The sequence below is a fragment of the Quercus lobata genome, chromosome 7 (genome assembly GCF_001633185.2).
Source record: "Quercus lobata isolate SW786 chromosome 7, ValleyOak3.0 Primary Assembly, whole genome shotgun sequence".
NCBI lineage: Eukaryota > Viridiplantae > Streptophyta > Magnoliopsida > Fagales > Fagaceae > Quercus > Quercus lobata.
In genome coordinates, this window is record NC_044910.1 from 13,613,412 (window position 1) to 13,669,922 (window position 56,511).

The 56,511-nt window shown below is 32.8% G+C and overlaps 3 protein-coding genes across 3 annotated transcripts; all 3 read right to left on the minus strand.

Moving 5' to 3' along the window:
• Nucleotides 1-7,905: 7,905 nt before the first annotated feature.
• LOC115951394 (F-box/kelch-repeat protein At3g23880-like) lies at nt 7,906-9,360 on the minus strand. The gene has a single exon (XM_031068613.1). It carries the CDS (start codon nt 9,221-9,223, stop codon nt 8,615-8,617), a length of 609 nt encoding a protein of 202 aa, XP_030924473.1. The 5' UTR covers nt 9,224-9,360; the 3' UTR covers nt 7,906-8,614.
• A 5,819-nt stretch (nt 9,361-15,179) lies between these two features.
• LOC115951632 (F-box protein At3g07870-like) lies at nt 15,180-16,238 on the minus strand. Its single transcript, XM_031068800.1, has one exon. The coding sequence runs from the start codon at nt 16,236-16,238 to the stop codon at nt 15,180-15,182; it is 1,059 nt and encodes a 352-aa protein (XP_030924660.1).
• A 35,964-nt stretch (nt 16,239-52,202) lies between these two features.
• Nucleotides 52,203-53,213, minus strand: LOC115953459 (Werner Syndrome-like exonuclease). Its single transcript, XM_031071103.1, has one exon. It carries the CDS (start codon nt 53,050-53,052, stop codon nt 52,420-52,422), a length of 633 nt encoding a protein of 210 aa, XP_030926963.1. The 5' UTR covers nt 53,053-53,213; the 3' UTR covers nt 52,203-52,419.
• Nucleotides 53,214-56,511: the final 3,298 nt, after the last annotated feature.

Sequence of the window (56,511 nt, forward strand, 5' to 3'; positions counted from 1 at the left end):
GCTCGGAGGGCGGCGGAGAGGTTTTTCGTCGAGTTCTTCAGTTTCCTCTTTGATAACACATCGGCGTGTTATCTTGTGTTTGCATTCTTCTTCCTTACTCTTTTAGCTTTCATTTTACTGTTGTGATTTGATGAATATGGCTTAAAGTAGTTATTTTGTTTGTTCACTCGCAATTACTCTATTTCGCACTTAGTTTAAGTTAGAGTAAAATCAATCGAGCCTTAATTTTAATTTGAGGGTCTAAACAGCTCTTGTATTTTCACACAATTTCGAGCTTTCTCCTAGAGTTCTATATACACTTGTAATCATAAGTTAAAAAGGTTCTTACTGAACAAGCTAAATCTTTCTACACATGACAAGAACTTCCCTAGCCACCTCCTCAAAGATACTTTTCTTGACATCATTATAAGTTAAAGTCTAAAAATCAAGGCAATTTCATTTTCAAAAGCAATAGAAGTTCTATTACAATACTTCTATGCAAGGATGCTTATATGCAAACAACCATATGCAAGGATACTTCTATGCAAGTACCACCGAATGTGAGAAATGTACGGTCTAATGTGATGTTGGTACTGTCTAATATGATAATGAACCATCAAACATGAGAAAGAAATAAAGGGACTACCAAATGTGACAAAAGTACAATCATATGTGATGTTGGTACTACACAATGTAGGACAACATCGTCAAATGTGAGAAGAAAATTAAAGTACAACCAAATGTGAGAAAAGTACAGGAAAATGTGATTTTAGTAGTGCCTAATGTGACAATAGAACTATCATTTGTGAGAAAAAAAAAATTGAACCACCAAACATGACAAAAGTACAGTCCCGTGTGATTTTGATACTACACAATTTGAAGATGGTGCCATCAATTGTTAGAAAAAAAAATACGAGTATAACCAAATGTGGCAAAAGTACTGTTATATGTGATGTTGGTACTACTTAATGTGATAATGGAACCATCAAATGTGAGAAAAAAAAAAGGGAACTATTGAATGTGACAAAAGTATGGTCATATGTGATGTTAGTACTGCCCAATGCGACAATGGAACTGTCAAATGTGAGGCAAAAATTAAAGTACCACTAAATGTGAGAAAGGTATGATAAAATGTGATATTGGTACTACTCAATGTGACAATGGAACCATCAAATGTAAGAAAAAATAAGGGAACCACTAAATGTGAGAAAAGTATAGTCAAATGTGATGTTGGTATTACACAATGTGAGGGTGGTACGATCAAATGTGAGAAAAAAAGTAAGGGAACTACCAAATGTGACAAAAGTACAATTACATGTGATGTTGGTATTGCCAATGTGATAATGGAACTATCAGATGTGAGAAAAAAAAATAAAGTACCACTGAATGTGAGAAAAGTACGATCAAATGTGATGTTGGTACTACTCAATGTGGCAATGGAACCATCAAATGTGTGAAAAAATAAGAAAACCGACGAATGTGACAAAAGCACAGTCAAATATAATGTTGGTACTGTACAATGTGAGGATTGTACCATCAAATGTGAGGATTGTATCATCAAATGTGAGAAAAAAATAAGGAGACCGCCGAATGTGACAAAAGTACTGTCATATGTGATGTTAGTACTATACAATGTGAGGATGGTACCATCAAATGTGATGTTTTGGTAACTTGGTATAACATGTTGCCTACTAGTAGATATCATACCCAAAAAAAAAAAGGGGGTATCGTAGAATTACCCATTTTTCCAAGTTTTGTAGAACTCTAACGTGTGCTTAGATTTTGCGTTATAGTTAGGTCAATTGATAAAAAAGTTTGTCAACAAATAACAGATTTAATTTTTCTTTTCTTTTCTTTGTGGTGTACTATTAATAAATTCTTCTAACGATTTCATTGAATTTAATTGATAAAGTAATGTATTGGAGAATTTGCTCAATTTCCAAGCTTAGAGGAGAAATTGGTTAGTTTCAAAAATAATAGAGAAATTGTAAATTACCCTAAACATTAAAAAAGAAAAGAAAAGGGGAAGTGTTTTTTTTTTTTTTTTTTTTTTTTTTTTTTTTTTAAAATTGTATTTCGCCAGATAATGAGTGCTATCTGATTTTTGGCTAAAATTAACTTTTCTTCCATGTGTATTTGGGACCCTTTCATTTTGGTTCTTTGCTTTTGGCCTGTTTTCATTTTAGTCTCTAAATTTTCTAAGACAAACTCTATTTCATCTTGTTTAGCTGGGTCACCATTGTTTCATTTTGGTCATTTAAAATATTTAGTTAATTATCTTTTGAGAATGGATAATTAATTGAAATTTAAAATTATCAGTTATACCTTAGCATAATTTGATGATTAAGTGGCTAAAAAAATTGATTTAAAATTCATAATTATCAAAAAAAAAAAATCAAAAAATCAAAGAAAAATCGAGATAAATAAATATATATATATATATATTTAAATGTCAAAATGCTTATCAAAACTTTGACCTCAAGATAGTATGCCAATAGACACTTCATTGTTTTCATTTGAATTTTTCAACAGATACCTCCATTATTCTAACTTGCATTCTTTTCATATCGCCTTAGGGGGATATATATTACATATAAGTTGGGATAGCTACGAATTGAAGAGACCTAATCGAAATCTAAAATCATGGACTCCTTTCTCTCTTTAGAAAAAGAAAAGAAAAGACAAAAAAGAAGGGTAACACACAACACATAAGACACCAACAAGCAATTGAGAGAGCAAGAGAAAATTAGATCTAAAGCCATTATGTTGAGAACCAATTTCTTAGGGCAGTAAATGAATCAAACCATTAAAAAACAACTTGGGCTCGACTTGATAAAAAGCATGTTCATGTTTTTTTGTTTATAAATAAACCGACCTTGAGCCTTAGTTTTAAGCTAGTTTAATAAACAAGCTAAGCCCAAGCAAAAAAATTTGTTCATAAACAAGCTGGTGAGCTATAAGGCTTGATATAAAAGAAGTAAAGCATAGACTCCTTTATAGGTTTGATATGTGTTCGTTAAATGAACTCATTACACGTATCATAATAATGACATGACCTAAATGTGACCGTTAACCAGGGATGGACCTAGGTGGGGGCCTAGGCCCCCCTAGCTCAATTTTTTATTTTTACTTTTTATTTTTTTTATGTATTATATATTTCATTTTTAGGTGGGCCCCCTTTCAAAACCTTAAGCCCTCCTTCTCCTCCAATCAGACTAGCTAGTCTAACCCAATTAGCAACTATCAAATCCAAAAACTTAACAAAAACAATAAAAACATTCGCAATGGTGATTGTATTTTAGCTAAAAAAAAAAAAAACTATTTTACCACCGAAGATCCAAAAAACCATGTGTTATTGGAGAAGTTATAGCTAAAGTTTTTGCAATTATAGTAAACTAGTATAAATACCAATTGATTGTAGCAAGTTGTTAAAAATAAAATAAAATATTTTATCAAGATCTTTTTCTTCAATTAAAAAATTCAAATTTTCTCACTTCCTTTATTATTTTAATAAAGTTGTTTATATTATTTTAAATGAAGTGGTAAAAAAAAAAATAGAACATTTGATGTTAGGTATGTTGTAAAGTGAAGTAGTAAAATAAATAAAGTAGTTTTTTGAGATGCTAAAAGTTAAAATTTTTAATATCACTACTGTGAATGCTCTAACTTCAAAATAAAAATAAAAATCCAAGCTAGCCTATTATTATTTATTTTTTGTCTTTGTTGGTAGATGAATGTATATTGATGTATTAAGAAACAACGATTTTGTATATTTACAATTTGTTAATACTATATGGATGCTTGAATAATCACTTACTTTACTTTTTTTTTTTTTTTTGAATCACTAAATTGATAACAAAAATTATTACAACATGATAACAATAAACAATACACAAACCCTCTGTATTTCCTAATTATTAAATTATATAAAGTTATATTATATTTATACAGTATTAGATGTAAAAATTAATGGGTAAATTTTTTTCTTTTTAATTTTTTACCCTATAAACTTTTACATCACATATAGGTGCCTTTGCTAATACACCAGATCTCAATCTCATGTAATGACCGAGATTATGAACACCTATCTTTTTTTCTTTTATTATTCTTTAATTTAAAACCACCGCATAGAGGTGTTTGTGGTGTAGTTTTGAGCCATTTTTAGCAACGCAAAGTGCAGTGTTGTTTGGCCAAAACAATTTCCACACCTCACTACAATTTTGCAGTCACATGTGCAATGTTCAAGGCGCAGTTTGGTAGCTTTTGGGTTGGTATATTTTTCAAGAAGTCATGGTCAATTACTAATATATAATAAAGAGTGTCTACTCATAACTCACAAAAACTCACCCTTTAGTCTTAGAGTTTGAGAATGATCTGTAGTCAATGTTGTTCTTTGGTTTTGGGATAGACTATTCTATGTTATTATTTGGTTTAGGACTAGGTTGATCTGTCATCAGGGTGTACCAAATTTAAGTTAGCGATGTGTAAAAATATATTCAAATCAAGGGATTCAAACCCCTTAACATGATATAGCATCACCCCTAGCATTTCCTTGCCCCCTATCTCCCACCATCCAAACATAAAACACAAGAAAAGGATCACGGGTGTTTTATGCAAAACAATATTAATTACCAAGGGATTCAAGATCTAGTTTTGATGTTGGGCTTTCTTGGGACCTTTGTAGGTTACTTTTTTTTATTTTTTTTAACCTCAACTATTATTTAGTCTTAAACTTTCATTTTTTTGGTTGGAAAGTTTGTGGTTTAGTTTTTGGCAAAACTACATTATTGGTTCTTGAAGTTTACCTTATGAGCACAATTGGTACCTCAAGTTTCAAGTGTGCAATTGATCCCTTATGTTTAAGAAGTAACATGCCTCTATAAATTTTTGTGTAAGAAGAGAGTAATTGGCGTTGAAATTGTAAAATACCACTTCAATGGGATAAAAGAGGAGATGGAAAACCAATTTAAATTTAGTCAAGTTCTAAAAATGAGTACTGCTAGTCCTTTTATTAACTTGTTGTTAATATCAATGTGGCTAACGGAATAATGATGTGGCATTTTTTAATTGAAGTGACATTTTTATTAAAATATTGCAAAAATGAATTTACAAGTTAAGAACAAACTAACCGGGTTCCTAGATCAAATCTTTTAATAAGGACAGGGGCGGGACTAGAAATTTTTGTTTGGGGGGGCCGATTTGTGTTGTTAATTTATTAGTTTATACAAACTTTTGTACACATACACAAACACATGTATCTATACACACACACACAAAATTAGTATCTTTCATAATGAATCCTTAAAATTAAATGTTTCATAGAATTAAATTAATCTTTCACCATCTTCCATAGTGAAATCTTTACAATTTTCATTTTCAATATAAGTTACCAAATTGTCTAACATTGTGAGTAAAAAAATTTCAATTGAATTAATAAAGTGTTCAAAGACATAAATGATCCAAAATTTTAAAAAATATGAGAACACATTTTACCATAAAAAATGAATTTGAGAAACAATATGTTCTCTATAACCACTAGACAAATTGGAAATTTTTTTTTAAGAACATTATTTTACCAACTCAAATAGTTGGGGGGGGGGGGGGCAAGTCCCATTTTTGAGGGCTAATTATTAAAATATTAAATATTTCTATATAGTAAAAAAAAATTAAAAATTTTGGGGGGGCCACCTAACATGTAGCTCCGCCCCTGAATAAGGATATCATTAAGATTTGATTTTGGAAGGCAGTGATACTACAGCGGCAGCGACAGAGATGAAGGCAGTGCTGTGGTAGTGACAAAATAACCACAAAGGTTGGAGAGCAAGTTTTGGTTTGACAACCAGTCAAAACCCAAGCAAGGTGTTGCGTGGGGTGCCTTTCTCCCCAAGATATACACTTTCAACACAATCGAAGATTTCTGGTGGTACCTTTCCAACCTTTCTAAACCATTCACTTTTTTTTTTTTTTTTTTTTTGTCTATTTCTTTAATTCATGATCTGGGTTTCTCTTCATCTTTCCCCTCTTTCATTTTTATTTTTGTTTGGTTAAGAAGTGCAAATATAGCTTGATGGCAAAGGAGGATTTTATTTGTTAGATCTAGATAGGTTGTGTATTAATTCATTTTTCCTCATACTAATCAATATTTATACTTGGTTTGCTAGAGTTCAAGTTTGATTAAAAATGCGAACTCTTTGTGCAGATTGTATGATCAAATATTCAAGCCTATTCTACAAAAAAAAAAAAAAAAAAAAAAAAAAAAAAAAAAAAAAAGATATTCAAGCCCAACAAGTTGCTTGCAAATGCTAATTTTCACTTTTCAAAGCTGGAATTGAACCCAAATGGGATAATCCCAAGTGGCTTGAAATTGCAAAAGTCTCACTTGAACATAATATTTTAATAAAATTGAGATAGCATTAAGATTTGATTTTGGAATTGGGAGGGTCTGTTTTTGACGTGTAAATTCATTTTTTAATATTTTAATAATAAAAAATGTCATATTAGTCAAGAAGATGCTCCGTCATTGTTCCATTAGCCACATAAGTAATAACACTAACAACAATTAACTGAAGGGCTAACCGCATTCATTTTATAAACATAAAAGACCAATAATGCTCACTTGAAACTTGAGAGACTAATTGTGCTCTTGGGGTAAACTTTAGAAACTAATAATGTAGTTTCGCCTTAGTTTGTTTAATAAGACAAAGTTTCACTACAAAATTAGTTGTGACCTAAAGGCTACAACTTCTTTTAAAAAAATTAACATTATTACATATTTTGAAAATCTAACCACGAGATTGCATGTTCTTTACACTTTTAACACAAATGTCAAATTTTGTTCCAATCGGATGTTATTATTATATGTTCAATAAACTTATTTTTATGTATAATTTTAGATTTCAAAAACTTACAATTTAAATAATTAATTGTTGTCATAGAAATTGATCTTTGATCTTTGGGAAAATTTGAAAGTACAAAGGATATAAGAAAAAAAAATTTAATCCAATTCCAAATTTATCAAAATTCACGCCCAATAAAAAAAAAAATTAAGTGAAATTGTAGACTTAGGCTACAATCAAGTTGGAATCCAAACTTTATCCTTTAAAATAAGAGCAACATGGTAATTTTTAAATTTTCTAGAATGGCTTGTAATGGGCCATTTTAGAGGCCCATGAGCCTCATTTTGCAATTCTTTTTCTACCCCTTTTGATATTGGTAAGAAATGATCCTACTACTACTTAAACCCCCTCTCATGCCTTCAAATCCAATGTTTTAGTACATAGTTAGGTACCATTTGGACCATGATGTCTAGTGCTTTTAGGAAAGATTTAGCAATGATTTATATAAAGATTTTATTCCTCAGACTGATCATCCTTTGGGCTATTTGGCAACAAAGAAATATACAGTAACATGAATACAAGGAAGTAAGTGCTTTATCAACTTTACTAACCATTTAATCCATGGTGGACAGGTGTGATACAGCATTTGAAGGCTTCAAGCAAACCGAGAACCAGCCAAGCCACAAATGCAGCAGTAGGCAATGACACTTTAGGACACCAATGGAATTGGTAAATTCTGATTAATATAGAAAGGATAAAAGCAAAATCCAGCAACAGAGCATTATCAAGAGCTAAAAACAGCCTAACTAGACAGAGCCATCATCCTCTTTAAAGACATGCTTTCAAGAAGGAAGAAATGGAGGACAAGTCACAGATTTTGGAGGACATCGTTGACCTTGGTTGTACCCCAAGTCATTTTGCAAGATGCTACTAAATTAGGTAAGATAGCAGCTAGAAACTTTCCAATCTCCCACTCGAATGTGTAAATCTAATGTTTTGGTTTTCTCCAATAGTATATATAAAACAATAATGATAAAGTTTAGTTTTCAATATCAAAAGTAATACTTTCATGCCTAGAACGAGCCGAAAGAAAACACAACATGCTGGATTCATTTATTCAAAAGTACATTAAAAATAAACATAAATTTCTGACAGCTTAATGAATTTTCCATATGAATTTCAAAAAGTGGTCTACCTTGCTAGAAACCCTAACTTGCTAATTTTCGCATTTGGAAGAGCTGTTCACCTGTCAAGTAAAACTAAACTCTCCACAAAATTAGGTGTAAATCATACATTCAGGCATTGGAATATTTAGAATTTCCTCATTTAAACTATCTGGGTCAAATAAAAAGCTCTGATAGGGGGTAAACCTTTCGACCAAAAGTTCCCCATTGATGGTGCAGCTAAAGAACTCTGCAACCTGTTTCATCGGTACACTTTTTCTAGCCCAAGACTCAACCACACCATACTCCTTCATCACCCATATGTGGCATATGTCACTCATCTCAACTAGATCTTCACCAAAAACAATCAAAGCCAACGATCCCTTGAACATTGCAAGGCGTTCAAAATGCTTTACAATTCCTTCTAAGTAATTTTGAGGCAGCAATATCTCACGGAATCTCTCATCATTGATGTCGAAGGACAAGATGAACTTATGGTCAACTGAAAATGCTATAAAATGCAAAGCTCCGTTAAAACATAATCGGGTTGGGAAATATACCCGATCAACTGATCCATTGGGTCCAGAATCAGAGCCACTAAATGACTCCACCGAAATTACAGCCTTTCTCCACGAATCAGTACTCAAGTGTGTAAATCTCGGCCTCAGCGGGTTTTCGTGTCACTTCTCGCATAGCAAACGTAACTCTCAGAATCTTGTAGTCATTGTTTTGAGGATGATACCCAAATCCAAAAACGGCTCGATCAGCAGGATGAGTAGATAGAAGCTTCTTTAACTTTCTAATGCTTGGGTTCCACAAATACAAAGAGCGTCTAAGATATTTTTCATCAGAGTCATCGTTGATTGCAGCAAGACAGAACACGCCGTTACAGAAGCCAATTATGAGGTTGATAGGAAAGGGAATTTCAAACCTTGAAATCTGGGTCAACGTGCGGTTTGTATTGTAAACAAACGTAGTCCATTCTTGGGAAGATGAAGGATCCAGTGACGGGTAATTTCTTAGTGGCGTGACTAACAGATAACCATAGTTGTTGATGTCGGATAATGAACTTGCTAGATCGAGGTGTTTTGTAATGAAAATGGGGTTTGTGATAGTGGAGTTCCAAGATTGAGAAACGCACCTGAATCGGATTAAGGATTTCACAGGCAGCCGAGTCAGGATGTCGAATACGACGTTGTCAGGAAGAAGCTCGGACGACAGGGACATCTCCGTAGATCGAGACATCTGTGGTTGGTCCGTTTGATGAGTTATCTTCAAATCTGTGGTTCCCGAATTCCGATGGATTCGGAAAAATATACTGTTTTATTTAGGAACGGTCAAATTGGGGATGTTTGGCAGAGTATTTAAACTACCGTTACTTAGATAACAGAAGAGCATCCACACCGATTCAACTAAAATTTTCGTCTATTTTATACTAAAATTCTACTTTTTTTTTTTTATTTTACACTATTATATTTTCAAAATACCCACATCAGTTTATCTATTTTACCAATTTATTCTAATTAAATAATATTATTTAATTTTTCTTTTCTTTTCTTTGTGGTGTACTATTAATAAATTCTTCTAACAATTTCAATGAATTTAATTGAGAAAGTAATGTATTGGAGAATTTGCTCAATTTCCAAGCTTAGAGGAGAAATTGGTTAGTTTCAAAAATAATAGAGAAATTGTAAATTACCCTAAACATAAAAATAAAAAAAAAATAAAAAAGAGGAAGTTTTTATTTATTTATTTATTTATTCCATTTTAAAATTGTATTTCGTCAAATAATGAGTGCTATGTGATTTTTGGCTAAAATTAACTTTTCTTCCATGTGTATTTGGGATCCTTTCATTTTGGTTCTTTGTTTTTGGCCTATTTTCATTTTAGTCACTAAATTTTCTAAGACAGACTCTGTTTCATCTTGTTTAGCTGGGTCACCATTGTTTCATTTTGGTCATTTAAAATATTTAGTTAATTATCTTTTGAGAATGGATAATTAATTGAAATTTAAAATCATCAGTTATACCTTAGCATAATTTGATGATTAAGTGGCTAAAAAAATTGGTTTAAAATTCATAATTATCAAAAAAAAAAAAAAATCAGAAAATCAAAGAAAAATCGAGATAAATATATATATATATATATATATATATATTTTAAATGTCAAAATGCTTATCAAAACTTTGACCTCAAGATAGTATGCCAATAGACACTTAATTGTTTTCATTTGAATTTTTCAACAGATACCTCCATTATTCTAACTTGCATTCTTTTCATATCGCCTTAGGGGGATAGATATTACATATAAGTTGGGATAGCTACGAATTGAAGAGATCTAATCGAAATCTAAAATCAGGACTCCTTTCTCTCTTTTAAAAAAGAAAAGAAAAGAAAAAAAGAAGGGTGACACACAACACATGAGAAACCAACAACAACAAGCAATTGAGAGAGCAAGAGAAAATTAGATCTAAAGCCTTTATGTTGAGAACCAATTTCTTAGGACGGTAAATGAATCAAACCATTCAAAAACAACTTGGGCTCGACTTGATAAAAAGCATGTTCATGTTTTTTTGTTTATAAATAAACCGACCTTGAGCCTTAGTTTTAGGCTAGTTTAATAAACAAGCTAAGCCCAAGCAAAATAATTTGTTCATGAACAAGCCGGTGAGCTATAAGGCTTGATATAAAACAAGTAAAGCATAGACTCCTTTATAGGTTTGATATGTGTTTGTTAAATGAACTCATTACACGTGTCATAATAATAACATGACCTAATTGTGACCATTAACCAGGGATGGACCTAGGTGGGGGCCTAGGCCCCCCTAGCTCAATTTTATTTATTTTTTATGTATTATATATTTCATTTTTAGGTGGGCCTCCTTTCAAAACCTTAGGCCCTCCTTCTCCTCCAATCAGACTAGCTAGTCTAACCCAACTAGCAACTATCCAACCCAAAAACTTAACAAAAACGATAAAAACATTCGCAATGGTGATTGTATTTTAGCAATAAAAAAAGAAAAACTATTTTACCACCAAAGACCCAAAAAACCATGTGTTATTGGAGAAGTTGTAGCTAAAGTTTTTGCAATTATAGTAAACTAGTATAAATACCAATTGATTGTAACAAGTTGTTAAAAATAAAATAAAATATTTTATTAAGATCTCTTTCTTCAATTAAAAAACTCAAATTTTCTCGTTTCTTTTATTATTTTAATAATTTTATATTATTTTAAATGAAGTAGTAAAAAAAATAGAACATTTACCGTTAGGTATATTGTAAAGTGAAGTAGTAAAATAAATAAAGTAATTTTTTAAGATGCTAAAAGTTAAAATTTTTAATATCACTACTGTGAATGCTCTAACTTCAAATAAAAATAAAAATCCAAGCTAGCCTATTATTATTTATTTTTTGTCTTTGTTGGTAGATGAATGTATATTGATGTATTAAGAAACAACGATTTTGTATATTTACAATTTGTTAATACTATATGGATGCTTGAATAATCACTTACTTTACTTCTTTTTTTTTTTTTTTTGAATCACTAAATTGATAACAAAAATTATTACAACATGATAACAATAAACAATACACAAACCCTCTGTATTTTGTAATAATTAAATTATATAAAGTTATATTATATTTATACAGTATTAGATGTAAAAATTAATGGATAAATTTTTTTCTTTTTAATTTTTTACCTTGTAAACTTTTACATCACATACAAGTGCCTTTGCTAATACACCAGATCTCAATCTCATGTAATGACCGAGATTATGAACACCATTCTTTTTTTCTTTTATTATTCTTTAATTTAAAACCACTGCATAGAGGTTTTTGTGATGCAGTTTTGGGCCATTTTTAGCACTGCAAAGTGCAGTGTTGTTTGGCCAAAACAATTTCCACACCTCACTACAATTTTGCAGTCACATGTGCAATGTACAGGGTGAAGTTTGGTAGCTTTTGGGTTGGTATATTTTTCAAGAAGTCATGGTCAATTACTAATATATAATAAAGAGTGTCTACTCATAACTCACAAAAACTCACCCTTTCGTCTTAGAGTTTGAGAATGATCTGTAGTCAGTGTTGTTGTTTGGTTTTAGGATAGACTGTTCTATGTTATTATTTGGTTTAGGACTAGGTTGATCTGTCATCAGGGTGTATGAAATTTAAGTTAGCGATGTGTAAAAATATTTTCAAATCAAGGGATTCAAACCCCTTAACATGATATAGCGTCACCCCTAGCATTTCCTTGCACCCTATCTCCCACCATCCAAACATAAAACACAAGAAAAGGATCACGGGTGTTTTATGCAAAACAATATTAATTACCAAGGGATTCAAGATCTAGTTTTGATGTTGGGCTTTCTTGGGACCTTTGTAGGTTACTTTTTTATTTTTTTTACCTCAACTATTATTTAGTCTTAAACTTTCGTTTTTTTTTTGGTTGGAAAGTTGTGGTTTAGTTTTTGGCAAAACTACATTATTGGTTCTTGAAGTTTACCTTATGAGCACAATCAGTACCTCAAGCAAGTGTGCAATTGATCCCTTATGTTTAAGAAGTAACATGCCTCTAGAAATTTTTGTGCAAGAAGAGAGTAATTGGCGTTGAAATTGTAAAATACCACTTCAATGGGAAAAAAGAGGAGATGGAAAACCAATTTAAATTTAGTCAAGTTCTAAAAATGAGTGCTGCTAGTCCTTTTATTAACTTGCTGTTAATATCAATGTGGCTAACGGAATAATGATGTGGTATTTTTTAATTGAAGTGACATTTTTATTAAAATATTACAAAAATGAATTTACAAGTTAAGAACAAACTAACCGGGTTCCCAGATCAAATCTTTTAACAAGGATATCATTAAGATTTGATTTTGGAAGGCAGTGGTACTACAGCGGTAGCGACAAAGATGAAGGCAGTGCAATGGCAGTGAAAAAATAACCATAAAGGTTGAAGAGCAAGTTTTGGTTTGACAACTAGTTGAAAACCAAGCAAGGTGTTGCGTGGGGTGCCTTTCTCCCCAAGATATAAACTTTCGACACGATCGAAGATTTCTAGTGGTACCTTTTGCAACCTTCCTAAACCATTCACTTTTTTTTTTTTTTTTTGTCTATTTCTTTAATTCACGATCTGGGTTTCTCTTCATCTTTCCCCTCTTTCATTTTTATTTTTGTTTGGTGAAGAAGTGCAAATATAGCTTGATGGTAAAGGAGGATTTTATTTGTTAGATCTAGATAGGTTGTGTATTAATTCATTTTTCCTCATACTAATCAATATTTATACTTGGTTTGCTAGCGTTCAAGTTTGATTAAAAACGTGAACTCTTTGTGCAGATTGTATGATCAAATATTCCAGCCTATTCTACCAAAAAAGAAGAAGAAGATATTCAAGCCCAACAAGTTGCTTGCAAATGCTAATTTTCACTTTTCAAAGCTGGAATTGAACCCAAATGGGATGATCCCAAGTGGCATGAAATTGCAAAAGTCTCACTTGAACAGAATATTTTAATAAAATTGAGATAGCATTAAGATCTGATTTTGGAATTGGGAGGGTCTGTTCTTGACGTGTAAATTTGTTGTTTAATGTTTTAATAATAAAAAAATGTCATATTAGTCAAAAAGATGTTCCGTCATTGTTCCGTTAGCCACATAAGTAATAACACTAACAAGTCACAACAGTTAACTGAAGGTCTAACCGCGCTCATTTTATAAACATAAAAGACCAATAATGCTCACTTAAAACTTGAGGGACTAATTGTGCTTTTGGGGTAAACTTTAGAGACTAATAATGTAGTTTCGCTTTAGTATTTTTAATAGGACAAAGTTTCACTACAAAATTAGTTGTGACCTAAAGGCTACAACTTCCTTTAAAAAAATTAACATTGCTACATATTTTGAAAATCTAACCACAAGATTGTATGTTCTTTACACTGTTAACACAAATGTCAAATTTTGTTCCAATCGGATGTTATTATTATATGTTCAATAAACTTATTTTTATGTATAATTTTAGATTTCAAAAACTTACAATTTAAACAATTAATTGTTGACATAGAAATTGATCTTTGATCTTTTGGAAAATTTGAAAGTACGAAGGATATAAGAAAAAAAAAATTAATCCAATTCCAAATTTATCAAAATTCATGCCCAATAAAAAAAAATTAAGTGAAATTGTAGACTTAGGCTACAATCAAGTTGGAATCCAAACTTTATCCTCTAAAATAAGCGCAACATGGTAATTTTTAGATTTTCTAGAATGGCTTGTAATGGGCCATTTTAGAGGCCCATGAGCCTCATTTTGCAATTCTTTTTCTTCCCCTTTTGATATTGGTAAGAAATGATTTATATAAATATTTTATTCCTCAGACTGATCATCCTTTGGGCTATTTGGCAACAAAGAAATATACAGATACATGAATACAAGGAAGGAAGTGCTTTATCAACTTTACTAACCATTTAATCCATGGTGGACAGGTGTGATACAGCATTTGAAGGCTTCAAGCAACCAAGAACCAGCGAAGCCGCAAATGCAGCAGTAGGCAATGACACTATAGGACACCAATGGAATTGGCAAATTCTGATTAATATAGAAAGGATAAAAGCAAAAGCCAAAAACAGAGCATTATCAAGAGCTAAAAACAGCCTAACTAGACAGAGCCATCATCCTCTTTAAAGACATGCTTTCAAGAAGGAAGAAATGGAGATGACAAGTCACAGATTTTGGAGGACATCGTTGACCTTGGTAGATCATCTCTAGGACAAGGAATTCTAGTTGTACCCCCAGTCATTTTGCAAGATGCTACTAAATTAGGTAAGATAGCAGCTAGCAACTTTCCAATCTCCCACTCGAATGTGTAAATCTAATGTTTTGGTTTTCTCCAATAGTATATATAAAACAATAATGATAAAGTTTAGTTTTCAATATCAAAAGCAATACTTTCATGCCTAGAACGAGCCGAAAGAAAACACAACATGCTGGATTCATTTATTCAAAAGTACATTAAAAATAAACATAAATTTCTGGCAGCTTAATGAATTTTCCATATGAATTTCAAAAAGAGGTCTACCTTGCTACAAACCCCAACTTGCTAATTTTCGCATTTGGAAGAGCTGTTCACCTGTCAAGTAAAACTAAACTCTCCACAAAATTAGGTGTGTAAATAATACATTCAGGCATTGGAATCCTTAGAATTTTCTCATTTAAGGATCGAATAAAAAGCTCTGATAGGGGGTAAGCCTCTCGATCAAAAGTTCCCCATTGGTGGTGCAGCTAAAGAACTCTGCAACTTGTTTCATCGGTACACTTTTTCTAGCCCAAGACTCAACCACACCATACTCCTTCATCACCCATATGTGGCATATGTCACCCATCTCAACTAGATCTTCACCGAAAACAATCAAAGCCAACGATCCCTTGAACATTGCAAGGCGTTCAAAATGCTTAACAATTCCTTCTAAGTAATTTTGAGGCAGCAAAATCTCACGGAATCTCTCATCATTGATGTCAAAGGACAAGATGAACTTATGGTTCCCAGAAAATGCTATAAAATGCAAAGCTCCATTAAAACATAATCGGGTTGGGAAATATACCCAATCAACTGATCCATTGGGTCCAGAATCAGAGCCACTAAATGACTCCTCCGAAATTACAGCCTTTCTCCACGAAGCAGTACTCAGTGTGTAAATCTCGGCCTCAGCGGGTTTTCGTGTCACTTCTCGTATAGCAAACTTAACTCTCAGAATCTTGTAGTCATTGTTTTGAGGATGATACCCAAATCCAAAAACGGCTCGATCAGCAGGATGAGTAGATAGAAGCTTCTTTAACTTTCTAATGCTTGGGTTCCACAAATACAAAGAGCGTCTAAGATCTTTTTCATCAGAGTCATCATTGTTAGCAGCAAGGCAGAACACGCCGTTACAGAAGCCAGTTATGAGGTTGCTATGAAAGGGAATTTCAAACCTTGAAATCTGGGTCAACGTGCGGTTGGTATTGTAAACAAAAGTAGTCCATTCTTTGGAAGATGAAGGATCCAGTGGCAGGTAATTTCTTAGTGGCGTGAATAACAGATAACCATAGTTGTTGATGTCGGATAATGAACTTGCGAGATCGAGGTGTTTTGTAATGAAAATGGGGTTTGTGATAGTGGAGTTCCAAGATTGAGAAACGCACCTGAATCGGATTAAAGATTTCACAGGCAGCCGAGTCAGGATGTCGAATACTACGTTGTCAGGAAGAAGCTCGGACGACAGGGACAACATATCCGTAGATCGAGACATCTGTGGTTGGTCCGTTTGATGACTTATCTTCAAAGTTCAAAGCAAAATCTGGAGCTCCCGATTCTGATGGATTCGGATAAATATACCTGTTTTATTTACAAACGGTCAAGTAAATGTGTCTTTTACCAAGTTTGGTAGAACTCTAACGTACGCTTGCATTTTGGGTTACAGTTAGGTATTGATAAAAAATTTGTCAACAAATAAAAGATTTAATTTTTTTTTTCTTTTCTTTCTGGTGTACTCTTGATAAATTCATCTAATGATTTCATTGAATTTAATTGAGAAAGTAATGTACTGAGGAATTTGCTCAATTTCCAAGCTTAACGGAGAAATTGGCTAGAAATTTTGAATTACCCCAAACATAAACATTTAAAAAAAAAAAAAAAAAAGGGGTAGCATTTTTTATTTCATTTTAAAATTGTATTTAGCCAAATAATGAGTGATATCTGATTTTTGGCTAAAATTAACTTTTCATCTATGTATATTTGGGATTCTTTCATTTTGGTTCTTTGTTTTTGGCCTGTTTCATTTTAGTCTGTAAATTTTATAAGACAAACTCTATTTCATCTTGTTTAGCTGTGTCACCATTGTTTCATTTTGATTATTTTAAATATTTAGTTAATTATCTTTTGAGAATGAATAATGAATCCTTTCAAAAAAAAAAAAAAGAGAATGAATAATGAATTGAAATTTAAAATCATTACTTATACCTTAGCATAATTTGATGATTAAGTGGCTAAAAAAATCAGTTTAAAATTCGTAATTATCTATTTAAAAAAAATTCAGAAAATCAAAGAAAAAGTCAAGATAAATTTATTTATTTATATATTATTTTAAAATGTCAAAATGCTTATCAAAACTTTGACATCCCAATAGTATGCCAATAGACACTTCATTGTTTTCATTTGAATTTTCAACAGATACCTCCATTTTTCTAACTTGCATTCTTTTCTTATCGCCTTAGGGGGCAGATATTACATATTAGTTGGGATAGCTACGAATTGAAGAGATCTAATGGAACTCTAAAATCATGGACTCCTTTCTCTATTTAAAAAAAAAAAAGAGGGGAACACACAACACATAAGAAGCCAACAAGCAATCAGAGAGAGAAAGAGAAAATTAGACCTAAAGCCTTTATGTTGAGAACCATTTTCTAAGGACATTAAATGAATCAAACCATTCAAAAACAACTTGGGCTCAACTTAATAAAAAGCATGTTCATGTTTGTTTGTTTGTAAATAAATAGACCTTTAGCCTTAGTTTTAAGTTAGTTTAATAAACAAGCTAAGCCCAAGCCAAAAAAAATTGTTCATGAACAAGCTTGTGAGCTATAAGGCTTGATATAAAACAAGTCAAGCATAGACTCCTTTATAGGTTTGATATATGTTTGTTAAATGAATTCATTACGCATATCTTAATAATGACATGGCTTAAATGAGACCACTAACAAGGGATGGACTTAGGTGGGGGCCTGGGCCACCCCACCTTTTTTTTTTTTTTTTTTTTTTTTTTTTTTTTTTACGTATTGTATATTTTATTTTTTTAGTTGGGCCTCCTTCCAAACCTTAGGCCCTCCTCCACTCCCAATCAATTTAGCTAGCCTAGCCTAACTAGCAACTATCCAACCTAATAAAAACATTCACAATGATAATTATATTTTAGCAAAAAAAAAAAAAAAACTACTTTACCTTCAAAGAACAAAAAAATCATGTGTTATTGAAGAAGTTAAAGCTAAATTTTTGCAACTATAGTAAACTGATATAAATACCAGTTAACTGTAGCAAGTTGTTAAAAATAAAATACAATATTTTATTAAGATTATCCATCTTCCTTCAATTAAAAAACTCAAATTTTCTCTCTTCCTTTATTATTTTAATGAGTTGTTTATATTATTTTAAATGAAGTGGTAAAAAAATATAACATTTGATGTTGGTGTATTGTAAAGTGAAGTGGTAAAATAGATAAAATAACTTCTTGAGGTGCTAAAAGATAAATTTGTTAACATCACTAATGTGAATGCTCTAATTTAAAAATAAAAATAAAAATCCTAGCTAGCCTAGAATTTATTTATTTTTATTATTATTATTATTATTTGTCTTTGTTGGTAGATGATTGTATCTTGATATATTAAGAAAAAATGATTTTGTGTATTTATAATTTGTTAATACTATATGGATGCTTGAATAATCACTTACTTTACTTTTCTTTTTCTTTTTTTGAATCACTAAATTTATAACAAAAATTATTACAACATAATAACAATAAACAGTAACAAACCCTCTGTATTTCCTAATTATTAAATTATATAAAGTTATATCATATTTATACTATATAAGTTGTAAAAATTAATGGGCAAATTTTTTCTTTTAAATTTTTTACCCCATAAACTTTTTCATCTCATAAAGTTGCTTTTGCTATTACACTAGATCTCAATCTCGTGTAATGACCGAGATTATGAACACTTATCTTTTTTTCTTTTCTTTTCTTTTTGTTAATTCTTTAATTTAAAACTACCACTTAGAGGGGTTCGTGGTGCAGTTTTGAGCCATTTTTAGCACTGCAAAGTGCAGTGTTGTTTGCCCAAAACAATTTCCACACCTCACTTCAATTTTACAATAACATGTGTTGTTCGCTGCAATGTACAAGGTGTGGTTTAGTCAGTTTTGGGTTGATATATTTTTCAAGATGTTATGGTCAATTACTAGTTTATAATAAAGAGTGTCTACTCATAACTCACAAACACTCACTCTATAGTCTTAGAGTTTGAGAATGATCTGTAATCGGTGTTGTTGTTTGGTTTTGGGATAGACTGTTCTATGTTGTTATTTGGTTTTGGACTAGGTTTATTTGTCATCGGGGTGTACAAAATTTAAGTTAGCGGTGTTTAAAAACATTTTTAAATCAAGGAGTTCAAACCCATTAACATGATATAGCACCACCCCTGGCATCTCCTCTCCACCTATCTCCACCATCCAAACATAAAACACAAGAAAAGGATCACAAGTGTTCTATGCAAAACAATATTAATTAACAAGGGATTCAAGATTTAGTTTTGATGTTCGGCTTTCTTGGGACCTTTATAGGTTACTTTTTTTTTTTTTTTTTTCTATCTACTTCAACTATTATTGAGTCTTAAACTTTCGTTTTTTTGGTTAGAAAGTTTGTGGTTTAGTTTTTGGTAAAACTACATTATTAGTCCCTGAAGTTTACCCTATGAGCATAATCAATCCCTAAAGTCTCAAGTGTGCAATATTGGTCCCTTATGTTTAAAAAATGAGTACTTTTTTTTTTTTTTTTTTGTTGAATAAAAGGACTAACAGTACTCTTTTTTTTTTTTTTTTTTTTTAAATGAGTACTATTAGTCCTTTTATTAATTGCCGTTAATATTTTTTCTATGAGGCCAATTGAATAATGATGTGACATTTTTTAATTGAAGTGACATTTTTATTAAATTATTAAAAATATGAATTTACAAGTTAAGAATAAACTGACCAGGTTCCCTGATCAAATCTTTTAACAAGGATATCATTAAGATTTGATTTTGAAGGCAATGGTACTACAGCGGCAGCAGTTAAGATGAAGGTAGTGCTGTGGCAGTGACAAAATAACCACAAAAGTTGGAAAGCAAGTGGACATCCTGGTTTAACAACCAATTGAAACCCAAAGCAGGTGTTGCGTGGGGCGCCTCTCTCCCCAAGATATACACTTTTGACATAGTCGAAGATTTCTAGTGGTAGCTTTCCAACCTTCCTAAACTATTCACTTTTTTCTCTCTATTTTGTTTAATTCATGATTTGGATCCCTCTTCATCTTTCCCCTCTTTCATTTTTTTTTTTTTTTTGGCTGTTGGTTAAGAAGTGCAAATATAGCTTGCTGGTAAAGGAGGATTTTATTTGTTAGATCTAGATAGGTTGTGTATTAATTCATTTTTCCTCATATTGATCAATTTTTATACTGGGTTCGCTAGCATTCAAGTTTGATTAAAAATGTGAACTCTTTATGCAGTTTGTATGATCAGATATTCAAGCCCATTCTACCAAAAAAAGATATTCAAGCCTAGCAAGTTGCTTGCAAATGCTAATTTTCACTTTTCAAAGTTGGAATTGAACCCAAATGGGATGATCCCAAGTGTGCTGCCAGAGGAAAGTGGTCCATCACAAGCAATAGAAAGGCCAACCTTAATACCATGTAGCTTGAAATTGCAAAAATCTCACTTGAATAGAATATTTTAATAAAATCAGGATAGCATTAAGATTTGATTTTGGAATTGGGTGGGTTTGTTATTGACGTGTAAATTCATTTTTTTAAAATATTTTAATAAAAAAATGTCATATCAGTCAAAAAGATGCCCTGTCATTGTTCTGTTAGCCACATAAGTAATAACATTAACAGCAGTTAACAGAAGGACTAACCGTGCTCATTTTATAAACATAAAGGACTAATTGTGCTTATGGGGTAAACTTTAGGGATCAATAATGTCGTTTTGCCTTAGTTTTTTTAATAGGACAAAGTGTCACCACAAAGTTAGTTGTACCGAAAATCTAATCACTGGATTGCATGTTCTTTACATTCATAACAGAAATGTCAAATTTTGTTCCAATCAAATGTTATTATTATATGTTTAATAAACTTATTTTTTATGCATAATTTTAGATTACAAAAATTTACAATTTAAACAATTAATTGTTAACATAGCAATTGATCTTTGATCTTTGGAAATTTTCAAAACATGAAGGATATAAGAAAAAAAATTTAATCCAATAGTGAATTTATCAAAATTCACTCCCAACAAAAAAAAAAATTAAGTGAAATTATAGACTTAGACTACAATCAAGTTTGTAGCCAAACTTTAGCCTTTAGAATAAGAGCAACATGGTAATTTTTAGATTTTCTAAAATGGCTTGTAATGGGTCTCATTTTGCAATTATTTTTCTTCCCCTTTTGATATTGGTTAGAAATGATCCTACTGCTACCAACCCCCTCCCATGCCTTCAAATCTTAGGTTTTAGTACATAGGTAGGTACCATTTGGACCATGATGTCTAGTGCTTTTAGGAAAGATTTAGCAATTGTAAGGTTGAATTTAATCAACCATATGTTGGCTATATTTCGTGCCAAATTTGCTTGTAATTTAGCATGTAGAAACCCTGTATTTAGGTGAGAATAATGTAAAGATTGTGTGTGAGAAAGTGTGAAGAAACTCAAGTTGTGTGCATTCAAGAGGAGTCTTGCGACTAGATCTCACGACTAGCTAGGTACCATTTGGACCATGATGTCTAGTGCTTTTATGAAAGATTTAGCAATTGTAAGGTTGAATTTAATCAACCATGTGTTGGCTTTATTTCGTGCCAAATTTGCTTGTAATTTAGCATGTAGAAACCCTGTATTTAGGTGGGAATAATGTAAAGGTTGTGTGTGAGAGAGTGTGAAGAAACTCATGTTGTGTGCATTCAAGAGGAGTCTCGCAACTAGATCTCGTGATTAGCAAGTCGCCAAAGTGCCACACGTGTGAAGCATGTAGGAAGCTGAAGGGTCACAACAACTGGAGCACTATAGGACAAAAAGTATAGTCTGGCCTGGTATTAACTTGCAACTCGTTCTAGTCACAAGGCCAAGTTGCCAGAATGCCTTGTTTTACTAAAAACTAACTTTTCACATTCTATCTCATACCCTACTATAAATACCCTTATTCTCATGAAATGTAATGTGCTGAAAAAGGAGCCTATTGAGAGAGAACCCCTAAGAGAGGTTTATACAACACACCCACTTTATTAGAGAGAGAGAGAGCTACTCATTCTTAGAGAAAAATATTTATAGTCTCTTCTCCTTCCCTCGCCCATTGTTATATTCATTGAGAGGAGATTTATACCCAAACATAGCTCACACCCATTCAAAGTGTTGAGAGTGTTTTTAGAGTTTAGGAAGCATTGGAAGATGCTAAGGATGGCAAGGGGATCTGGAGAGCTAGAGAAAACATGGTTAGACTTAACCAGTTGGTAGCAAAAGCTTGGAAGGTTCAAGTACATTGGATAGACTAGGTTTGGAGGGTCTTTTGTTATTCATGTAGTCCAACTTTATTCTCTAGTGGATCATTTTACCACTTAAAAGGCGACAGAGAGGTTTTTCGCCGAGTTCTTCAGTTTCCTCTTCGATAACACGTGCCGGTGTTATCTTTGTGTTTACATCTCTCTTCCTTTACTCTTTAACCATTAATTGCTGTTGTGTTTGTGATTAATTTTGTATTAAAGTAGTTTGCCAAATTGGGTATTGCTTGTATTTCGTATTTCGCGCACATGTATTGTTTGAATATAAGCTTGCTTTGGTTATTTTGTAATTGGGGGTCTAAACATTTATTAGTGTTTTACACACTAATTGAACTTTTAGCAATGATTTATATAAAGATTTTATTGTTATTAATTACATTGATAATAAGATTAATTTTTCATGCCTTCAAATTCTATGTTTTAGTACGTAGGTAGGTACCATTTGGACCATGATGTCCGGTGCTTTTAGGAAAGATTTAGCAATGATTTACATAAAGGTTTTATTGCTATTAATTACATTAGTAATAAGATTAATTTTAAAAAATTTCAGCAGGGGCTGATTTTAAGCTTTGAGGGTGTGACTATCTTCTCCTAACGAAGTGTGATTGCTTAGGAAAACCTATGTTTAATTGCCAAAAATGGTTCATTAATAGATACACATGCAACTTCATACGATAGAAAGACTAAGAAGAAACGTTGAACCTACATTCTTCTTTAGGCATCAAAATGGTTGAAGTAAAAGTAACAATTATCTGGCCCGATGTCTGCTCTAATACATTTCAGCCCATTAATCACCATATTTGAAAACAATAAAAGAGTCCATCTCATATTTAACATGGGATTAAACATTTTGACTAACTCTTTATCTTCCATATTAATTCTCATATATGTATATCTAAGTTGTCATTTATTTATTTGTTTATTTTTTTCATTTTAGGGCAAATTACAACTTACCCACCTATGGGTTAGCCGAAATTTAAATTGCTTATATGAGGTTTGAAATTGGATTCCAGCCTTGTTGACCTCAGCCAATGCTTGAATTGGCTAGAAAGATATCCTATGAAAGGAAAACAACCAGGAGTGCCTTCAAGGACAACTTCCTAGGAAAGAGAAAAAAGAACAAAAAAGGAAAAGAAATCCGAAAGCTTCAGCCCAATGATAAACAGCAAGACCAATGCAAAGGAGAAGATGGTAATTTCAAGACCCTCCAAGACCAGTATAAAAGGGGAAAAAATTAGTCATGGAAAAGAGGAAAACAAGGAGAAATAGTAAAATAAGGCGATAGAGAAAATTGAAAATCACAATGAGAGTTTAAGACTTAGGTTGAGTTCCTAGAAAGTAGTTTAAAGGTGGTTATTGTTGTAGTATTACTTAGGGACTACACATCAATCCAGGAATCCAAACTTCGCAAGTCTTGTAAGACCTCAATGTCTACTTAAGTTTGTGAAGTTTGAGACCTATAGACTTTGTGTCTATTTCCTCAAAGGAGTTGTGCTTGGATTCTTTGACCTACTAATAAGAGTTCACTGAACTTATTTATGTTTGCCACTATTATGTTGTTTCCGCAGTTCTTGTGCATATATTGTTGTATTTTGGACTTGCTTCTGCACAAACTGGTCTATTAAAATGACCCATGCTGGTTGCCGTGGGACCGAGCCTAGTTCCCTTACTCAGGATCTCACTTCTTCCCTAGCCCTTCAATGGACCTATAGATTTGCATTGGTGTGGCTTAGGGAACTTAAAAATAAGGATTTTGCTAATGTGTGCCCTAAGGCCACACATTAAGCCTTCTATTTTTAGAAATATTTTCTTGGGAATTGAAAAAGTATTGATAATTTTTTCAATTTTCGAGAAAATGTTTCTAATAATAGATAGCTTAATATGTACTCTAAGGACACACATTAACCGGACCCTAAAAATAAATAAATAAGAGGGTCCTACAACACTTTAAGCCTAGCATGCAGGGTTTGATTAACTGGATTGGGTTGCGTGGGATGATTAGGATTGGATTACCTTTAACGTTTAATGATAATGGTTATGCCAAATACTAGCAAGTATTTTATTCTATAGATCCATAGATTTCCGACAAGTATTTTGTGTTTTTCAAAATTTAAATACTAGTAAACCTTGATGTTTTTATTTTAAATGCAAAAACCGAAAAATCTTAAAAGTAAAAGAAAAACCAATATTGAAACATAGAGAAAAAACGGTTGGGAATATACAGGAGCTTACTTTGAAGAACATGTGGGTATTAATTGTTTTTGAAGAAGATTTAGTGTCAGGCAATGAAGTGTCCATTTAAGAATAACTTATTTAGGTGATCGCTGGAAATGGAAATGGACAAAACATTCCGTTAGACCACCCTCACTGGTTACCTAGAGACAATGAGAGAAGTCTGCCTCCACCACAATTTAATAAGGTGGCTGATTTGATTGACAAAACCTGGAAACCCAACTTAATCTATCTCATTTATAACCAAGAAACAGCCCAAAAAACAAATACCCCCTATTCAACTGTATAAATGATATGTAGGTCACTATTCGACAGCTGGCTAATTCTTTGGCTATATGTCATATGAATGTGGGAATATATGTTAAGGGGCACCTTTTGTTTCTAAAATATTTTCCACATCTGTCTCTTGTTCAGGCTGTGGTTGTTATCAGTTTTCTTTAACATGTGGTACCCTTTTTTTATTTGGTACTCTGGATCACATCATTCCAACAGCTGCAAGGGTTATATACTAGGCACAAATTTCTGACTTTAACCCAAATTCTATTTAGAGAAAAGGAATAGAAAATAATAATAAAAATGGTCCCTATTCTCTACTTGATTTCTACAGAAAACACAAAGGATATCACCATCATCTTCCAAGTCCAAACAAATGAGCCTTTTTCACTGGTAGACGACTTATTCTTAATTAAAGATCTAATATGAAGTTGAGAACAACTTTCATTATAATAATAATTATTGGAGCTGTTAACAATCCCAGATCATTATTTAAATTTCTTCTGGATCAAGGTTTTCTTGGTATTGAAAATGCAACTGAAACAAAATCGAAACTTATTACTCTTATCAATACTAATATGAGCATATATAGTCCACAGAAAATTTTCTTCTGTTGACTGGGATTAAATAATACTGCAAAATCCAATAAGGCATGTTTAGACAACACCACCCCCCCCCCCCAAAGTATCAACAGTTTACAGGAAAAACAAATTAGAACAACACAACGTTGGTTAAACATGTATGTTTCCCCATGACATGCCATCTTATAAACGATAGCCATTGACCCCTCAAAGGAAACCTTTCTCACTTAGTACTAGAATTTAATTTTCTACATCAAAAGCAACACTTTCATGCCTTAAACAAACAAGAAAGAAAACAGAGAATAGTGCCTCATTTAAGCACAAATACATAAATGACAAAAGACCAAATGAAGTTGTGGTCTCCGAAAAATGCTATAAATTGGAAAGCTCCATTAAAAAATAAACTAGGTGATCCATCTACATAATCAACTGATCCAATGAAGTCCAAACCCACTAAATGGCTCCACTGAAATTACAGCCTTTCTCCATGAATCGGCACTCAAATGTGTAAACAAACAGAAAGCGTCAAATGGTTCAATAAATGTAAATCTTAGAATCTTGTAGTATCCAAATCCAAAAGCGGCTTTATCAGAAGGATCAGTGAAGGGACTAGCTAGAATCTTTTTATCTTTTTTTTTTTGAGAAACAAGAGAGGGGGAGCCAGACAAGTAGAGCAGAGTTGGCAAAAAATCAGTCCACCTCCATCCAAACAGGCTATAACTTTCTAATTCTTAGTTTTCCACACATATAATATGTGTCTAAGATCATCAGTATTGGGGATTTCAACCCTCGAAATCTGTGTCAATGTGTGGTCGCTGTTGTGCAGAAGCTTAGTCCATTCTTCGCAAGAAGAACGATCTTGATTTTTTTTACTGTAGACAACAAATAACCATTTTTATTGTTGTTGGTGTTGGATAATGAATTTGCTCGGTCTAGGTGCTTGGTAATGAAAATGGGACTAGTAATTGTGGAGTACCATGATTTAGAAACGCGACAAAATCGTATTAAGGATTTCACTGGCAACCGAGTCAAGATGTCGAACATAATGTCGTGAGGGAGATGCTCGGACAGCAGCATTGGATTCGTTGCAGGCCGAGACATCGGTGGACGAAAGTTCAAGGTTTATTTTTTGAGAGGAAAGTTTCAAGCTTTAGATTGAGCCACTGTTTGTCACTTATCAAAACTTCAAGCGTTACAGTTCAGTTATAAATATCTCAGCCTCTCTCTTAGCACTTATCAACAAAAGGTTTAGCTTACTTCCCGTAGATATTTACCAAACATCTCTTTTTGTTTTAACAAGAAATTGTTATAACATTTCCTACTAATTAAACATTTGGTGGAGATTAAAAAAAAAAAAAATCTCACCCTCTCTCTTATCACTTATCAACAAAAGGTTTAGCTTACTTCCCGTAAATATTTACTGAACATTTCTTTTTGTTTTAACGAGAAATTGTTACAACATTACCTACTAATTAAACATTTGGTGGAGATTAAAACTTAATACCATATAATTCTATATTAAGGAAAAATTACGCAATGTCTAGTTGAAAAAGAATACAAATCCTATGTACCATTTTTTGTGTTCCATTTTATGTTCTACCAATCATAACTTGTTATGTATTTATTTAACTTTTCTTATAAAATAGCCAAAGTTTAAAATGGAAAATAAATAAATAAATAAACACATGACAAGTTATGATTAATGGCACATAAATTGAAACACAAAATGTGGTACAGAGGATTTGTATTTGTTGAGAAACTACTGAAAGTTTGTAGAACACTAAAAATACACTTACATTCGAATACAGATCCTTTGTACCACTTTTTGTGTACCACTCTATGTTCCACTAATTACTACGTGTCATGTTTTGATTTTACTTTTCTTATAAAATAATTAAAATTTAAAATGGAAAGCAATCATACATATAGTAAGTAGTGATTGGTGGAACATAAGGCGGTATACAAAAAGTGGTACAGAAGATTAGCGTTCCTTGCATTCTAACCTTTTTCTTCTAAAATAACAATGATGATGAAGTCTTAATTCCAAAATTTTAGGGTTAGTTATGAATCATTAATATATAAATTAGGGTTAACTACATGTACTCTTCTAACACTTTCTAAAAATAAAATACATCCAGTTTGTGTTATTAAATGAGTCTAGAATGTCAAGAAGAGTTCAAAGGAAGTTTTACAACTAATTTTTTTAATGTCAGAATTTTCGAATTTCCCAATATGTGTCTATCAAATGATATTTTTGAGTGTGCCAATCACCAAAAACATCTTTATGGTGTTTATATTTAGTGGTTATTATCAATTTGGTTTTTTTTTTTTTTGGCAATCATTTTGGTCCTTAACTTTTGAAATCATTGTTACTTTGATCCTTATTGTCATCTCAATGGCAAAAAAGCTAACTTGGTTGACGAAATGCTCACTTAACACATACGTGGTTAATAAAATAATTAAAAACAATTAATTGCTATAAAAAGCCACGTTAGCATCTAAATATATATATATATATATATATATATATATATACATGTATGTATGTATGTATATATTCGTGTGTGTGTGTGAAAAAAAGAAGATGAAATGTTGATTTTATAAGAGAAAATAAATAAATAAAATGAATTAAAAAAAAAAAAAAAAAACCTTGTTTCCCTTTCTATTTTCTTTCACTTTCTTGGGAACCAAATACAACAAAAACACCTTTATTTAAACCAAGTGAGTCAATTTCGTATTAGAGGTCATTTCGATTTTTTTTTTAGATGAGGTCATTTTCGGTCTCTTGAAAGGAATAATATGTTTCAATGTCGATTAATACTAGAGTTACCTCTCTCTCTCTCTCTCTCTCTCTCTCTCTCTCTCTCTCTATATATATATATATGAGATGGGTTCAAGTTACACCTGGTGTAACTTTATAAGAGTTACATCTTTTTTGGACCATTGATTTGTATTAGATCTAAGGGTGAAAAAAACACTCATAGTCATGTATTTATTGTTCCCTAGAAATTAGTAACTAAGTCATTAATTCTTCTTATTAAAAATAGAAAAATAAAAAACAGCATTAACTCTTTGCTCTCCATCATCTTCATCTTCTCTCCCTCTCTCACATGGTCTTTTTCTCTCAAAAAAAACGAAAAACAGCATGCTTCATAATTTTGATAGTAATGATCAAAGTAAACTTCTTTGAAAGCCATGTTTGATTTCTTATTCCTTAATCAAAAGAAATCCTGCACAAGTAACTAAAATAGTGCAACCACGACTAACTTGAATCGGATAAGGATTGAAGTTTCATCATTTTATGAAAATTCTAGCATAAGATAAGGATTTTTTGTCCTTTACCAAGTACTTAACGACACCATTCATGAACTTTGGAATAATTTTAATTTGGAATGAGAATTATTTAAGCAAAACAGGAACAAAGCTAAACAATCCAAAATCATTTTTTAAATTGCAAACTAAAAAGCTGAACAAAACTTCAATTGTTAGTGTCTTTCTTGCCTTCAAGCCCACAAGTGACGCCCACAAGATAGAACCCAAGACCATGTGAGAGAGGGAGAGAAGATGAAGATGATGGAGAGAGTTAATGTTGTTTTTAATTTTTCTATTTTTAATAAGAAGAATTAATGACTTAGTTACTAATTTCTAGGGAACAATAAATACATGACTATGAGTGTTTTTTTCACCCTTAGATCTAATACAAATCAATGGTTCAAAAAAGGTGTAACTCTTGTGAAGTTACACCAGGTGTAACTTGAACCCATCTCTATATATATATATATGTATAATTAAACGTAACAATAATTTTTTTAACTTACATAAATAGAAAAAATAATTTTAATAATATATACACTATATTTCTCTATTGCCCCAGTATGGATGAAACGACTTTGGTATGACTAGTATTTAAGACAAGCACAAAATACTAGTGTGTTAGGCTGAATTTTTGCCCAATTTGAGGTTATTGGGGCTTGGACGCGCCTGATTAAGTTAGGGCCCCTCAACTATGTAACCTGCAATTGGGCTTTGTCAGTAACGCTTACTTTCCAAGTTTTCTGATGAAAGACCTCATGTTAAAGACTATAAGATTCTATCCCGTGACACATTCTTTAAAAAAAAGAATTGAATTACTCTTAAGTGCCACATCAAAGATAAGGACAAATTAAATATTGACTTTTTGTTTCATTTGGTTCAATGTTTCAAGACTCTTTGCATTTCAATTCACCATTTTCACCTCTTGCACTTCCACTCCTTTATATATACCAACCCTTAGCTCTTTATGTCATCTCATGTTAAATACACATAGACAAAAAACAATGTCATTTACCTTCAATCTTTTGATGACACCTACCTACCTCCAACATTGTTTTCCCATCTAATCCTAACCCTTATGAGTTGGCTACAACCAAAGAAGAGAGCTTGCATTTTATATTGAGTGACAATGGCAATTATGATTTTGATGTTAAGATTGGACATTGTGGACTTGTGGATTTTGTAAAGGCTATGATTGATTGTGGGTGTTCGGAATGTATATTTTGTTTTAGAATTAAGGATAAAGAGGAAGACACATTTTATATCAACTTTTATTTTACAATATTCCTCTCAAGGTTTTTTTTTTTTTTTTTCCTCATTACTTGAACTGAATAATTATAATGGAAATGTGTGTGCAATTTATAATTGTTGCTTCTTATGATGAACTCATTATAAACAAAGTTCTATAACAATTATACTATAATATATGTACTACATTTTCCAAAACCAAATTACGTAAAACATTACAACATTATCTGTGTATCGCACGGGCAACTTACTAGTTTTTAATAATGTGTAGAGGTGAGATTGAATATAGCACCTAATGAATTCTCTTTAACTCCCCCTATTAAAGGCTTCTTCTTCTAATTTTGTTTATCTATTCTTTATTAAGCTATTAGATGGTTGTTTCATATATTGTGTAATTTAATATCTATCATTAACTATTCTCAAGGGGTTAGCTTAGTAGTTTCTAAGGCCTCATCATATCCATGATATTTTTGAGTTTGAAACCTCTTGCAAGCATCTTGGGGCCATCCCATGAGATTTCTCCATGTGATAATAATAAACATACATCACTCTCAATAGTAAGAGACTAAGAGTAATAGATCTCCTCAAAATTTGTTATTTTCACAATTTAACATTGCCTGTCACTCTAAGGGTTTGATTAATTGGACTGGGTGTTTAGGATTGGATTACATCTAACTTTTGTACATTGCACCAACTAAGGCATGTGTGAGTGCTGACATGGCTAGATTCGAACCCTACATGTGGGCTAGCTGTGAGGAAGAAAAAGGGAACATTGGCTGAAGAAGAGGATCTTTGGCCCATGCCAATGGCATGACCATCTTGAGGAAGGGTGAGAACGTACTAGGCATGGACACCCAGCACTAGCATAAAAAGGGAGATAGGGACCCCTATGGTCAAATGCTATAGAACACCCCTTTATTGGCTAAGCTTGTGTTGCCCCACTGTTGAGGACACGTGTTTCGCTCCTAGTTCCCTCATGTCCCTTTCCTTGTCCATGGCTTGCTCCCCACATCGCAGCAGAGCCACCCTCCACCCCACTACCCTGACATTAGCATGTCTTCTCTCTTCTCCAGTCGTTACATAGTACAATAGTTGTATTAGGATTTGTGATGGGGGAATCATGATTTGACACCTATCCTTATGTACCTCGCAACATTCCTCGTACTATGAAAGGAACATGTTGTTAAACAATTAGGGCAAGAACCTAGAAAGACAGAGAAAAAGGCAAAAAAAGTCTAGAGAGAAAAGAAAGGCTTTCTTTGGGAAGAACATGAGTACTATGTAAAAATCTTAAATTTTACATAATAGAAAGCTCTAAGGAGTAAGGGACATTCTTCCCTTGCTCACCCGTGCTTTTTCATCCCTTCCAAAGGGTTTTCCTCGTATTTCTTGTGTCTCTTCAACATTCTCTTTCCCACTTTGGCATTCTCTTGACATTAGAGTGTTAAATTTTTCATTTTATTGTTCTTTTTCACTCAAATGTATTGATAGACACATCACCCATTTCTTTACATAGTCTTGATAAATCTAACTTGCACGTACAACATTTAATGAAATTGGATTGGATAATGGTTCTCCCAATCCCGTGAGAGGTGCAAAGGCAGACCAACTTCAGTATCATTTTTTTTTTATATAAATGAAAACCACAATTATTTTCCCAAACTTTTGTGTCCATGGCCATAATTCAAATACGAGAAAACCTCAATGTTTTTATATTAAATTTAAATTGTAAATGGGAAAAACTCAACAATAAAAGAAAAACCAATATTGAAACATAGAGAAAACGGTTGGGTATAAATTGCCTTTGAAGAAGATCCAAGTGTCAAGCAATGAAGTGAAGGAACTTGCTGAAGGCAAGGCAGCAGTCAGATTGACAAACCACATACTTAACAGAGGATTTGGGTCACTGATTTAATATGCTTACTAGTAATCATTATGCTATGACCAATTAAACAAGAACATATTGGCTAAAAAAGTGTGTTTCACCGGGAAATGCTCTCCTAGCTAAATAAAAATACTTCCCCTTCATAGACCTGCACTCATACAAAGCCAAGGTAAACGCTACATGGGGTTTGTGAAATTGGAAAAATATCACAGCAGGTAAAGACCTCCCAATATGCCAAGCTGGGTAGAGTTCTGGAACTGTACAAAACATTCCCTTAGCCTACACTCACTGGTTCCTTAGAGACAATGAGAGAAGTCTACCTCCACCACCAGTTACTAATATGGTTGATTTGATTGACAACCCACAAAACCTAGAAACCTAACTTAAACAACCTCATGTATAAGCCAAGAAACAACCCAACAAATCCAACAAATGTGTGTAAGATGACAGACATCCCAGATCAACCTATGTAGCCCATTAAGCCACCGGTCGATACCAAGTAAAGTAAGGGTACCACATGTTGGGGATTTTACCAAATTAAGGAGTAATTATGAAAGAACAAATGAACACATCAAGTGAATAGAAATTAATGATTGACTTGGAGGCACAATTGAATGTTATCCTTAGACAATATTTGTCCCCATGCGCAAGTTGCTAAAGGGTTTCTACAACTTGTCCGTAGGATATAACCAAGTTTATTGGGTTCTACAAATATTTTCAAGTAAACATTAACCTCTATTTATACCCTTAGGGTTATAACCCTTCAAAAGTTACGTATGGAGAGTTAAAATGTTTCATAAAACTATTCACAAGGCTTGAAACTTCTTCAACCTTTCTGAACGGTCACCAGAAAATTCTGCAGAAAATTCAGCTTTCGAGTTTCAATCGATCGAGAGGTCCTTTTGATCGATCGAATGCTCTTTTTGATTAATTGAACAAGAATCAAATAGCAATCGAACAATTTAGAAACTCCAGGATTATTTTCTTACTATTTTGATCGATTGAGCCAAAGTTTCGATCAATTGAAAATGCTGAATTTCGAATTTTCACTTAGAAAATTCCAGCACTTGAATTTTCATTTTAACAACTTTATGAAACAATATTCTCCAAACTCAAATATCATTATTACAACCTATCCATGTATATACCTATATATACAACAATCCCCCACTAGGTTGTAATAATATATGTCTCACTTGATTGATATTCTATCATGCATAATGGAAGGTGTCTTTCAACTTAAACCTCCCCTTAGTGTAATTGCTTAAGAAATCAACAGAGTTAATGGTAGCTTGGTGCCTAAACCAAAACTCATATGTGCTGAAATCAGAAACAACACATACATGAGAATACTCACAAGACATTTAGAAATTCAAGTTTTTTAACACTATCATGGCCTTGTGCTCTTTCCGGTTTAGTGAACATTTACAAGAGAAAACATTTTTACTCTTGCTAGAAGTGGCACCAATCCTATGTTCACAAAGGTGAAGTTCCTTCTTATATCCTTGTTACACAGACATTTATGATTTATAAATTTCATTAAGAGTTTAAAACTCATCCTCAATTTCATCGTAATAGTCTGCACTAATCTATCCTAAATGAGACACAAATTTAGTGCTCTTACTAACCACATATCAATAGCTTGTTGTTACCCTTTAAACCTCTTAGATATAATTATTTCGAGGTTGGGTTCCCACTATTAGTGATTCTCTTAAAAGAAGAGTTTTAGTCTCATTCCAATGAATGTTATCCTTACCAAGTCTCGAGACACACTTCGATAAATGACCTATTGTTATATATAGAATTACATAGGCAATGGACTAGTCCAACCACATTTGACTTGCCTTACGTATTCTTGTTTTAGACTTTTAAGTCTAAGTTCACTTTGTATATAACTCATGTATACCATACACATTGTGGTTTCACAATTACTATACAAGGAATGGCTTACTATGGTCATGGCCGCGACACTTTATCAAAACCTTAGCCAATTTCTTTCCTTGCTTGTTACCATTATAATTAATGCTCTTAATTTTATTCTATAATAGAGTAAGAAATACATCTTATTTCTTTAATGCTTATTCATAGCACCCCCACATGTAGTGATTATCTAACTAGACATGGATATTATCACTCACATTAATAATAGAATTAAACTTGAATATTCTATATAATAGATATCCGTCACAATTAAGCACTTTCTATGATCATCCTCAAGTTTTAGAAATTTTGAAAGTCTATATACTGTGAAGGCAATGTCTAGTTTAATTTCATACATGATACACAACATGTACTTATTCTCTTTATTTCACAAAGAAGTACTTTCAAAATAGGATCACCATAGGTGCTTAATTAAACTTGAGATATCTACCACACATAGCAAAATTTAATCACAATGAATTTAACAATCCTAGATGTTAATTCTCAATACCTTTAACGAGAACATCTTTGATGCACATTAGCATCCTTACGAGTCCACAACTCTTTTTAGGGTTATACCCCCACACTTACTTGGATATCGTAATTCCACAATTTGAGTTTCTAAACCCCACAATTTGGGTTCTCAACCATTCCAAAATTCACATATATACACATATTGTAATTACATATATCAAAATGTAATAATTAGACATAGTGAATTTCTTTAAAAATTATATGAATGGTTTTAATGATATCAAACTAATAACATAAATAGTTACTAGTGTATAGATATCAAAAATCCATTTTTTCTCTTTGTTTCAAACCTTTTACCATTAACCTTAGACCAAAAGATTTTACTTCTTATTCTAATATCCACTCACAACCAATTGGTTTTGAAATTAGAGGTAGATCCATTAAGACCCAATTATCATTAAATAATATCGAGTCTATCTCATCATTAATAGCTTTTGCAATAAAAAGCTACACCTTTTTTCAAACCTTAGGATCACTTACCTCAAAGAATACTATGGGTATCTATCTAGGGCTACACGTTTATTACCTTCAACAAGGTAAACAAGAGCTTCACATGAAATAAAATTTGGATTAAAATCCTTTTTATTTCTTACACTTTGACTCCACCTTTGTTCACTTGGTGAACCATAATTAAATCTTCAATACCACTTGATGTGATATTTAACATTTGAGTCATTTACTCATCTTTAAGTATGTATTGGGGTATCCTTGAAATCATCTTTGAATTTAAACTCAATAAATTCAATATTTTTTTATTTCATTCTTATATTAGACATTAAGTCTAATAAACTACATATCCTCAAATTTACTCAAAACCTACATACACATTTTATATAGCTCTTTGACTAATTAGTCTTCTTTGGTCTATCATTTTACAAAAGATTAATGTTAGAACATATTAATCATGTTAGGAACATATGTCAATATAGAATTGGCTAATCCTTTGATAAAACGCACTTTACTTATAATTGGGTAGATTTAGGATGTGTTTAATACTTCAAGGAACAAGGTTTCAAGTTTAAGTGTTAAAGCTATGCAAGTCTATCGAAGAATCAAGTGAAGTAGTGCTGGATTTTAAATCTCGATAGCTAGCTTGACAGCTAATATCTATCAAGGTTTAAAAAGTTGTTTCAGCTCGATGCTCGATAGCTTCTTGATAGATAGGTTATCTGTCAATGTTTAAGAAAATCAGTTTTTCAGATTTGATTTCACTCCAATCCGTGAATAGATGTTTGGGTTTTCTTTTCTCATAACCCTAAACATATATAAGGATTGTTTTAAGGGCCATTACAGTTGATGCAACTCAATGCAAAAGTTTTTCACAATCATATTGTGAATGGAGACATATGCCCTAGTTCATCTTTCTATTCAAGAAGCTGCTGTGCTTGTACACCATAGGGTTTTGTAACCAAGGAGCTTTGTGATCTTCATCATGTTAATGAACTAAAGAACTTTGCAGCCAACATCTTTCTCAAATTGGTGAGTACGCCACGTACTGGGATCCACACATCGAATTGGTTAGTCACGTACTAAGAGCCATGCATTAAAAGGAGAGATTATCACTACAGAACAAGTCCAATTGGGTATTGGGGTAAGGATTCAACTATAGGTCCGTATAAGGTACTGAGATTTCTTTACTTGTAACTGCTTTTTGTGATAATAGTGAATTCTCGAGAACAGTGACCTTAAAATCACCCGATGGGGTTTTTGCCGTGTAGGTTTTTCCCATTCATAAACAAATCATCATGTCATTTTATTTTATGCTGCATATTAACTTAATTGGTGATTTGTTTATACTACCACACGTATTGCATGCTAATTGAATTAATTAATTAACTTAGTTAATTAATTGGTTAATTCATCACAAGAGGTCAATACATTCTTGGCCTATTAGTTAAACACCCCCACAGTTTAAAATGATGAGCATTTGGTCACTTTCTCATTTCATAACACATGAAATACCTTTGAGATGAAACTCTATTATGCACATAGCATACACTAAGCAAAGCTTCTTCCCATTGATCAGATAAGAACTTAGCTGATTGCACTCAAGTTTATATCGTTCATCATATCAAATAGAGTTCTCTCTTTTGACCAAACCATTTTATTAGGGTGCATAAGGGACTGCACTTTGGTGTATTATGACATGTTCCTCACAAAAAAGAATATACATTTAGAAATATTCACCATTTATAGTTAATACACCATTCAATTCAAAACATCATGCTTATATAAATTATATCATGCTTTGACATAAACTTCAAAATTTAAAAGTCTCAATCTAGCATGTCACAAATAATATAAGCACAACTAAAACATATTGATAAATAACACTCAATTTGAACATGTCATTAGTAGCATATCCATTGTCTACTAATGTCTCATACTTGAATTCTTAAAGAACAAATTGGATTCTCTTGATATTAGGCACTTTCCATGAACTTTTGCCTTACTGTGGATATTTACAAGCACCTCTAGTTGTATGGAAGACTCCTCATAAGTCTTGAATTGTGCCTTATAGTTGCACACATGCAACATTGCACCTGAATCAAAACACCAATCGGAAGGATTTGTAATTACAGTCATATGAAATATAGTGATCATATTATTACATACGTCACTCACAATAACAATAATGTCCTCAATGACAATTGCTTCATTGGCATTTCCATCTTCATCTTTCTTATTCTTTAAGAACTTACATTCTCAAATGTAATAGTCTTCCTTTCCACAAAGGAAACATGACAAATTCTACTTGTCATTGTTGGGATTCTTGGAGTTGTTCTTCTAAATCCATTCACACTCTTATTTACATTCAAGTGTTTATTGGTCTTACTAGAATTTCCAATTTTAACATTGTTCACATTCAATTTAGAATCGGTGTTAGTTACACCTCTAACCAGACATTCTTCTTCAATTCAGTGATATTCTCTGAATTGATCTAAAATGAGATATTCTGACATATTATTTAATGTTTTCACATAGTTTAGAAAATCACTTAGGAAAATATTCACATACTCTATCACTTTAAGAGTTTAAGTTCTCATTCTTTTGGATTTTCTACTTCACTTTATAACATTTAAACATGTCAAAATTTCACTCTTATATCTCAATTCAAATAAATTTGCAACACATGCAAATATTCTAGCAAAGAAACTCATCGATCAATTTGAAATTCAAATTACCCATGAACAAGAAATTTGTACCTTCAATGTTCAAACTATGAACTTGGCTTTTAATGCATTTACAATGTGAAAGAATCATCACTTTGTCTTGCTAACAAAGAAATTTGTTTCTTTAAGCCTTGTTCCATTGAATCTTCATTATGAACGATTTATCATTTAAAGAACTCTTCAAATCCAAGCCAATTGCTCTTTCTACTGTGTAAAATTGGTTCCATCAAAATGATCCAATTTCATCAAACCATGGTTCAATCTCTTCAAAGTTGTACCATCATTTACTCCTTATCTTGTGGTCAAATATTGTCTGAGATTGTTAGGGATTTTACCAAATTAAGGAGTAATTATGAAAGAACAAATGAACACATCAAGTGAATAGAAATTAGTGATTAACTTGGAGGCACGATTGAATGTTATCCTTAGACAATATTTGTCCCCATATGTAAGTTGCTAAAGGGTTTCTACAAACTTGTCCCCAAGATACAATCAAGTTTTTGGGTTCTACAAATATTTTCAAGTAAACATTAACCTCTATTTATACCCATAGGGTTATAAACCTTCAAAAGGTACATACATAGAGTTAAAATGTTTCATAAAACCGTTCATAAGGTTTGAAACCTCTTCAACCTTTCTGAATAGTCACCAAAAAATTCAGTTTTTCGAGTTTCAATTGGTTGAGAGGTCCTTTTGATAGATCGAATGCTCTTTTTGATCGATCGATCAGGAATCGAATAGCGATTAAACCATCCAAAAACTCCAGGATTATTTTCTTACTATTTCAATCGATCGAGCCAAAGTTTCGATTGATCGATCGAAAATGCTGAATTTCGAATTTTCACTTAGAAAATTCTAGAACTTGAATTTTCATTTTAACAACTTTATGAAACAATATTCTCCAAACTCAAACATCGTTATTACGACCTATCCATGCATATACCTATATATACAACATCACATGTTAAACAATACTGATAAAAACCACAGCCAGAACCAGAGATAGATGTGGAAAACATTTTGGAAACAAAAGGTGTCCCTTAATATTATCACATTCATATGGAGACTGATGGTCAAAAGCCTGCCTATTAAAACAGGATCGAATAAAACAATGTGATGAAACATGTTGGCTGTGTGTAAGCATTTGAACATCTCTTCTTGCTATGCCCTTTTGCCAGTGCTAATTGGTGGGTTTCTGAGCTTAATTTAAGAACAGAACAAGTCCAGCAAAGCTCACTGCAACATCGGCTGGAGAGACATTATTGAGCCTCCAAGTAGGAGAAGCACTCGAATCATAATCATCATCCTTTGGGCCATTTGGCAACAAAGAAATATACAGATACATGAATACAAGGAAGTAAGTGCTTTATCAACTTTACTAACCATTTAATCCATGGTGGACAGATGTGATACAGCATTTGAATGCTTCAAGCAACCAATACCCAGCCAAGCCACAAATGCAGCAGTAGGCAGTGACACTTTAGGACACCAATGGAATTGGTAAATTCTGATTGATATAGAAAGGATAAAAGCAAAAGCCAGCAACAGGGCAGTATCAAGAGCAAAAAACAGCCCAACTAGACAGAGCCATCATCCTCTTACCAAGAATAGATTTTAAAGACATACTTTTAAGAAGGAAGAAATGGAGATGAAAAGACAGATTTTGGAGAACATCGTTGACCTTGGTAGACCATCTCTAGGACAAGGAATTCTTGTTGTATCCCCAGTCAATTTGCAAGATGCTATTAAATTAGCTAAGATAGCAGCTAGAAACTATCCAATCTCCGACTCGAATGTGTAAATTTAATGTTTTGGTTTTCTCCCATAGTTTATATAAAACAATAATGATAAAGTTTAGTTTTCTATATCAAAAGCAATACTTTCATGCCTAGAACAAGCCGAAAGAAAACACAACATACCGGATTCATTTATTCCAAAGTACATTTAAAAAAAAAAATTTCCTGGCAGCTTAATGACTTGTCCATATGAATTTCAAAAAGACGTATGCCTTGCTAGAAACCCCAACTTGCTAATTTTCGCATTCATAAGAGCTGTTTACTTGTCAAGTAAAACTAAACTCTCCACAAAATTAGGTGTGTAAATCATACATTCAGGCATTGGAATACTTAGAATTTCCTCATTTAAACTCTCAGGGTAGGATAAAAAGCTCTGATAGGGGGGTAAACCTTTCGACCAAAAGTTCCCCAATTATGGTGGAGCTAAAGAACTCTGCAACATGTTCCATCGGTACACTTTTTCTAGCCCAAGATTCAACCACACCATACTCCTTCATCACCCATATGTGGCATATGTCACTCATCTCAACTAGATCTTCACCAAAAACGATCAAAGCCAATGATCTCTCTTTTCCTATTATATTTTTATCAGTATTGTCATTCTTGCTAATTCCATTTCTTTAATTATCAAGTTGTAATCCTTAAAAGTTATCAAGGCTTTTGAGTGGAGTTGTGGTGTATTTTTGTATTAGAACTCATTTCCCTCTCCCTTGTGTGTGTATTTGTTTCTCAAAAAAAAAAAAAAAATTGTAATCCTTAGAAATCAAAGTGTTTAGGCTTAATTACCCATCTCTACAAATTAATTATATTGGGCCTCTATCCTAACCCACTCTTAGCAGATTGGGCTTGGTTTTAAGATTTGCCCCTTACATAATTCATAATAAAATAAAGGCGAAAAACACATTTTGGTCCCTACATTTTCAGCCGATTTCCGTTTTAGTCCCTAAGTTTTTTTTTTACCGCTTTTAGTCCCTCTCCTGAAAAACGCTTCCATTTTAGTCCATGTCGTTACATCAGAAACGGATATTACAGACGTGGCAAACGGCAAAGTTAAATAATAATAAACTAATGTCCACGTGGCCTAAATTAATAATAAAAAATATTTTTTAATGCCACATCAGCATCTAAATTAAAAAAATTAATTTATTAATTTTAACTAAATAAAAAAAAATTAAAAACAGAATTAAAAACTAAAAATCTTATGAATTGAGATCTAAGTGTGCCTTAAACAAGAACAACAAGAATACAAACTCAGATCCAAGAACACAAACCCAGAAATTATTTAAAAAAAAAAAACTAATCAAAGCCAAAAATTCCAATCTCAAAGCCAACCCACAACCACCAAAATAAAACCCACAACAACCCAAGCCAAGAAAATCAACCCACAGCCACAAACCCACTAATCATCAGTTAAGAACACATTTTTCAATCACAAAATTCCTCTCTTTTTTTTTTTTTTTTTTTCCATTCAACAATTTCAAGCTATAGAACTCAAATTCATCCAAAATTGCACGAATTTCAACGAATCGCTTTTAGCTCAGACTTCAATAGAGAAAACAAGAAACGAAAGAGAGCGAAAAGTAATAAAATTCGGATGAGGAAAGTGAAACCAACCTAGGTTCATTGCGTTGAGAGCCTTGGGGCGATCGAGTGTGATTAGGGATGGCAATTTTGCCCCGCCCCGCTTGACCCGTCCCTCCCCACTTCGCCCCGTGCGGGTTTTCCCCGCCCCGCAAAGGTGGTGGGGCGGGGATGGGGCGAGATTTTAGACCCGCACCACGGGGCGGGGCGGGGATGGGTTTACACTTTTTAGACCCGCCCCGCCCCATCCCCGCCCCGTCCCGCATTAATAAGGGTTAAAAGGTAATTTTTTATATCCTAAAACCCTACTATTTAAACAAAAATATCATCATCTTATTTTATTTAAGTGGAGATTCTTTTTGAAGAACTAGACAATTTTTATTTTGTTATGTATTAGGAGTTTGGATTATTTTATTGTGTCATACTATGAGATTTTTGTTGTGATATTATCTTGTTAAACATTTAGATAATATTATTTAGTATTTGCTAAAAATTAGTTTGATTTGATAGGATAAATTTATTTATAATTTCAAGTATATTTTTATTATTGAAACATGTCATTTTATTTGAAAAAATGGTAATAGTTGTAGGGAAAATTAACAAGAAATAAAGTTTTACGGTGTAGGGCGGGGCTTCGCAGGTCTTCGCGGGGCCTTAAGGGGCGGGGATGGGGCAAGAAATTTTCCCCGTCATGCGGGGCGGGGCGGGGATGGGGCAAGAAAAATCCATACGGGATGGGGGCGAAGATCCCATCCTTCGGCCCCGCCCCGCCCCATTGCCATCCCTAAGTGTGATCACTGCGACGCCGTTTGCATTAACGCTTCCTTTTACGAATTCGTCCTCACCGGCCATGATCGCGAAGGTTCTTAGTCTCAGAGAGACAAAGGCTTTTGAGGTTTTGAAGAGAGGGAAGCTCAATCGCTGAGTTTGAGAGTGAGAGCGAGTGGTTGAGTTCGCGAACAGTGACGATGATTTGGCGATGATTTGTGGCTGTGGGTTGATTTTCTTGGCCTGGGTTGTTGTGGGTTTTATTTTGGTGGTTGTGGGTTGGCTTTGAGATCGGAATTTCTGGCTTTGGTTAGTTTTTTTTTTTTAAATAATTTCTGGGTTTGTGTTCTTGGATCTGGGTTTGTATTCTTGTTGTTCTTGTTCAAGGCACACTTAGATCTCAATTCATAAGATTTTTAGTTTTTAATTCTGTTTTTAATTTTTTTTATTTAGTTAAAATTAATAAATTAATTTTTTTAATTTAGATGCTGATGTGGCATTAAAAAATATTTTTTATTATTAATTTAGGCCACATGGACATTAGTTTATTATTATTTAACTTTGCCGTTTGCCACGTCTGCAATATCCGTTTCAAATGTAACGACAGGTACTAAAATAGAAGCGTTTTTCAGGAGAGGGACTAAAAGCGGTAAAAAAAAAACTTAGGGACTAAAACGGAAATCGGCTAAAAATGTAAGGACCAAAATGTGTTTTTCGCCTAAAATAAATTTCATATGACAAACATATATATATATATATATATATATTTTTGGTTATATTAAGAAACAACAAATAAATATTTGGTTAAAAAAACAATATCTTTTTTTAGTAAAGTAATAATATCACCAGTTAAGGGAAACTATGACCTACCATCAAAATTCGAAAGTTATAATAACTCATGACCAGTCAAATACAAAACTAGAACTAATTTCCCTCTCCCTTGTGTGTGTATTTGTTTCTCAAAAAATAAAAAATAAAATAAAAAGTTGTAATCCTTAGAAATCAAAGTATTTAGGCTTAATTACCCATCTCTACAAATTAATTATATTGGGCCTCTATCCTAATCCACTCTTAGCAGATTGGGCTTGGTTTTAAGATTTTCCCCTTACATAATTCATAATAAAATAAAATTCATATGACAAACATATATATATATATATATATTAAGAAACAAAAAATAAATATTTGGTTAAAAAAACAATATCTTTTTTTAGTAAGGTAATAATATCACCAGTTAAGGGAAACTATGACCTACCATCAAAATTCGAAAGTTATAATAACTCATGACCAGTCAAATACAAAATTACAAATGCAGAAACTAATTCACTAATTCCAATCTATATTTATTTAATCTAATTTAAATTTGTTCCCTCAAAATACTTCAATTGAGAGACTACCAAAACTATGCTACTATGAGAAAAATTAAAAATTAATGGATGCTCTAAGGGAGTCAATTTCATTTAAGCCAAGGAAGTCAATTTCGTATTGAAAGCCATTTTTTTTTCTTTATAATAAATGAGGCCATTTCAATATGTTTTAAAGAATATGTATTTTTTTTTCATCCATACCATACATATGATGCTAATACATTAGCCCAAGCTCAAGCACAATATACTTTTCCTATTCTAATATTTTTGTTCCCAATTGTTTTCCTCCCTACCTTTACTATTTTTCTTTTCTTTTCTTTATCTTGCTCCCCATGCCTCCCGTCTACCAACCTAGAATTCCAATTTCCACGGTCGTTGTCTTATCTTTTCTCTGCTCATACCGTCATACGTTATTTACTTTTGTTTCAACTTTTTCTTTTCCAATTCCCTTCCACTTCTACCGTTTACAAATCTCTCTCTCCCTCTCTCTCACAGCGCATTTCTCAACATCAAGGACTTGCAGCCTTAATGATTCACCAGCATGGCTGCTCACCGATAGTGAACAAACATGAGATAGAGAGGGAAAAAGGTGTGTTTTCTTGTGTAAGTTTAGTACTCTTCCAAATTGTCCAATATTCATTAGTGTCCAATATTCATGAGGGGTGTCAATTGGACGGGTTATGTTATAAATGGGTTAGATACAATATTATCCATTTACCCATTTTTATTTGCTAAAATATAAATTGAGAATTCATTACTCATTAACCCATTTAATTAAAAACCCGTCCATTTAACCAAGAACCCTAAACTAGAGGAAAAAAAATAGTATAGAAATTTTTTTTTTTTAGAGGAAGAAAATAGTATAGATCTGATGAGCTAATTAGCCTTTTTTTTTTTTTTTTTAGATAATAATTAGCTAAATAAACATATCAACAACTTCAAATTTTAATGAGCTAAGCACAACAAATTAATTCCATAAAAAAACACACACACACGGAGAAAATTAAAATGAAATCATATTTATCAAAAAAGAAAAAATATCAAATTCATCTAGATTAAATTAATCTTGAAGAAGAAACACGGGTATGACCACATTTTCTTTCCCTTCAAATTTTCTCAGAAACCAAACAAATCCCACTGCCCAAACAATCATTCATCGATATAGTCTCACAAATCAAAACAAAATAAAATCATAATCATCAAAAAACAGAACAAGTGCAGCAAAGCTCACTGCAACACTAAATGGAGAGACAGATTAATTAGACTCCAAGTAGCAGAAGCACTCGAATCATAATCATCACCCTTTGGGCCATTTGGCTACAAAGAAATATACAGATACATGAACAGAAGGAAGTAAGTGCTTTGTCAACTTTATTAACCATTTTTAATCCATGGTGGACAAGTGTGATACAGCATTTGAAGGCTTCCAGCAACCAAGAACCAGCCAAATCACAAATGCAGCAGTAGGCAGTGACACTTTAGGACACCAATGGAATTGGTAAATTCTGATTAAAATAGAAGGGATAAAAGCAAAAGCCAGCAACAGAGGGAAAGGCAATCGAGTGTTCCAAGGAAGCAAATCAGTTGGAGTGAATGATAGGAAAATAGCTAGGCTTCTAGCAATAAGGGAAGCATTATCAAGAGCTAAAAGCCTAAAACAGCCCAACTAGACTGAGTCAACATCGTCTTCTTTTTTTCTTTTTCTTTTTTATTATAATAAAAGTAATTAAATTTCACTGAAAATAAAATTTACTTTAAGACAGAGCCATCATCCTCTTACCAAGCAAAAATTTGAAAGACATGGTTTTAAGAAGAAAGAAATGGCGATGGCAAGACACAGATTTTGGAGGACATCATTATCCTTGGTAGACCGTCTCTAGGACATTGAAGTTTTGTTGTAACCCCAGTCATCTTGCAAGATGCTAGCTAAATTAGCTAATATTAATATAGCAGCTAGAAACTATCCCAAATCCAACTGGAATGTGTAAATCTAATGTTTTAGTTTTCTCCAATAGAGAGAGTGTGTGTATATATATACAAACACATGTTATACAAACATGATATAAAAACCTGGCTCTGATACCAATTGTTGGAAAATCTGGTTTTGTATCTCATACAAAACACACAACGGAAACAATAAACATAGATTTATTTCATTCATGATTGATAACATGTACTATGTAAATTTCAGAATTTAAGAATAAAATAACGTACCTTGGTGCGGTGAAATTCAAAACAAAAGATTATAAGTACTTGGGAACACTTTTAATCTTCACTCCAATTCCACTTTACGCCCAAGAAGTGTGGTCTCTCAATCAGTTTCCAAAGGAGAATAATTGAGTGGCTTCACTCACACATACACACAATTTCACAATGATATATATATTATAAAATTCTGTATGTTTCTCCCTTTATATCTAACTGATTATCTAATTGGGCTAGCCTATTGGGCCTTTCCAATTGGGTTTTAGTGTGTAGCTTGGAGTGAGACCAAAAGGGACAAATAAGACACTAACTCCAATGGGCCTTGGGCTTTTCTGTCAACTCTTGACAAGTCCAAAGTTACTATTAATTATAGTCAATACCACTATAAGAATATAATTGCACTCTAGACCTTATTAATAAATTATATCCTCAAACTTTATTATACATACAACCCCTTCATTAAAATATTTGTAGTAATACAAAGTCATGAATGTTGACTGCCACTTTGAAGAGTACTACATCTTAATCCTTAAGTACCTAATTTAATCCTTTATGTTATTCATCATATATTTATGAAATCCAATTTCATAAATATATACTTTAGTAACTCCTTACTAAAATGGTTGAGCCCAACACTCTGAATAACCAAACTCATTAAACTTATTTCAATGGAATATTTTATATCTCCGTTAAGAGATTATGAATTCCATCTTGAGAATATATGTTTCATCAACATTAAATGCGGCTGCCCAACATACTGAGGTTTTGATCGTGACTTTTAGATCTCACTCCTGATATATCAAAACAACCTACACCGCATGATCAGGTCCATTATTCTCTCAGGATTTAGAGTTGATGTAAATAGAAGTCGTGAGATTTATTATTCATTTGACAGTTATTAGGAGAATAATAAATCTCACAGCAATCCAATTCAATGTGTTTTAACTCTTAAAACATATCAACTAGAAATCTCCACTTCCATGATCAAGACAAATCATTTTAGTTAATATGTTATAGTTTTTGTAGATGAAATGCCCAATTTCGTCACTGACTACGAACTAAAATTTTGAGTTTACAAAGAACTTGTGATTTATATCTTCTGTGACTAAATCACATACTATGCATCTTATGGACTAAGATAATGCCTCATTAGTTCATTTATAAATAGTCTCATATAATTAAACAATTTAATTATTTATGACATGCCAATAAATTGGATTTTAAGGCATAAACCCCAACACACGTGACGAATAAACCCTAAAACTCTACAGGATCTACATAATGGACGGACATGCAAACGTAAGCAAAAAATGAAGTTTAAAAGCAAGGCACTTACAGGTTAACGATGAAAGAAAGTCGACAAAGAAAGCCTGGAAGACGATCTCACCAAGTGGACGGTATACGTGCTAGCAATAAGGAGACAGTAGTGCTCTGGTTAGAAATTCGAGATGAAAAGTGAAAAAATGAGAAGGGAAGATGGCACATCTATAGAGAAAACAACACAGAAGACGAAGGGGCGCATCAGTCCGAGTAGTCAGCCACTAATCAATATGACATGTGTCCCTAGTGCATTAAATACACTAGGCTAGGCTATCAATCAAGATGCATTCCATGAGGGTTGAATCATACCGTCACTCTAAGAGCCCGTCCGCCAAATAAGGCGATGGACTCTCAAAGTGAAGGGGTAGCTAGAGAGGACAAAAATAAAGTCGACGGATCCGTTCTCCTAAGGCCAACCTTGATCGACGGATGTGATAGGGTATGATGGACATATCCTCTATGGAGGACGAATTCCACCTTAGCAAGCAAGAGGGGATGGATACAAAAGCCACGTGTCGCCTACATGGCCTAGGAAGTCCCCAAGCAATCCTAAATGGAAATATCTTGGGCCCTACGATTAACCCTAGTCAACGAAATCTCTATATAAGAAGAATCTCACAAAATATGTATATTTATGAGGATCTTCCCCACAAGGAAAAATCTTCTTGGCCAAGAAACTAAAGTCAGTTTTACACTACTATAAAAACCAAGAGCCCTCGGAAAGCAAGGTACGCACAATTTACCCAGCTCTGACATTCTAGAGTTGTGAGAAGTTTTCTAACTTAACATTCAGAAGGTCTTTGGCCAGTACCACACTGATACTCTCCTAAAGTCTTTTTGTTCTATGCTGTACAGGTATTGCCTTGAGCACATGAGGATTGTGTGACTTACTGATGATTTTCGGCATCATCATGCATGATCCCAACTCACATGATCGGATGTAATCAAATTAGTCTACAACCATGTTATGGACTTGGACTGACGGAACCTTGGGTATTGGTTCAAAATCAACAATTTCGGTGTGTGTAGAGAGTCCTCCCATACTCTACTTTAGTAGTTTGACCATAACCAATAAGAAAACATGTTACCTTATTAATTATTTCTCTTGTTGCTTCAATACAGCTCCAAATCTAAGATGCTCTGGAGGTTTTGGGAGCATGAAACTAGATTTTTCATAAACACTAAACTTACATAGAGGGAATTCTTCTAGTTTACCACCATCCAACCAAGTTTTGCAAGGAGTGCTAGGTCATAATCTTTTAACTATCTAAAACCAAGACCCCCTACCTTCATATTTTTTGGCTTCCACAAAAAGTCAAGACCTCCTAGCTGATTGAAAAGGGCGATCAGAAGTGAAGTTTGAATGTTGTCTTGGTATAAGATGGTAGTGTGCCTCTGCCAGCCCATCAGATTAGACTCAAGCTCCCTTGCATACTTAAATTAAATCCTACCACCTTCCTATTAGACAGAGAGAGTGGTGCCAACTAGGGGTAAATTCTTCTTCAGCTACTTTTCTTGCTGCTTGAATAAAGTTTTTAAATCTAGATCAAAACTTGATTGATGCAGTTTAGTTATCTTCCTATCAAATAGGAAGGTGCCCAACTATGACCATTTAAGCAGATCCTACAGCAAATGTAAGGAACTAGAATGGCAAGGGGCCAAAAGCATGGGTGAAAATTTTTCAAGGCTATCAACTGGTGGCTGCAGCTTAGGCCTTGAAAAAAACAGTTGAGATTGCTTTGAAAAAGAATTTAATCCAAGTTATTGAAGAGGGAGAATGCTAGTAGATGATACTCAAGAACTACTTAAGCAAAATTCATCTGTTTAGTTTAGAATTTAATTGAATTAGCAGAGATAAAAATCTGAAGCCCATATGCTTCCAAATTGAGGTTTTGATAAGTTCAATGGGTCTATGTCAAAAGATTTTCCTATTGGGCCTTAACGTTATTAATAGGGACAGGCCTACTTGAGATAGCATCCTGTCTGTTGTATTTTTCAAGGTTATTAAACCCGGACCGGACCGTACGGTCCGACCGGAAAACCCGGGAACCGTTCAGATTCACGGTCCATTTAAGGTAAGGAACCGTTCCATGCGAAAAAAGCATGGAACCGTCCGGGTCTGTGAACCGTGACCAGTTCACACGGTTCGGACGGTTCCCTAATTTCAGCCTTTTTTTTTTTTTTTTTCCCCCCTATACGGCGTCGTTCCACCTTTTTTCAGCCATTATTCTCAAATCATTTGCCCCATTACTAAAAGCAATCTCAACATAATTGAAATCCCAGAATTAACATAGCATCTGAATATGCTAGATTTCAAATTTACTTAACTACAGCTATCAGACCACATATTAATAAAAAAATAAAAAGAGAAGAAGAAAAATGACCCTCAAGAATAGAACAGGTGGACCATGGACCTGTTTCAAAATGAGTTCAGTGATAGAACAGGCAGACGCCTTATAGTATCTTAACTAGCTTTTTCTTATGATGGTGTCCTGAAAACAATTGGCCCTAATGTCTCACATACTTGACAAGCACAATGAAGAAGAAATGACTAATCAAAATGTGAAACAAAAGTAAGCTAATAGCTAGTCAAAGTGAGAAGAAGCAAAAACAGTAATACAAGTACCAATGACTTGCAGAAACCCTGTGCTTTCCCAGATAAGAAGACATTATTCTCAGAAACCCTATGCTTTCCCAGCAATACAAGTTAATTATTTAGTTTTATTTATTTTTTTTTTTTGGGTCTGTTGCATAATGAGTAGGTTCTGTGGAAAGTTGAAAAGGAAAAGTGAATGTGGGATTAGGATGTTTTAGGGATCAGTTTTTGTATTATGGTTCAATTAACTTGTGGAAAGGATGTTACATTTGAAAAGTTTTTTTGTCTAGTGACTTGTTTCTTTCATGCATTTTTGATGGGAAGGAGTTTTTTTTGTCTAGTGTGTAACAATGTGTAATTGTGTACTGTATTTTTGTAAGTTTTATGTATTTTTTAGAAATAAGCTTTTCTAAATGAATTAGGCTATTTTAGTTAATTTTTCTATTTTTTTTATTAATTTAATGTTTTTATATATATTTAAAATAATTATTAAATTAATTATGACGTCATCACGGTTCGACCCCGGTTCGACCTCGGTCCAACCTCAAAACCCTTGAACCTCTCCCTTTTACGGTTCAATGAACGGTCCGGGTCTGAAAACCTTGGTATTTTTTACAGTTTCCACCCCACTCAACAAGAGAACTCAATGGTCCATGGTCCGAGGAGAAAGTATACCATGTTTTGGAAATACCAACTCAACATCTATTTTGGTATTTTCTATCCAATAAATCAATGACACCTATTTCAAAAAATCACATCAGACTATTCTAATAAATGATTAATTTTTCTTCCCAATAGTATAGAAGATTATGATTAATTTATTGGAGTAGTCTGATGTGATTTTTTGAAACATGTGTCACTCATTTACTGGGTAAGAAATACTAAAACAAATGCTGAGTTGATATTATCAAAACATGGTATACTTTCTCCCTAACGAGAGTATCATAAATGTTAAACGCTTGTGTCCAATATCCACACACCACTCAACAAGAGAACTCAATGGTTTTGTTCAATTCATTGTGTGGTAATTTATAAAGAAAAATACTAACGAATGCCCTTAAGGCAATGCTTAATAATCTATTTAAAGAAAAATTTTATGGAAAAAAAAAAAAACAAAAACAAAAACAAAAACAAAAAACAAAAGCAAGTAATATTTTGACAGTTTTTTCTATTTCCCATAAAAATTGTGTTAAAACTTTTCTAAAATGAACTATTAACCATTACCCTAAGGACACCTGTTAGCATGACCCATTTATAAAACCATATTAGTGTATATACATGACTCATTAAATTATTTAAAGAAATCATGTGCTTATCAAAAAAAAAAAAGAAAAAAGAAATCATATGACTTATTTGTGTAACTAAAAATACATGCAGATGATCATTTGAATTGTCGGTGTGTTAAAGTAATGTTCTTCCAAATCAATTTAGAGATAAACTCGGCTTCTTTCCCTCTTATGGAAAGACCAATGCTCTAACTTATCAATATGCAAGATACACATTCTCAACAATTTAAACTTGATACTTTGGTATTCAGCACCACTATTTTATTTATTTATATATATATATATATATAAATATTTGGGGGGTGCATAAATTATTTTATATTTATATCATGACATATATGCAGTCACAAAAAAAAAAAAAAAAAAAAAAAAAAAAAAAAGAGTGAGAGACTGATCAACACAAAACCATACATAGCAGTGTACACAACAATAATCTAACTTAATTATCAACGATTTAAGATGTGATTTCTTGTCTAGATTAAGGATGGCAAGGCTGTGAAATCATAGTAGTTTATATTGTTTAACCAAACACAAATTTCATGAGTTCACCAAATCAAATCAATGGTCTTCACTCTTTTTTACACCAACTTTGAGTCTCTGTTATCTAGTTCTAGTATTAGCCAGATTGTGCATAAGAAGCATGGTCCGACCCCTAGGTTTCCCACAGATTAGACCACTGATGATACTTCATTTTTCAAGCAGGCTAGTACAGACCAAGGCTCTTGATATGCAACAACAAACACTACTATATTTTGTTTACCTCAATGCCAACAGTACCCACTATAATAACAAACTCTTATACAAATAAATGGTAAGACATCTTCAGAATCACCAACTGGTGAGAACAGGCTCACTGACATCAAGGACATTAGATAAGAAAAACATCCAACTGATTGATTCTACCAAAAATAGACCCTGCAGTCTTTTGAGTAATCAAATTTCCTAAACCCAACTTATTTATGCTACTAACTTGATGACCAATTTCTGAATTTGCCTCGAACAGCCAAAAAATTCCTGCATACTATGGACATTTTAGTTCATAAAAATGTTGTTGGGCCCAATATTACTTAGTATAGTTTAACCTAAAAGGGTTTATTCATTAACTTTCCTAAATGAAGCTAACCATCAGAGCAAAACAAATGCTGCCACTACCAACATCAACACCAACCCATCAATCCCTGCCATACACAGCATGCCAGCTAAACTCCTTTTATCTTCTGCTACATCACTTTCACTGCAAGCACCACCCCTAATCTTTAGACAAGCCAGCATGAACAAGCACCATGTCTACCCTATACTAATACAGAAATTCAATCATTAACTGAACTGTAATACCTTCTCCAATTAAGGTTACTGATAAGTGATAGGGAAAAAAATATTATCAACTTAAATCTTGATTTAATGACACCTACTAAAATTAATCCTCACACTTTCTGCAGGAATGTAAAGGAGGTATTTCTACAATCTACATCACCTTTCCACCCATAAGATATGACAAGACTACATTCACCTCCTCCACTACAAGCACAGCTAATGGATACAAACCCCAAGCCATGTATGCCCATCCCTAAATACATACAGAAACTCACTACTTAAATTAATCACATCTCCCCCAATCAAATGCTACATATAAGAAATTGACAAATCTACAAAAATTATTCATCAAGCTTAAGTTGAGTAAGGCATACAAAACTATAAACGAATCCTACATATAAACCAAAAAAAACCCTGGGAGATTTTCCAAATGCAAACAAAAGAAATAACGTCAAAAGGGCCACTGATACATCACTATCACAAAATAAATCCCCACAATTCAACAACATCATAATTCCAAACATATGAGAAGACATAAAGTTCCATTAGCATTATATGTACCATTTCATATGAAACATAACATGCAATCAAGTACCAAACAAGTGCCAAATCCATACTAATTGGGCATTATATGTACTACCCATACTAATCCATCCAAAACCCACCATCCCAAATTCCATATTCAAGAACCCCAACAAACCAAAAAACCCCCCATAAACCAAAATCAAACTAGGCAGCATTCAAGGACCTGCCAATCTCAAAAGACAGAAAAGCATCAACACAAGCATATTGAATCTGATTATAATCGAGCCACTCATTGTCCCACCTACTCATAGTCACATGCCTTGGCTTATGCACCTCGAGTCCAAGCACAGCTCGAGCCAATCCCTTCAACCCAGCGTTCTTCAAATCCCTGTTCCCCAACCGGTCCACAGCGAGTCCACGAAGGTCAACCACATTCCCAACTTTCAAATCATAATCATCCAACAGTTTCTCCACATCACTCGCGATCCCAACTCCTACGAAAGTGAAATCCTCGTCGCCGAGAAACTCGATGAGCGAGTTGGGGAAGTGAGTGGCGTAGATGAGTTGGAATATGAGGCAGCGTCGACCCACGCAGAGTTGGAGAGTAGCAACTGGGTTTTCGATGTTGCGGTTGAAACTGGGTCGCCACTCGACGTCGAGGCCGACGATGAGGTGGTGGAGACGGCGGCGGTGGATGCGGTAGATGTCGGAGAGCCAGGAGTCGACCATTTGGGGAGTGTGGGTTACGAGTGTTTGGATGTGGTCGGACTCGAGAGTGACTTCGAAGAGGTCATGGGTCTCTTGGTTCACTTCGAGGTCAACAATGCTCATAGCCATGGTTGTGAAAATGACAAAAGCAATTCTGAGAGTGTGAGTATGAGAGTGAAAATGCAGAGCGGTGACCGATGGGAGACTGACTATATACAAAGAAAAAGGTAGTTACTTGGTGATCACGGTCATGGTGTGTGAATAGTAGTGAAGACCATTCCCTTTTTCTGTGTTCTAGTGCGTGTATTGCACCCTTCATACTTTTTCTTTAAAAGGAGGGGTTTAAAAGTTTTTTTTTTTTTTTTTTTTAGAATAAAGATTTCTAGATAGCTACAAGGTTATTATATTAAATGTATTTTTGGATAGCTACAAGGTGAATTTTTTTTTTTTTTTTTTTTTGAAAGCGATAGCTACAAGATGATTTGAATCCATTTAGTAAGGAGGATTTGAATTCTTCTCATAATTAGACATTTTATCAATTGAATTAACTAGAACTCATTTAGTTTTATTTATTTATATTGTAATTTCACTTTAACTAAATTATTACACATGTAATAATTGCTTCCAAAATTTTGAAAATCCACACTTACCTCATAATAGTTTAAGAAAGTAAATATACATACTCATAATTTAGTGAGGTAAGTGTGTATTCTTATAATATAAAATAGTAAGTGTAAAAAGATGTATAATTTCCCATAAGAAGAAGGAAAAAAAAAAAAGATGTATAATTTAGGGGAGTTAAGTATAAACCTTATTCCAAAATGTAATACGTTGAATGGTAATATTTCAAATTTGTGGTGTTCGCTTTATCATCATGCCAAAATATCAATTTGTTTTTAGTGTATACGAAAATTAAACACTAAATATGTTAGTTGATAATAAGAAATTTTACTAGTTGCATCAATTAGAAACTACTTTTAATTTCATGTTAAGTAAAGCAATGTTTCAAATTTAAATTATTTTAGGATGTAATAAGTTGAAATTTTTGCTAAGGTGCATCCATGAGGGTATTTATTTCTCAAAGAATGCGTATTTTGGACTATTTAAATAGTCTTTCAATCCTAGAGATGGTTAAAACCCATGTTAAAAGAGAAATGGGCAAAGGATAAATTTTTTAGTTTTGAATAATTTGATTACAAATATTTACCCTTACCCTGTTTTAGGTAATCTGTTGCCAATCTTGTAATATCACCATCTAGGGTCCCAAAACCTAGACCCAACCCAACTCTTCAAGCCAAAATCAGAAACAAATTCTTTTAGAAAATTTTTAACAAACTCTTTAAAGTTAAAATAGAAAATTCTATAGGCAATTTAATGGTTTTGGACATTTGATGAGCGCGTGAGAGTGAGATTCCTATACTTTCGGCTTTTGTACGATGATTTTGGGAGAAATCTTCGTGCCTAAGCCTCTTCTTTTTTGTCCCGCCAAAGTAATGGGCTTTCAATTTTATAACAGCTGTTTTGATAGGAACAGCTGTAATCTTTATATGTATGTTTTGACTCTTGAGGAACTCAAATAAAAAAAATGTTTTGACTCTTGGCCCAAATAAGAGTTTTTAACTTTCTATTTCAAGCCGATATATGGGTCTCTCCTCATATTGGGCCAGAGATTATAAAAAGGCTACCCTAGACCTACCCAAAAAGAGTAAAAATACAAAAAATGCTCTGCTAGTGCTAAATAACATGAAAACAGAGAGATACCTAGAAAGTGGCAAGTGGTTTCTCCCGCATTAAATTTAAACCCAAAAAAATAATTCTATATATTGCATATGTCGCAATGGAGGGGATACTATGTGTAAGTAAGTTGTACCATTACACTTATCTCGGATCTGCTCTTATGTTTACACAAAATAATGAACGGTTGCAAGGACATTAAGAATAAATAAAAATGTGTTATTTCCTTGAAAAGTTGTGTGACCAAACCACACTATATTATTATATTATAATATGAGAGTTTGTAATGCTATTTGTCTCTAGTTCGATCCCCACTTCTTATATTATCTTATCTACACACAACACAAGTAATTCATGGGCCATGGCTTAAGTTTATCAGTAGGGTACTGAGGCAGATCCTCCTTTTTTTCTTTTCTTTTTTGCTATATATGTGCAAGGATTTTGATGATTACAACAAAAATCATGGTGACTTTTGTCTACATTGACAGATGAGTTGAACATTATTAGCACTTTTTGACCAAATTCTTAATTATGAGTTTATGACATGTATGCGACAATTAACAGAATACATCCAAAGTGTGTGCTGACTCCTTTTTTTTTTCTTTTTTTTTTTCATTAAACTCTTTTATATTTTCCTTTTTTTTTTTTTTTTTTGAGAGAACTCTTTTATATTTTCTTTTTCGTATTAACATGTCAAAAAGGTTACTACAAAGTCTTTTCGGCTTTATACAAGAATTTATCGTTACCGAAAAAAAAAAAAAATAAATAAAAAGAGAGGTGGTCCATATAACATAATCATGGATTAAGCAGGCATTATGTTCTACTTTGGCCAGTGTCCCCTTCAAACTTTTAGAGTACAAATGGGATTCATCGGGAGAAATTATAAGATTCTCATGATAGACAAGTAACGTAATCCACCATTCTACTAAAAGACTCCCACTAATTTAAAATTGCTGAAACAGAAACTTTTTTAAACAAAAACTGATTACTGACTCAGCAATTTTAAACAAGTGAGAGTCTTTTAGTAGAATGGTAAATAAGTGACATAATCCACCATGTGGACGGTATAATTTCTCATTTATTGGGCACTAAAACTCTAAAAGTGATGAAATCTATCTACCTATTTAATACTAGCTTTTGAGCATGCGCATAAGTGTATGCTCAAATGCTCTTCTTTTGTTCTTTTTTCTTTTTTCTTTTATAAAGGTTAATAATTTGCATCTATTATAATTTAAAAGTATATATTTTTTATTTTTCAAATAAATAAAAATGATAAACTTTAGAGATAAACAATAACTGTAATTTCTGTTTTGAAAGTGAAGTGAAAAAATTCTAAATTTTTAGAATTCTCTTTTTGAATTCAAAATGAAATTTGTTATTTGACATTTATGACCCTATTTTTAAATGAAGTTACCTTTCATTAATGAGGATATTTTTGAACCACATAAAAATCCAATTAAAATAGGAGAATCCTCTTAAGGGTAAGTTTGGTTCAACTTTTTGAAACTGGGCTTTTTGAAAAAATTGAGTTTTCAAAAAATGTGGTATGAAACTGGGCTTCTTGAAAAAACTGAGTGTTTGGTAAAAACTGTTAAAAAGTGCTTTTTAAAAAAAGTTAAGTATTTGGCTAACACTTATAAAAGTAATGGTTTGAGAGGTAAATTACCAAAAAGAACAATGTATATGTAAGAGAGTTTATTTCATTTTTAAATCAACTACTTCAAAATACTTTATCAAAAAAAAAAAAAAAGCTACTTAATAATAATAATAATAATAATAATAATAACAATAAATATATTATTGTCATAATTATTTGTTATTACTATTACTATAATTGGTATTATTTTAATAATG

Bases quoted from the DNA above. Each gene is read 5' to 3' on its own strand.
- LOC115951394 (XM_031068613.1), bottom strand. From the start codon at position 9,223: ATGTCTCGATCTACGGAGATGTCCCTGTCGTCCGAGCTTCTTCCTGAC.
- LOC115951632 (XM_031068800.1), bottom strand. From the start codon at position 16,238: ATGTTGTCCCTGTCGTCCGAGCTTCTTCCTGACAACGTAGTATTCGAC.
- LOC115953459 (XM_031071103.1), bottom strand. From the start codon at position 53,052: ATGGCTATGAGCATTGTTGACCTCGAAGTGAACCAAGAGACCCATGAC.